General features: G+C 35.2%; 4 protein-coding genes across 5 annotated transcripts; 1 reads left to right on the top strand and 3 right to left on the bottom strand.

Moving 5' to 3' along the window:
- Positions 1–1328: 1328 nt before the first annotated feature.
- Positions 1329–2882, bottom strand: LOC107851589 (uncharacterized protein C6G9.01c). Its single transcript, XM_016696657.2, has one exon. The coding sequence runs from the start codon at positions 2677–2679 to the stop codon at positions 2305–2307; it is 375 nt and encodes a 124-aa protein (XP_016552143.1). The 5' UTR covers positions 2680–2882; the 3' UTR covers positions 1329–2304.
- A 1738-nt stretch (positions 2883–4620) lies between these two features.
- Positions 4621–29022, bottom strand: LOC107850203 (serine hydroxymethyltransferase 3, chloroplastic). Of its 2 annotated transcripts, none has more exons than XM_016694618.2 (12): positions 28790–29022; positions 25841–26093; positions 7342–7537; positions 6981–7155; positions 6781–6898; positions 6594–6706; positions 6362–6484; positions 6083–6187; positions 5874–5960; positions 5684–5791; positions 5193–5265; positions 4621–5114 (listed from the first exon to the last, which is right to left on the bottom strand). In XM_016694618.2, the coding sequence occupies exons 2-12, from the start codon at positions 26049–26051 to the stop codon at positions 4840–4842; spliced, it is 1584 nt and encodes a 527-aa protein (XP_016550104.2). In that variant the 5' UTR covers positions 26052–26093; positions 28790–29022; the 3' UTR covers positions 4621–4839. The 2 variants fall into 2 exon arrangements, with proteins under 2 accessions (XP_016550104.2, XP_016550105.2); XM_016694619.2 differs by having other exon boundaries at positions 7342–7516.
- A 13111-nt stretch (positions 29023–42133) lies between these two features.
- LOC107850205 lies at positions 42134–52485 on the top strand. Its single transcript, XM_016694621.2, has 4 exons — positions 42134–42227; positions 43409–43777; positions 48814–48972; positions 51764–52485. The coding sequence occupies exons 2-4, from the start codon at positions 43505–43507 to the stop codon at positions 52118–52120; spliced, it is 789 nt and encodes a 262-aa protein (XP_016550107.1). The 5' UTR covers positions 42134–42227; positions 43409–43504; the 3' UTR covers positions 52121–52485.
- A 616-nt stretch (positions 52486–53101) lies between these two features.
- LOC107850204 (vacuolar-processing enzyme) lies at positions 53102–59973 on the bottom strand (the record flags this gene model as incomplete). The annotated part of the gene is given in 10 exon segments (NM_001324664.1): positions 53102–53284; positions 53407–53613; positions 53842–54048; positions 54288–54336; positions 54770–54969; positions 55069–55154; positions 56182–56338; positions 56412–56576; positions 59739–59944; positions 59947–59973. Coding segments are annotated over 9 exon segments (1460 nt in total), but the record flags the coding sequence as incomplete, so codon positions are not given.
- Between the last annotated feature and the right edge of the window lie 12116 nt (positions 59974–72089).

Genomic DNA, 72089 nt, shown 5'->3' with positions numbered 1-72089 from the left:
TGCATATTCCACAACCTTAAGCAAGCTCTTTAGCCTAGTTACTCTCTTTGTTCCTTTTTCTACAAGCATGGGTTTTGTAATAGTGGGCCAAACAACTCTAAGTTTAACTCACACAATGTGCATAGTTATCTCTTTCTTATATATATGCTAAAGATATCATTTTTACAAGTTCGAGTGATATTATTGTTAGATTGGTCTTATGGTCTACGCTTTAACTTTTTCATCCTAGTAGTACTGAACTGTATACTTCCTCCACATGCATGTTAAGATCATATTGCCAAGCTTCACTTATCCGAAAGCTAGAATGTTGATGACTAGGGGAAGTGGGATGCATCACTATATGGTCTATCTACCTTATCAGCAATAAGAATATCAGAGCATGTTACAGATAGCCATCTAGATATACTTGTAAGATAAACATCGTAGCCAATCTTGCTTATGCAAAAAGGGATAATCATGACTAATTGAATAGCACTATTTTGAATGAAAAACCACCCTTTAGGGAAAGATATTACATCCTTTTGTACTCGATCAAAGCAATATCCACCTAATCTATGTTACATGAACCATTTTAGAGGTACAATTTTTTGTGTATTTTGAACATTGCACGAACACACATATTCAGAAAAAAGTTTAAAGGGTTTAAAGCATGCTTGCAGCATAACAACAACAACAATAACAACATACCCAGTGTAATCTCACAAGTGGAGTCTGGGGAGGGTAAAGTGTACACAGACCTTACTAGAGAGGCTGTTTCATAGCCCCCAACTCAAAGGTTTATACTTTTCAGCTTCAAATAACCAGACCATTGATAATGCATTAGCAGAACAAACGTTATACGTCTACAAGCAACTCATACATTCAAATAAAACTGTTACAACTTACACCAAGTTTTAAAGGGTGCTGGTAGCATAGCCCCTAACACAAAAGCTTACACTTTTCAGCTTCAAATAACCAGATTATTGATACTGTATCAGCGAAACGAACACATCAAGTCTATAAACAAAAAATCTCATACATTCGAATAAAACTGCTACAACTTAAACCAGACGGTAAAAAGAACAAACTTTATCCTCAAAACGGACATACAAGACTACAACTTCACTACAAAACCGATATAATTCCTTCAATCTCAAACACTTCTTTCAAAATTCACTAAAAACAAGACAGATGATAATGCATCAGCAGAACAATGATTTACGTCAACAACAACAACAACAATAGAACAATGATTTACGTCTAATAAAACAAAATTCTTTTCATACATTCAAATAAAACTGCTAAAACTTACACAATTCAATTAAAAAAACAGAACTTCACCCTCAAAATGAACAAATATGACCACAATTTCACTACAAAACCAACATAATTCCTTCAATATCTATTACAAAATTCACTTAAAACCCATTCTGTTCGGACTCTTCAAAAATGTCAATGGACACTTTTTGGATAATCCAACAACGGTACTGCATCAAAAGTGAAGAGTCCGCGCATTACTCCTCCCAATACCCAACTCCTCTTCCGTATATAAACTAAACCCATCCACAGTTTTCTTCCTCAGCCTATGTGGCGCCTCAGATAACACATTATCTTTCGTAATGCTACAAACTAGACTATTAATAATCCATCAGCAGAACGAACACTTTAGTTCTATAAATAAAATTCCTCATACATTCAAATAAAAATGCTAAAACTTACACAAGTCAATAAAAAGAAGAAAACTTCATCCTCAAAATGAACAAATACGACCACAACTTCACTACAAAACCGATATAACTCTTTCAAAATTCACTTACAACCTATGTTGCTCGGAGTCTTCAAAAATGTCAATGGACACTATTTTTGGATAATCCAACAAGGGTACCGCATCAAAAGTGAACTGCACCAAAAGTGAAGAGTCCGCACAACTTAGCTAAAACCAACAATCATCAAAAGGACAAAGTGGGGTACCTCCAGCATTACTCCTCCCAATACTCAACTCCTCTTCCGTATATAAACTAAACCCATCTCAGTTTTCTTCCTCGGCCCACGTAGCGCCTCAGATAACACATTATCTTTTGTAATGCTACTAACTAGACTATTGATAATGCATCAGTAGAACGAACACTTTAGTTCTATAAATAAACTTCCTCATACATTTATGTCAATAAAAAGAACAAAACTTCATCCTCAAATTGAACAAATAACACCAAAACTTCACTACAAAACCGACATAGTTCCTTCAATATAAACTAATTCTTTCAAAATTCACTTAAAACCTATGCTGCTCAGACACTTCAAAAATGTCAACGGGTGCGTACTTAGCTAAAAACAACAATCACAATCAAAAGGACAAAGTGGGGTACCTCCAGCATCACTCCTCCCAATACCCAACTCCTCTTCCGTATATAAACTAAACCCATCCGCAGTTTTCTTCCTCTGCCTCCGCGGCGGCTCCAACAAACCCCCATCTTTCGGCATTCTACTACTTTTTCCCTTCCCTTTCTTCACCTTTTTCGCCTCTGTTACAGCTTCTCCACTAGATTTTTCTTGTATTTCAACTAACTTCCTCTTTTTTCCCGCGAAAATCTCGTCAATTTCATTGCTTGGCTTTTTGGGTTTAGATGAAGAAGTGGAAATTGGGTTTTCCTTTTCTACTTCTACTGGTTTGGGTTTCTTGGAATTGCTGTTTTTGGGCATTGTTAGAAGCAAAAATATGGGATTATATTACTTGTTTTAGCAAAATTGTCGAACAAAATTGGATTTTGGGGGTGATTTGTACCTTAAATTATGAAATTATATTACTTTTCTGAGAAGTGTAAGCAAGGGATTTGGGGGAAGATTGGTACCTTAAACCCTAGCTACTAGCTACCTAATCCCAATTCACAACTGTTGGTGTAATAGCCAAAAATGACCCTCAACTATTCGAATAGAGCAAACATGCCCTTACATTTTGAGTTTTTTTTTTTATTATTATTTAGCGGTGTGTTATCTTATTTTATTATTTTTTTTATGTTTTTTATTTGTTATATTATTATTTATCATGAGTTAGGGATTTGTCAAAAATAACATCTCTACTTCATCTGCGTGTACTTTATCCCGACTTCATTTTGTGGGAATACATTAGGTATGTGCTGCCGTCGTCCTTGAATTATCAAAAATGGAGACAAAAATTTATATGTGATATTCGTTTAAACAATATAATACAATAAAATACAATACAAAACGATATATTATGAAACACTACAGAACAATTATCGAAATAAAAATGTCTCTGAATTATTAAAAAATGGAGACAAAAATTCATATATGGTATTCGTTTAAACAATATAGTACGATATAATCCAATACATAACACGATATATACAAAAATGTCTCTAGATTATTGGAAATGGAGACAAAAATCTTGTCAAGCTTGTTTGGATGACTGTTATCTATTGTATTATATTGTGTTGTTACTTTAAATAAGTAAAATTTTTTGTGCAAATAACATACACCCCAATAGTTTGGAACTTAACTACATAACATCCTGACATTTTGCATAATTATTGAAAATTTTGATTTTGGATCTGTCGAGATACATAATTAGCTCTCGATACATTTAACGAAAATATATTTTTTTTCTTTGTAAAGATAAATAATTAACTCCCGATGTATTTTTTCTGATTTTGAGTCTGTCGAGTTACATAATTAACTCCTGGATACATCCAATGAAGATACATAATTAGTTGAAATTCTTATAATTACTTTATAAGGATAGAGTTATGCAAATATGATAAGTTAAGATGTATGTTCGTGTTGTTTTTCTTAAGTAATTATTACTTGAGCTATTGCACCATCAAATTTGGTATTATAACGTCGTTATCTTATAGTACTACCTTGTACCTTACCTTTTTTATTCTTTAAAGGGAAAATTATCAATGTTTGACATTACATAACGATGGAAAAATAAATAATCTATTTATATGATTTTTTTATCTCAGTCAAATTTTTGAAGATAGAATTTTTTCAATAGGAGGGCTCGGATGCTCCAGTGCGGAGGTGTGAGACACTAGCTATGAATGGTTTTAGGCGAGATAGAGGTAGATTGAAGAAATATTGGAGGGAGAGATTAGGCATGATATGAGGCAGTTACAACTTACGGAAGACATGACCCTTGATAGAAAAGTGTGAAGGACACGAATTAGGGTAGAGGGTTAGGGGTGGGAGTGCATCGGTAACAATAAGGAAGCGTTCTTTTGTGTTTGTAGCTTTTATTCGTGGTGCTGTGTGATGTCTATGATTTCGGTTAGATAATTCTTATTTTTAACTTGTAGTATTATCTTGTTGTTAGCGAAATTAGTTTGTTTTGCACTTAGCTTTTGTGTTTGTTATACTGATATCGATTCTAAGCCAGAGGTCTATCGGAAACAGCCTCTCTACATTACCTGAGGTGGCGGTATAGTCTACGTACACTCTACCCTCCCCAGACCCCACTATGTGGGAATAAACTGGGTATGTTGTTGCTGTTGTATCCAGGAAACTACATATCTTTAGACCTGATTAATCATAGTTAATTCAACTTTTTAGATTTTATGCTCTCTAGACTAGACTTGAGCAATCAAATTCTCAACTGTTCTAGAGAGGCATATGCAACTGAGATGCCATAACTACATATTACCATTTACCAAGCAATTCATATTTTCAAAATTTTGTTTAACCTTTTTCTCATTTTAAATCCCAAAAGGAGGACAACAGAAAGTTTATTATCTGAAGACTTGATGCAATCATGCTGCACCATCAAATGGCAAAATCTGCCTCTTATACAATTCATAGAACCAGTTTGCTATCGAAAGCAATTGAATCTCCATCAGTGTTTCATCACAAGCCGGGCAACGGATATTGGGTTGTCAAAGCTTCAACTCTTCTTTGCAAATCTAACACCTTATCCTTCAAAGGGAACTCCGGCGAAGTAACAAACTTGATAAAATCTTGGAGTTTAGAACCAGAGACTAAGTTCTTGGCCTCGAGAGTAATCTGCACACCCTCGTTAATGAGGTCTGCAACGGTTACAAATTCCTTCTCTGAGAAACCTCGAGTGGTCATTGCAGGTGAGCCTATGCGTATACCACCAGGTACTAGTGCACTTTTATCACCTACAGTTTCATTGACAGTATAAGGATAAGACAATAGATGTCAATAATGAAATGCAGTGGTTAAGGTTCTACACTTACCAGCTACTGAATTCTTATTGAGCGTGATTGATGCCATGTCCAGTATTTTCTCCACTCTAGCACCATCAAGCCCCTGATTGGCAAATGCGGAAGGGTTAATTAATCTAAGTTTACAAGACGAGCGTTGGTTGTACCTTGCTTATAGCTGGTAACACACAAATACTAACAAGTAAAACTGTAGAAGGCAGAAGGATGCATTAAACAGAGTTTGCTAACTTGTTTTCGACTGTTCTATATGGATACATTAATCAACCAAATAATATTTCTTCATGCTATTCAATATTTACCAAATTCGTATGCTGCATTAATTCCCCAGTAACCACCAAATTTAGAAAAAAAAATTGCTCAAGAGAAGTCATCAACCAAAATTGTAGGTGATGGTGCTTAATAGTTTCATAGTTCATTAACTGCTATTGGGATACCAGTACATTTACATGTCCTTGTTGAATTTTTCTTTTCTGGACAAAAAATAGTGTACATGCAGAACTTACTAAGGGCCTTAGATCCACTAGAACCAAATGATTGTCAGTTCCTCCAGAGACAAGCTTGTACCCCAACTCCATCAACCGGCTTGCAAGCGCTCTACAGTTAGAGACCACCTGCAAACATAAACAACAAATGACAGTTATATTTCCTGCATGAATGGACACAATCTAGTGAAAAAGACAGGAATGAGCTTACCTTGTTCTGATAAGCTTTGAAATCAGTTGATTTAGCATACTTCAAGCAAACAGCTAATCCTCCAATTGTGTGATTATGCGGACCACCCTGTGAAGACATTGATAGTCCTCAAAAAGTGAATATCGCTAGGCATTGATAGGTTTTAACAATTAACGGAGCAAAAGGAAAAAATTATAGTAAAAATAATGTTGAAAGGAAACGGAACTGACCTGCAGGCCAGGAAAGACAGCATTGTTGATTGCAGACTCCAAATCAACACCTAGGACAGGATCTTTCTTGAAGAAGATCATTCCTCCTCTAGGACCTCTTAGAGACTGATCAGAAGCATTGTAATTAAAGTTAATCAGGAAAATGGAAATAAAACTACTGAAATTGTGTTTGCATTTCATTCTCCTTTTTCTTCTGTGATTTTCTTTTTAACTTTATTTTTCGGTGGGTAGAGGGGCCGGAATGGCTATGCACAATATTCCAAGAAATTTAAATCAAACCTTGTGAGTTGTTGTGGTAACAATGTCACAGTATTCAAATGGATTAGCAACTACAGAGGCGGCAACAAGCCCACTGATGTGAGCCATATCCATCATAAGAAAGGCTCCCACAGCATCTGCTATCTTCCGTATAGCAAAAGAAATAATTAGATGCAGAAAATAAAGCTATCGACAGGGAGAATTATCAGTATGGATCAGTAACTCCAACTAGCAAACTCCAAAAAGTTTGTACCTTTCTCATACGAGGATAATCAAAATCTCGTGGATATGCACTAGCACCAGCAATAATAAGTTTTGGCCGAAAAAGGGTTGCAGTCTTCTCAAGCATGTCATAATCAACAAGGCCTGTTAAGCCAACAAAATCAGATGACAATTCTAATTAAAGGTTAAATGCATCTACAAAGATAGGCGTGTGGTACCAGAGGATTCATCAAGGCGGTAAGGCATGGACTCAAAGTAAATAGATGTGCCTGAAACTCGTCTTTTAGGAGTCATAAATCCATGGGACAAATGACCTCCATGAGGCAAGTCCAATCCCTGAATGAATTACCATGAAAAACGATAAATATCAATGCATGTAATCTAGAAGACCAACAGAAATAGGTTACTTACAACTAACCATAATCCGGTCATGTGGATTGAGAACGGCTGTGTAAACTTCAAAATTTGCTGGAGAACCAGATAGGGGTTGAACATTGACGCCCCACTGTTTTCCATCTAAGTTAAAGGCTGCCAAAGCCCTCTCTTGACAGAGTGTTTCTAACTCATCAATGTACTCGTTTCCACCATAATATCTGATGTAAGGAATTTATTTACAAAACAAAGGATAGATGTTGTTAAATAAGCAAAGCAAAAGGAAAAAAAGAAAAAGAACAAGTTCGCTACCAGGAAGAGATTCGTTTTTCAAATCAAATGAAGTATCCAAAAAAAAAAATGAAAAATGCTTCTTTTTTATTTGTTCTCGTAGGGATAAAATTTACCTTTTGCCTGGAAGTCCTTCAGAGTATTTGTTTGTAAGGCAAGAACCCACTGCCTCCATCACTGCTCGAGATGTGAAATTCTCAGAGGCAATAAGCTCTAAACTCCGAAATTGACGTTCCTTCTCTTTGTCAATAATACCACGAACTTCAGGATCAACTTCAACCAATTCATAATCTACAAAGTTGTTCCCAGCACCTTAAAAGTGCAATGGACAGCTTAAGTAATAGAGTAAACAACGAGATAGGAACCACAATTCAAATTCATCAACTTCAACTATCGCATACCACTAGACCTAGGAAATAAAAAGTGCCAAGAAGTGGCTTGACTACCACAAGCTTTACATAGGAAAGAGAAGGAAGGGAAAACTATGCAAGTACGAGAACCCTGGAGAATTTCTTAATTAAAAGAATGCATGACAAGCATGCAATGAAATGTTTTAAAACTTCTGACAATAATGTCAGTGCCCTAGTTGATTTCAAAAAGGACCCCCCTCCCCCGCCCCGCCAAAACAAACTACACAAGTCAAAATGAGTAGAGTTTAGCATATGTGGCACTTGGCCAACTACATAAGCTTTTATCATGTGCATCTACTAATATGATTTATAATATAACTTAAATATGTAGACAGAATAACTCCCCGAAAAAAGATAACTTTCACCCCCCCTTCCCGCCCCCCCCCCCTCCCCACAATCTAGGAGAATAAAATATAGGCAACTAGACGAAAAAAGAATCAAGGACAACATTAAATCTGAACCACGAATCAGAAATATACATATATAAATATAGGATCAAACAGAAAGCATGTAGCTTACCACGTATCTGAAGCACAATGGTTGCATGTAGCTTACCATGTCCTCTTCGATGTTTCCGATCAGCTCCAAAGCATCAAGACCTCCTTGTCCCCCCTCACCCACTATCAACACCTCTTGTTGTCCATAATCAAACCGGAGACATTGATGCAATGTGGAAGGGACTGCACCAGACATGTGGATCCACGGCCGCCCGAGCAATAAATTGTATGAGGCAGGAATGTCCATCAGCTGAAAGATTATGGGAAATGTAGCTGGGCCCATTGTCATGTTTAGTGTGATCTCCCCAATAGTGTTTCGCCGAGAGCCGTCAAATGCTCTTATAGTCCTTACCTGGGCTGTATTCTAGCCATATCAACCTCTAGGCCCATCAGGGTAACTAAAGGACAGATGTTCACCCCTGAACCCGGATCAATCAACACACAAGGTATCACCCTTCCCTAATACTATATTGCAACATGCAACGCTCCGCTATGCGACCCACCTTCAATGCTCCCCAACCAACTCGAGAGAGTGTGAAACATCTCCCCATCAAGACTTTCTTTACCTTCAACAACATATATGGGATGCCCTTTCTCCCATGTATTACAACTTCTTAGTGGTCGTATTCAAATTTGAGGAGACTGCGCCAGACGCATAAAGCCATGGCCGCCTGAGCAACAAGTTGTAAGAGGCAAGAATATCCATCACCTAGAAGATTATGGGGAAGTGACTGGACCCATTACCATGTCCAACGTGATCTCCCCAATAGTGTTTCTTTGGGAACCATCGAATGCCTTTACGTTCATTTTAGCCATATCGACCTCCAATCTGGTCAAAGTGTTCAAGGGACAGATGTTTAATCCCGAGCCTGGATCAATCAACACTCGAGATATCATTCTTTCCTCATATTGCAACGTTACATGCAAAGCCCGATTTTGTGATGTTCCTTCAAGTGGCAACTCATCATCATGGAAAGATATTTTGTAGGCCTCGAATACTTGCCCCACCACATGGGCCATCTCTCCACCTGTTATAGTGGCTGGTACATAAGCTTCGCTCAAAATCCTAATCAAGACCCTTTTATGAATTCCTGCAACAATGTCAGGATGAATATCTAGGCTGGAGTTTTATTCAATTGCTCTGCGACGGAGTACTCCTTAGCCTGTATCTTTTTCCAAATGCCATCTTCCTCAACTTCAATGGCAGGCTGTTTTCCTTTATTGGAACTTCCTTGGAACAAGTTTTCAGACGTATATACTCTGCCCGATCTGGTCACACCCTGTACAACATCTGCCTCAGCTACCTTTGCTTTTCCAAGAATATTGAGTTCATAATTCCATGGAACCGCATGAGGGTTAACGGTTGGGGAAGCTCTTACAACAGTGAAAGAAGTCTTGGGCGTGGCCACCTTAACTTCAAATGGCACTCGTTTCTGCACACTAACGGGAGTACCATTTCCCTTGTCAATGAACCAAATGGAGTGCTCCAAATCTACATCTTCATCAACGTCGAGCATATTTACTTGATGATCTGGGAGAAGATTGTTTGTAACATTTGGTTTTGGGTCCTTTAGATGAATGACTTTTGTGTCAATCAACTGTTGAATCTTATTCTTCAAACAAAAACATGCCTCGATGGGATGCCTCTCATCCCAGAATGGTAGGAACAAGTCTGATTATGTTGATACCACGGAGATCTAGTATCGACTTGCACAGCAGGAATGGTTGTGATGTGGCCTGCTTTTTTTAGCCATTCATATAATTGAGCTATCGGTTCGGCTATGGGTGTATATTGCTTTCTTTCGAAGTTGCCTTTGGGAGCAGCAGGCTTGGCAGCGGGGATGTGAGCAGGTCGGGTTGTTTGGGCATTGTATATAGGATAAAAAGGGCTTGAGAATAGTGGGTGCATTTGGTAAGGAGTGGGTGTTTGGTATAGTGGAACTTGGTATGGCATTTGTAGTGAGTAGGGGATGTTGGAGCTTGTGGGTAAGGTGGAGGGGATGAGCAAAGGTTTGATAGCTCGAAACGTTCTCCGAAGGTTGGGCCGCCATCACAACCTTTTTGTTTTCCAAAGCTCCTCCAGATTGAGCATTTTTTTGGGTAGTTTGCTGAGAATCCAAGCTACTATTTTTGAGACAATCTTCGAACATTTCTCTTATCCTGATGATCTCGGAAAAACTCTTGTCCGTAACTGTCAACAACTTATCGAGGTATTGTGGCTCTTGTGCTTTAACGAAGTACTCTTTCATTTGACTCTTCGACTGGAGGCCTAGTTTTTGCATCCTCGACCCTCTATCTCATAGCATACTCTCGGAAGGACTCATTTGGTTTCTTTCTCAGTGCCTGCATGTAAGACCAGCTGGGAGCATTGTCTATGTTGTATCCGAATCTCTCGACGAAACTGGAGGCCATGTCAAGCCACCCGCCCACTTCTTGCACAATATACCACGTGAGAGCCTCTCCCGTGAGACTTCTCATGAATAGCTTCATTCTAATCTTTTCATTTTTCCCTACTCTCGCCAATTTGTTGCAATATACGTGGAGGTGCGCCTTGGGATCTCCGATCCCATTATACAGCTCGAACTTGGGAGGCTTCTACCCTACCGGCAGTTCCACGTCAGGATGAATGCACAGATCTTCATAGCTAAGATCTTTTACTGCCTTAGCCTTTCGACCACCGACTGCTTTGTGCAATCATTTTCCGGAGGTTCAAATGCAGGTGGGAGTGCTTCAACGTATATAGGGTTCATATAGTGACTGTCGGATGCGTGATGGTGATATATATTTTGGTTCGAAGGTTTTTGGGGAGATGGGTAAGTGGAGTTTTAGGGTCTTGAGTAGGTGTATATATAGGAGTCGGGATATTTTGGTTGTTTAGAACGGGGTTTGGGCGTTTGCGGATATTTGAGATAGCATAGTTGTCAGCTTGTAGTTCAGGAGTGTTCAAGTTAAGAGAAAGCTTGGCCAACTCCCCTAGTAACTCCAAGATTCTTTGCTCTATTTTCAATATCATTTCATTTTGTCCTGCGACACTGTCTCCCTCAGAACTGGTACCCTCTTTATCCACAATATTATGATGATCACCCATCACTTCTTTGTCTTTCAGACTTGTAAGTGGCGGAGAAGCCCTTTTTGATTGGGTGTGGTAGACCAGTGTGCACAAATCAACCTTTGGGAAGGGGAAAACAAAAACAACAAAGGTGAAGAAATTAGGTGTTAGTGGTGTAAGGAAGTAAATTAGCATATCGCAAGCACGTTGTTGACGTTTCCCTTTTTGGGAGCCTCTTTTGAGCCAGAGGTAGGCCTAGTGCTGTTTGAGAGATAATTATGCCATAAAATAATGCCATTTGCTCATAAATAAACCCCAAAAAGAAATTAACTTTATTGCATTCAAATTGTCTCATAAATTGCAGGAAAGAAAAATGAAAACTAAGCTAAATTCTAAACACATCATCCTCTTATTCCTCCTTCTTGTATGCTTCCAACGCTTTGTCAAAGCGAGGGCGGCTGGTCGCGAAACAAGACAATGCTAACTTTCCTCCCATGTCCAGACAGTCCCTACCTTGTTTGCCGAATTCGTCACGAAGTTCTTGCATTTTTCCTTCTCCGGTCAGAGCACGATGCTTCCAAAACTCCAACTCTTTCCCCATTCTCTTTTGCATAATTATTTGACGATGGCGTGCTTCGGATTCCAAAGCTCTCTTCTTAAACTTGCGTTAGAGAACTTGTGCTTTAGCTTCCTTGTCGTTGACATGCTTACCCCTTTTGATGCCTGGGGTTACCTTGCTTTTCAAGTCGGCATGCAACCATTCAATGTATCCTGCAAGGTACATGTCTGCCTCAATGCTCTTTTTGTCTAGGTGTCTTTTTGCCCCAAATCTTGGCAAGCTCATTGGCATCTTATTGTCTTCGTAGTCCACTCTATGTGCGTCCATATTAATGACCCTTGGGATTACCTGTTTTCTCATTGCTTGCCTCATCACCCTAGCAGGAGCATATGGTTGCAGCTCATGAAGACCAATCAAAACCAGGTAGGGTATTGCTGATGGAAGATTACAAAGTCCGTGCGACGGAACCATTCAAACATTCATTGCCCGAAGTCTTCGATCAGAGCACCCAACATATGTCCCCACTTTCTACCTCGTTCGGCCGTTTGATCTTCTGACTCCCAACGTGAGATGCTGTCGATTCCAATCAATCTATGCATGCTCTGCACACCACGGATCTTTTGAAGATGTTCAATTAACCACAGCTGCAGTAGCAAGTTGCAACCCTCAAAACGTTTGGGCCCCATTCTTGCAATGACCAAGGGACCGGTACATGTCCGCCACTATCATGGGCACGATTATGCAGGGGCCTTTTTCAATTCCATTGTACAACGCATTGGCTACAATGGTCAGGCGAGTCTGTATCTCCTCTTCCGCTCCATTTGGGAAGACCACCATTCCTAGAAAGTAGACGATAAATGCAAAGATTCGTTTGTTTTCCCAAGAGTTGGGGTCAAAACCCTCTGCTTCGTACTTTTTTTTCCCTTGCTTGTGCCCAAACCTATCAACCAAGTAGCTGCCGGGAATTCTCGACTTCATCGCAAATGCTACCATTCTACTGTCGTGAAGACCCAATTTGTTGCTGACTTCTTCTAGGGTGACGCTTTTTGGGATGATAACCTCAGCCACCTCCTTTCTGATGTCCCTCTCTTGTTTTCCACATACCCTTCGATTTCCTCAAGGAAGGCGGTCATTTCTACATCTCCAAATCTAAATACTGATCTTGTCTCGTCCCAAAATGCAGAGGCAGCTTCAATGAGCTCTCTACACGGGGTGACTGGCATAAGGGATGGCAAGCTCCCCAATGCCTTCTTTACCACGCTTTGTCCGTAATACTCTAAGTCCAACAATCAATACTCCATGTGTTGTGGCATGCACCAAACCATGCTAAACCTTGGGTAGGAAGTTGGAATTGCCATTGAATCTGCAAAACAAAGTACTAGCCTACCTTACCCCAAAGAGCAAAACAAAGTATTAACCTAAACCTTGGGTAGGAGCATGCTTTGGAAAGTAGGCTAATACTTTGTTTTGCAGATTCAATGGCAATTCCAACTTCCTACCCAAGGTTTAGCATGGTTTGGTGCATGCCACAACACATGGAGTAGTGGTGGTTGGACTTAGAGTATTACAGACAAAGCGTGGTAAAGAAGGCATTGGGGAGCTTGCCATCCCTTATGCCAGTCACCCCGTGTGGAGAGCTCATTGAAGCTGCCTCTGCATTTTGGGACGAGACAAGATCGGTATTTAGAGATGTAGAAATGACCCCACTCATTAAGGAAATCGAAGGGTATGTGGAAAACAAAAGTGTGACATCACAAAGGAGGTGGCAAAAGGCTGAGGTTATCATCCCAACAAGCGTCACCCTAGAAGTCAGCAGCAAATTGGGTCTTCACGGCAGTAGAATGGTAGCATTTGTGATGATGTCGAAAATTCCCAGCAACTACTTGGTTGATAGGTCCGGGCACAAGCAAGGGAAAGAAAAGTATGAAGCAGTGGGTTCTGACCCCAACTCCTGGGAAAGCAAACGAATCTTTGCATTTATCGTCTACTTTCTAGGAATGGTGGTCTTCCCAAATGGAGCGGAAGAGGAGTATACATACTCGCATGATCACTGTAGCTAATGCCTTGTGCAATGGAGTTGAGAAAGGCCCCTGCACAATCGTGCCCATGATAGTGGCGGACATGTACCGGTCCCTTGGTCATTGCAAGAATGGGGCCAAACGTTTTGAGAGTTGCAACTTGCTACTGCAGCTGTGGTTAATTGAACATCTTCAAAAGATCCGTGGTGTGCAGAGCATGCATAGATCGATTGGAATCGACAACATCACCGCACATGATACTTGAGTCACGTTGGGAGTCAAGAAGATCAAACAGTCGAACGAGGTAAAAAAGTGGGGACATATGTTGGGTGCTCTGACCGAAGACTCAGTGCAATGGATGTTTGAATGGTTCCGTAGCACGGACTTTGTAATCTACTTTTAGCAATACGTCTACCTGGTTTTGATTAGTCTCCATGGGCTGCAACCATATGCTCCTACTAGGGTGATGAGGCAAGCAGGGAGAAAACAGGTAATCCCGAGGGTCACCAATATGGGCGCACATAGAGTGGACTATGAAGACAATACGATCCCAAATGCCAATGAGCTTGCCAAGATTTGGGGCAAAAAGACTCACCTAGACAAAAAGAGCATTGAGGCAGACAGGTACCATGCAGGTACATTGAACGGTTGCATGCAGACTTGAAAAGCAAGGTAACCCCAGGCATCAAAAGGGGTAAGCTGTCGTGCTAAAGCACAAGTTCTCTATCGCAAGTTTAAGAAGAGAGCTTTGGAATCTGAAGCACGCCACCGTCAAATAATTATGCAAAAGAGATCGCCGAAATAGGGAACAAGTTGGAGTTTTGGAAGCATCGTGCTCTAATCGGAGAAGAAAAGATGCAAGAACTTCGTGACAAATTCGACAAATAAGGTAGGGACTGTCTGGGAAGCATGGGAGGAAAGTTAGCATTGTCTTATCTCACGACCAGCCGCCCTCGCTTTGACAAAGCATTAGAAGCATACAAGAAGGAGGAACAAGAGGATAATGTGTGTAGAATTTAGCTTAGTTTTCATTTTTCAGATTTTCATGTTTTTTCTTTCCTGCAATTTATGAGACAATTTGAATGCAACAAAGTTTAATTTCTTTTTGGGGTTTATTTATGAGCAAATGACATTATTTTATGGCATAATTATTGCTCAAACAGTGCTAGGCCTACCTCTGGCTCAAAAAAGGCTCCCAAAATAGGAAACGTCAACAACGTGCTTGCTATATGCTAATTTACTTCCTTACACCACTAATGCACTAATTTCTTTACCTTTGTTGTTTTTGTTTTGTTTTCCCCTTCCCAAAGGTTGATTTGTGCACACTGGCCTACCACATCCGATCAAAAGGGGTTTCTCCGCCAATTACAAGTCTGAAAGGCAAAGAAGTGATGGGTGATCGTCATAATATTGTGGATAATGAGGGTACCAGTTCTGAGGGAGACAGTGTCATAGGACAAAATAAAATGATGTTGAAAATGGAGCAGAGAATCTTGGAGTTACGAGGGGAGTTGGCGCAAGTGCGCAACTTGGACAAGCTTTCTCTTAACTTGAACACTCCTGAACTACAAGCTAACAACTATGCCATCCCAAACTCCTGTTCAGCCTCAAATTCCCGCAAACGCCCAAACCCCATTCTAAACAACCAAAATATCCCGACTCCTATGTATATACCTATCCTACTCAAGACCCTAAAACTCCACTTACCCATCTCCCCAAAAACCTCTGAACCAAAATGTATATCACCATCACGTATTCGGCAGTCACAATATCAACCGCATATATGTTGAAGCACTCCCACCTACCTATCCTCAACCTGCATTTGAACCTCCGGAAAATGATTGCACAATACAGTCGGTGGTCGAAAGGTTGAGGCAGTTAGAAGGCAGTAAAGGAACGAAAGATCTTAGCTATGAGGATCTGGGCATTCATCCTGACGTGGAACTGCCGGAGGGGTATAAGCCTCCCAAGTTCGAGTTGTATATTGGGACCGGGGATCCCAAGGCGCACCTCCGCGTATACTGCACCAAATTAGCGGGAGTAGGGAAAAATGAAAAGATTAGAATGAAGCTATTCATGAGAAGTCTCACGAGAGAGGCTCTCAAGTGGTATATTGAGCAAGACATGAAGAAGTGGGCAGGCTGGCTTGACATGGCCTCCAGTTTCATCGAGAGATTCGGATACAACATAGACAGTGCTCCCAGCTGGTCTTACATGCAGGCACTGAGAAAGAAACCAAATGAGCCCTTCCAAAAAAGTATGCTATGAGATAGAGGGTCGAGGCTGCAAGAGCTCAGCCTCTAGTCGAAGAGTATCAAATGAAAGAGTACTACGTTAAAGCACAAGAGCCACAATACCTCGATAAGTTGTTGACAGTTATGGATAAGAGTTTTTTCGAGATCATCAGGATAAGAGAAATGTTCGAAGATTGTCTCAAAAATAGTAGCTTGGATACTCTGCACACTACCAACAAAAATGCTCAATCTGGAGGAGCTTCGGAAAACAAAAAGAAGAAAAAGGTTGTGATGGCGGCCCAACCTTTAGAGAACGTTTCGAGCTATCAAACCTTTGCTCATCCCCTCCACCTTACCCACAAGCTCCAACACCTTACCCTACATCCCCCTACCCACTACAAATGCCATACCAAGTTCCACTATACCAAATGCCCACTCCTTACCAAATGCACCCACAATTCTCAAGCCCTTCTTATCTCATATACAATGCCCAACTAATCCAAGTCCAAGTACCCCAACCAACCCATGTCCAAACAACTCGACCTGCTCACATCCCCGCTGCCAAGCCTGCTGCTCCCAAACCCAAAGGCAACTTCGAAAGAAAGCAATATACACCCATAGCCGAACCGATAGCTCAATTATATGAACGGCTCAAAAAACCAAGCCACATCACAACCATTCCTGCCGTGCAAGTCGATACTAAATCTCCGCGGTATCAACATAATCAGACTTGTGCCTACCATTCTGGGATGAGAGGTCATCCCATCGAGGCATGTTTTGTTTGAAGAATAAGATTCAATAGCTGATTGACACAAAAGTCATTCATCAGAAGGACCCAAAACCAAATGTTACAAACAATCCTCTCCCAGATCATCAAGTAAATATGCTCGACGTTGATGAAGATGTAGATTTAAAGCACTCCATTTGGTTCATTGAAAAGGGAAATGGTACTCCCTTTAGTGTGCAAAAAGGGGTGCTATTTGAAGTTAAGATGGTCACGCCCCAGACTCCTTTCACTGTTGTAAAAGCTTCACCAACCGTTTATAACCCTCATGCGGTTCCATGGAATTATGAACTCAATATTCCTGGAAAAGCAAATGTAACTGAGGCAGATGTTGCACAGGGTGTGACCAGATCGGGCAGAGTATATACGTCTGAAAACTTGTTCCAAGGAAGTTCCAATAATGGAAAACAGTCTGCCATTGAAGTTGAGAAAGATGGCATTTGGAAGAAGATACAGGCTAAGGAGTACTCCGTCGCAAAGCAACTGAATAAAACTCCAGCCCAGATATCCATCTGGACATTGTTGCAGACTTCTGGAAATCATAAAAAGGCCCTGATGAGGATTTTGAGCGAAGCTTATGTACCAGCCACTATAACAGGTAGAGAGATGGCCCATATGGCGGGGCAAGTATTCGAGGTCTACAAAATATCTTTCCATGATGATGAGTTGCCACCCGAAGGTAGATCACATAATCGGGCTTTGCATGTCACGTTGAAATATGAGGGAAGAATGATATCTCAAACGTTGATTGATCCAGGCTCGGGATTAAACATCTATCCCTTGAACACTTTGACCAGATCAAAGGTCGATATGGCTAAAATGCAGACCTGGAAAATGAATGTAAAGGCATTCGACGGTTCCCAAAGAAATACTTTTGGGGAGATCACGTTGGACATGGTGATGGGTCCAATCACTTCCCCATAACCTTCTAGGTGATAGATATTCCTGCCTCTTACAACTTGTTGCTCAGGCAGCCATGGCTTCATGCGGCTGGCGCAGTCTCCTCTACACTTCATCAATGCCTCAAATTTGAATACGACCACCAAGAAGTTGTGATACATGGGAGAAAGGGCATCCCATATACGTTGTTGAAGGTAAAGAAAGTCTTGATGGGGAGATGTTTCACACTTTCGAGTTGGTTGGGAGCATTGAAGGTGGGTCAGGTAGCGGGGTGTTGCATGTTGCAATACAGTATGAGGGAAGGGTGATACCTCGTGTGTTGATTGATCTCGGGTTCAGGGGTGAACATCTGTCCTTTAGTTACCCTGATGAGCCTAGAGGTTGATATGGCTAGAACACAGCCCCAGGTAAGGACTATAAGAGCATTTGACGGCTCTCGACGGAACACCATTGGGGAGATCACACTAAACATGACAATGGGCCCAGCTACATTTCCCATAATCTTTCAGCTGATGGACATTCCTGCCTCATACAATTTATTACTCGGGCGGCCGTGGATCCACATGACTGGTGCAGTCCCTTCCACATTGCACCAATGTCTCCGGTTTGATTATGGACAACAAAAGGTGTTGATAGTGGGTGAGGGGGGACAAGAAGGTCTTGATGCTTTGGAGCTGATCGGAAACATCGAAGAGGACATTGGTGTAAGCTACATGCAACCACAGAAACCATTGGATGCACTGACTTGTATGCGTTGGCTGGGATATGAAGAAGATAAGGGCCTTGGCGCCAGATTACAAGGGATAACTGATTCCTTAAGAGTTTGATGAAAAAAAGGATACTTTTGGGTTGGGCTACGCAGTTGATGGTCCAACGATAAAAAAAAGAAAGATGTCTGACTCTGCACAGTCATTGTACCAAATCTTCCACTCTACAGAGTCGACACACAAAAAAAAAAACCTTATGTGATTCTTTAGGAGGCAATAACATACACCATGTCACTAATGGTGATATGTCTTCTCAAAATACACACCATGGGATTAGCTCTCTTATGGGAGGAGATTCTCCATAAAGAAAATGAAAAAATATATACATACCAATTGGAATCTTCTCCAATCTATTTTTCCAACCACATTTTTAGTCTCCCTGCACCCATCTTTGCGAAATGGCAAATTTGTCGGGATTTGGTTTCGTATCGCTAGAAAGACTCAAATTCGTTTCTTGTTAAAGCAGACAATGATAGAAATAAGAAGGTTAATTTTTGTTTTACCTCTCTTTGCCCGTATTATTTATCACATGATATTTTTTCAAAAACTAATTGGGTTAAGCATATTGTTTTATTTTCTAGAATTTAATTTGAACATGTTCATGTGTTCCATGCCTTATAAAGAATTTAGCATAAAATAATGAGTATAAATAAGTTGGCCTTATATATTTATTTTGTAAATGTTTTTATTTGTATTGTTAATTATATAGCACTGTCTTTTTAAAAGATCATGTTATTGCCTCTCCAATTTTGTTTTTTACTTGAAATATGTTTCATTTTACCTTTAGTAACATACTTTGGGTAATTTTTTCCTCTCTTCCTCTGTGACGATGTTTAAGAAAATATGTTTAATTTGTAAAGCAAGTAAAACTTAGCAAAGCATAGATCCGGTAAAGTTTAAGATAGTACTTAAAGCTACCAACATGTACAAAGAAGTGAATATTTCTTGCTAGTACTTGGTATGAATACATGCTTTCGGGTTTGGCCGACAATTTCGTCTGCCTCTCACAACAATGTCTAAACTTGTCACTTGACATCTATATCACTAATTAAATTCTTCCAAATTCAAGTAGCATGGTTCATAGTTTTATTCTAGCCATTTTGAGTACTATGTTATTTTGGCATTGAATACTAAATTGAGAAACTCATTATAAATATTTTTCAAGGTTTGATTATATTAATTAACCTGAATAATTTGTTAACATGGCGACAAGTATGAACTTGTTTCTCCAATCTTTATTACCTTATTATTTTAATTTTTTCTTTTGATTAGTTAAACCTCGAGAATAGACATACTCTCACCTTTTTAACTATTATTTCGAATGTACACTATAATGGGGTGACTCTCTTGGAGTTCAATCATGGTAAATAATGGAGTCAACACCCAATCTGGAGTTCAAATAAAGGCATCGCTCCAACGGGGATTAGGTACGTTCGGAATATGATGACAAAGACAGGTTATAGCTGACTTCTTGTATGAAGCATATACATATAGCTTTATTAAAATATAAAGCACCTCGTCACTCCCTTCCTTTCTTATCTCACATGTCACTATTTTAAACGTCTCAAAGACTGGACAACTTTTACTACTATACTATAGCAACATGCCTTGATACAATTTATATATTATATTCGCATATTTTTGCCTTACATGACTTTTAAATACTAAAATATATTTAGTACTCTTAAATAAGTTTCTTGAAGAATTTCTTTCGTTTTGTCTTAAGGCGTTTAAGGGAGTCGGCATAGAAATTAGAACAAAGGAAGTAACATCGCATTGGCCCCGTTTTAACCTTGTCATGCCCTGATCCCACTTACATTCTCTCTTATCCTTTTTACTTTATGCATGTTTTATTAAATTACTTATTTACCTTTATTAATCTCTTACATTCATTGGTCACTTGAGCTGGGGATCTATCGGAAACAGTCTCTCTACCTCTTTAGAGGTAGTAGTATGGACTGCGTACACTCTACCCTCCCCAGACCCCACTATGTGGGAATATACTAGGTATGTTGTTGTTGTTGTTACATTAATTGGTCACCAAAATTGAGGTGACATATATATTACTAACAAGTTTTGCATCATTTGTAGTTTCTCCTTACTTCGACGTAAACTTAATCTATAGTTTATTATCCTCCAATTTTGTCCTCATGCAAAAAAGCAAAGGAGCTTGCTAGAGTCCGTAATCCGAGGAAGATGAAGATTACAAGAATTATGGTATTTGTGTTTATTATTTGCGTGTCGCAAAAAGTTAGTCTCGTATCCCTTGTGGTTTTTTTGTATGATACACACTCTAGTTGTAAGTGTTTTTTATTACATCACTTAGTTGATATTAGTTAATAAAAATAAGTGGTTTTTGTTTATCACATAGAATCCCCACGTAAAATACGAATTCAGACAGGAACCACATCTGTGGACCCCAAAAGGTGCCTAACACCTTCCTTTCGAGGTAATTTGAACTTTTATCCGAATTTCTGGTGAACTAAGACTAAATAACAAAAATAGGTTCGTAGTTAGCCTAGAATGGTTCCCTAACGCACCTTAATTCGTTAGATGGCGACTCTTCACACCCCAAAACAATCTCAAAAAGAGTAGTCACGTTGAATCCCGCTTTTCGCGAGAAAAATGGAGCGCGACAGAATGACGACTCTGCTGGGGACCTTAGGTTCTAATCATTACGAGTTTGTATTTTTATGTGGGATTCTAGTACTTTCTTTGTTTTATTTCCATGATCACCTTGCTCTTTTTTCCCTTTGTTGGTTATTCATTTTCTACATGTTGACTTCGTTGAATGCAATAAAGTTTAATTTCTTTTTGGGGTTTATTTATGAGCAAATGAGATTATTCTATGGCATGATTATCTCTCAAACAACGATAGGCCTACCACTAGCTTAAAAGAGGCTCCCAAAATAAGAAACGTCAAACAACGTGATTGTTATGTGCTAATTTGATTTACTTCTTTACACCGCTAACGCACTAATTTCTTCACCTTTGTTGTTTTTGTTTTGTTTTCCCCTTCCCAAAGGTTGATTTGTGCACTCTGACCTACCACACCAGATCAAAAGGGGCTCCTACTTCTCCTCCCCCTCTACCTACAAGTTTCAGGGGTAAAGAAGTGATGGGTAATCATCATAATATTGTGGATAAAGAAGGTACAAGTTCCGAAGGAGACAATGTCGCAGGACAAAATGAAATGATGTTAAAAATGGAGCAGAGAATCTTGGAGTTATAAGGGGAGTTGGCGCTAGTGCGCAACTTGGCCAAGCTTTCTCTTAACTTGAACACTCCTAAACTGCAAGCTGACAACTATGCCATCCCAAAGTCCCAAACTCTTCAGCCTCAAATTCCCGCAAACACCCAAAGCCTCCCAAACCCCATTCTAAACAATCAAAATATCCCGACTCCTATATATATACCTACCCAACCTACCCAAGACCCTAAACTCTCCACCTACCCATCTCTCCAAAAGCCTCCGAACCAAAATGTATATCACCATCATGCATCCGACAGTCACAATATAAACCCCATATACATTGAAGCACTCCCACCTAACTATCCTCAACTTCCATTTGAACCTCCGGAAAATGATTACACAATGCAATCGGTGGTCGAAAGGTTGAGGCAGTTAGAAGGCAGTAAAGGAACAAAAGGTCTTAGCTATGAGGATCTGTGCGTTCATCCTGACGTGGAACTGCCGGAAGGGTATAAGCCTCCTAAGTTCAAGTTGTATAATGGGACCGGATCCCAAGGCGCACCTCCGCATATATTGTGATGAACTGTCGGGAGTAGGGAAGAATAAAAGATTAGAATGAAGCTATTCATGAGAAGTCTCACAGGAGAGGCTCTCACGTGGCATATAGAACAAGACGTGAAGAAGTGGGCGGCTTGGCTTGACATGGCCTCCAGTTTCATCGAGAGATTCGGATACAACATAGACAGTGCTCCCAGCTGGTCTTACATGCAGGCACTGAGAAAGAAACCAAATGAGCCCTTCCAAAAAAGTATGCTATGAGATAGAGGGTCGAGGCTGCAAGAACTCGGCCTCCAGTCGAAGAGTATCAAATGAAAGAGTACTTCGTTAAAGCACAAGAGCCACAATACCTCGATAAGCTATTGACAGTTACAGATAAGAGTTTTTCCGAGATCATCAAGATAAGAGAAATGTTCGAAAATTATCTCAAAAATAGTAACATCATCAGCTTGGACGCTCAATCTGAAGGAGCTGCAAAGAACAAAAAGAAGAAAGAGGTAGGGGTTGTGATGACGAACCAGCCTTCGGAGAGCGCTCTGAGCCATCAAACCTTTGCTCCACCCCCTCCACCTTACCCACAAGCTCCAACACGTTACCCAACATCCCCCTACCCCTACAAATGCCATACCAAGCTCCATTATACCAAACGCCTACTCCTTACCAAATGCACCCACAATTCTCAAACCTTTCTTATCTCATATACAATGCCTACCAATCCACGTCCAAACACCCCAACATGCCCACATCCCCGTTGCCAAGCCTGCTGTGCCCAAACCCAAAGGCAACTTCGAAAGAAAGCAATATACGCCCTTAGCCGAACCCTTGGCTCAATTATATGAACGGTTCAAAGAAGCAGGCCACATCACACCCATTCCTGTCGTGCTAGTCGATACTAAATCTTAGCGATATCAACATAATCAGACTTGTGCCTACCATTCTGGGATGAGAGGAGCATGTTTTGCTTTGAAGAATAAGATTCAACATCTTCACTCCGAACCAAATGTTACCAACAATCCTCTTCCAGACCATCACATGAATATGCTCGATGTTGATGAACATGTGGACTGGGAACAACGACAATTCTGACCAAGGAAAAGGATTGTCATCATCAATGAGTAAAAAGGAGCCCCTAGGGAAAGCAATGGATAGAAGACTTCTTCCTGCCTATTACACTCTCTCAAAGAAATAAAGATAAGAAACAAAGCTACTGGCTATTCTATAATACCAAGAGAAAAATATTCTCTCAAGTTCTTCGGTATTTAGGAAACATTTGGTTATTTTATTGCAATCCCTGCTTAATCTCTTCCTTATTACTTCATTACTGTTCTCTGGTAAGTATCTAAGCTATGCAATTTATTTATTTATTTATTTATTGAAGACGTTACTGTGTTGTGTTGAGGCTAGAATGCATGTTCATAGGGATTATTCTGCGTTATGTTTACAACGTCATTGTTTGGCCATTTTGTGTACGAAACCATGCCATAGTATTTTCGCTCACCTCTGCGTTTGCCATGCTATTTCTTTATGTTTAACAGGTCGAGATTCGAAGAGTCGTCGGGGATTGGGAATAGACTACATTATTTTTAGTTTAGTTATTCTCATAATGGTCTATAATTTTGTACAAACGATGCATTGTAATAATAAATTTTGGGACTGCTCGGGGGGCGGAGATTTATGTATTTATGTGATTTTGTGAATCATTTAGGCAAATTTTAAATTAGGATTAATAACAAAGTTATTTTGACACTTAGAAAGCATGTTTTAGGATTGAGTAATTAATTTTATATGTAATGAATCAGTTGCGAGTATGTTCAATCAATTTATAGCATGTTTAAGCAATTTTCAGCATGTTTAAATTAGTCCTCAGCACGCGATTTCGACATTTAGGATATTTAAATGACGTTTTCGTAACTAAATTACAAACCCCGATCTTTGAAAGATAATTTCTGGCATGTTAAAACAAGTTCCCAGTATACAAAACAATTTCCAGCAATTTAACATTGATTTCCAGCATATTGAAGTTAATTTCCAGCTTATAAAACTAACTCCCAGCATGTTACAACAATAAGAGATGAGTTTTCAGTACTGAAATAAATTTTCAAATATGAAGAATGAATTTTCAGCAATATTTTACTAATTTTCAGAAGTAATTTTCTACGTGTTAATTATTTCCAGCAAGTAAATATGTCTTCTAGCATCCTAAAATTAACTCCCAACACTTTACTGGTTTATAACATTTTTTGCATAATAAAATTAACGGGTATCACTCCCCAACATATTTATTTTATTTTGACATGCTTTTGTTTTTAACAAGTTTACAAACATTGTTTTGAGATAGTTTGACAATTACTTTTCGTCACTAGACAATTATTTAACACTTCGATATCATGCTCATAGGTTTAAACACATAAGAAAGACTGTTGTCTTAACATGTTAATCTCGTAATCAACCTCTTAATTAACCAAGAGGCTTCTTTGAGACTATTATGCGCTACTTGACGTCCTATTCATTTTACACGTTTTGAGTACAACTAAGAAACCTAGCTTTATTTTTCTAGCCCACAAATCCAAAATAGCAAAGTCCAATGCCTCTTGGACGATAGGTTGGGACGATAGGCATTCTAGAGGCGTTAGTTTTATCCTTTCTTTTTAGAACGCTTTTAGGTTTGACAACCAGCCTAGGTGGAGAGTGGGTAGTCATTCGGAAGTGATGATACCCAACATATATTACATGACGTATGACATTGTCAGTTGTCTAAGAATTCGGCTGCGGGCTAATGGGTCGAATAATGATTAGCAAGTTGGGCTCTGATCCGAATGAAACCAAAAACACTCCTTTGATTTTTCAAATTTGTTCATTCTCTTACATTTACTTTATCTGTTTATTTATTTGGGGTAGTTTAGGCTCTTTAATTTAATAGAAAGATTTTGTTATAAAATGTGTTGTTTCTCTCTTCTTGCTTATGCTCCTTACATTATTTCATGCCTTGTTTATTATTTTACCACTTAGTAATATTAAGTTGATAAATAAGTAACCTTTGCTTATCACATAGAATCCCCACATAAAAATACAAATTCGGCCGAGAACCACATTTGTGGACCTCGAAAGGTGCCTAACACCTTCCTTTCGAGGTAATTTGAACCCTTACCCGAATTTCTGGTGAACAAAGACTAAAACAACAAAATAGGTTCGTAATTAGCCTAGAATGGTGCCTTAACGCATCGTAATACGTTAGCTGGCGACTCTTCACTCTTTAAACAATCCCAAAAAGAGCAGTCACGTCGAATCCCGCTTTACGCGAGAAAAATGGGGCGCAACAGTCTTTGCATAGAAGCAGGAGTTTTTTTTTCATAAGCTGAAAAAATAGCTTTCCCTAAAAGCATTTTTGGAACCCTGGACAAGCAAAAATTGCTACCTAATATTGGCAAAAATGCTTTTCAAATTGATTAGCCAAACATGAATTGCTATTCTCTAAAAGTACATTTTTGATAATCACTTCTTATCAAAAGCATTTTCCAAAATAAGGAAGATTATGGAAGCTTGGACAGACGGACTATAAAATGGGAAAGAATTGTGAACTAGAATGTGTAGTAGAGTCTTCACGTGTATGTAAATGTTGAATAAAATGGAAGTTTGAAAAAGATACCTGACATTTCTGGGATAGGAACAGAAACAGAAGGAGGAGGCCTTCCTGTGACCAAGCTCCCTTCAAGATGAGACGCTTTGCAGGGCTTAACAGACCATAACTTGACCCCATTTAGTTTCATTTCACCCCTTAAAGGGAAAGCTGATCCCTTGACTGAAATAGGTTGCTGAAGAGAATAACCCATCACTGCAGCTCTGCCACAAGCCTCCATTTAATTTATAATACTGTATAGCCTCTTTGTAACCACCAACTCCTTCACATAGCAAGATGATACCTTTATTAGACACCGTGCAACTTAATAAAGAAAAGAAAATATACTACGACAGTACTTTAAAAATTGAATAAGAAAATATACTACGACAGTACTTTAAAAATTGAATAATAAATTGATAAACAGCACTTTTAATGGTAACATTCTTTGTCTGATTTTATCAACAAAATCAAACCAAGAAACAATGCACAAGAACACAACATTTCCTCTTTTAATCCTCTTAGTTTTTTCGATAACTAATAAACAAAAAATGATCATCAAACAACAACATACACAGTGCAATCCCTCAAGTGGGGCCCGAGGAGGGTGGAGTGTACCCTGAGCTTACCCCTACCTCATAGAGATAGAGAAGTCGTTTCCGATATACCCACGGCTTAGAAAGCAAAATGATCTCAAAGATGACGCAAAAACATTCAAAATAGATGAAGTATTCACTCCAATTTCTCATATTAACTAATATACCATAGCCTTTATGTAACCTCTAACTCCTTCATGTAGCAAAGATGAAAACTTTACTACATAAAATTTGAATAACAAATTGAAAAAACACCCAAGGGTGTGGCAAACACTAGGTGATTTCTTCTCATTTGTTGATCCTTAGTGGACAGAGTTACCTAGTACCAGGTGGCCGATATATCGTGGAATTGGTCGAGATGCGTGCAAGCTGGCCCAAACACCACAGTTATCAAAATAAAAATTAACAAATTGAAAAGTTGCACTTCAAATCCTAACATCCTTTCAGCAGAAAAAAGAAAAAACAGAACACAACATTTTCCCCTTTTAATTCTTCCAAGCTTTTCGATAGCTAATAAAGAGAAGTAATCATCTGTTGTTTTTCAATGTTTTCGGGTACAAGAATCTGTAATTTGACACAATAACTTCAATGCTAGTTCAAGTTTAAAACAAGAACACTATGAAGTACAACAACACCCTCAACACAAGATCAAAGTGATCTTTCTAAGAAGTGTGTTTTATTTTTTCAGAAATTAAGATGAAACAGAAATGTAAAGTCAAATCCCCCGACTTCACGGAGTGTCCTTAAGGAATAATTCCCCTCACTGTACCCGAAGTTTTGGAATCTTCCTTCCAGGATAAAATGGCTTTCAATCCAACTATAGTAGTACCTCAAATAATTGGATTCGTCGAACTCACTCAATGATTTGATTGATCACAAGGACTTTTGAAGACAAGAAGAGTTTGTATTTTAGAAAATTTTTCATACCAAAACCTGTAGATAAATGCAGGTTTATATAGCCATCAAGTGCCCCTTCCGAAAGGTGGCAATGGTTCATCCGAAAAGGTGTATCCTTTGGAAGAGCCATGTCTGTTAATTCGAAACATTATCTTTTTCTGAACAGACACAACTATCTGAACAGTCACTCTTTTTCCAAAACAATGTCTTTTCATAAAAGGTTGTGTCCTCCATTTTCCATTCACACCAATTGAACCCAACATCATCATCATCAAAGATGGCGAGAAAACATTCAAAACTGATACAGAATTCACTCTAATTTGTCAATTTAGAACCCAGATTCAAATTTAGCAAAGATGAAAACTTTATTACATTAAATTTGAATAACAAATTGAAATCTGTATTTCTAATGCTAACATGTTCCTCTCAGACAAAAAATACACACACACGCACACACAAGAACAAAACATTTTTCTTTCAGTTCTTCTCAGCTTGTCGATAACTAATAAACAGAAACTGATCATCATTAAAGATAACGACAAAACATTCAAAATAGATGCAGAATTTACTTTAATTTCTCAATTTAGAACCCCATCTTTTTTTAACTTTATACCCGTGGTGTCTGGGCCTGCTTGCGCGCACCTCGACTTACTCCACGGGAGACCTGCCACCCTTACTAGAAACATGTACCAGGTAACTCTATCCACAACCCCGAATTCAAATTTCACAAAATACCAATATATAGAGAGACACACAAGACACAATAAAACTTCAAAAAAATTATTGCTGCACAGATTAATTTTTGTTTACCAAACAACAACAATAACAAACCCAGTGAATTCCCACCAAGTGGGGTCTGGGGAGGGTAAAATATATGCAGTCCATACCGCTACTTTCGAAAAGTAGAGAGGTTGTTTCCGATAGACCCCGACTGAAGATAAAGAATAGTTAACAAGGTCGTAGTAATATCTGAAGTAGAATGACAGAAATAAGAAATGAGAAATAATACAAATAGAGCTAAGAGAGCCATGAAAATAAGAGCAATACGAAAGAAAAAAAAAACAGTAAATAAGAACTAAGAAAAGGCCACCCCTCGTAATAGCATACACTAACGGCTCCTGCCAGTGGGCACAGTCGTAGGCTTACTAAGCCGGCTACACCAGAGCTCCCTAACTGCTAGGGACAACCCACACAGAAACTAACAAACAGAAACTAATTATCATCATCATCAAAGATTAACAACAAAACGTTCAAAATAGATTCACAATTCACTCTAATTTCTTAATTTAGAACCCCACTTTTTTTTTTAATCTTTTCTTTTGATAACAGCGTTCGAACCAGCTTGCGTGCACTGTATTAATTCCACAGATATCTGTCACCTTTTAAGAGCAACACGTATATATATATATACACACACACACAGAAACACATCACACAATAAAACTTGAAAAAAAAAAAATTGTTGCATAGGTTAATTTTTGTTTACCTAATAGATATAAATATGCTGGTTCTGTTTTGTTGCTCTGTTTTTCTTTTTTACTGAAGAAGAAGAAGAAGAAAAACCCTAGCTAAGCTGCAGCTGTTAGCTTATATGGAAAAGCGCGCGCCGAATATTGGTAATTTGTCACTAATATTGTTCCGGTTAGCGACAGGGATTTTGAATTAAAAGCATAAATACGTTTGTGTTATAAAATATACGCCTAAAAGAAGAAAGCAGACAGAATAAAGAGTAATTTTTATATGAAAACCTTTATTTATAGGGAGTTAACTTTACCATAAATACATTAGAGGGAGAAAACTAATCTTGGTGTAAGTAACTTTACGACCTCCTTCCAAAGAAGGACCTTAAGATCAACTCAAATTTCAATGCACCCAACCAACTTTCTATTATAGTGGGTGTTTTATATATTTTATACCTATTTTTATATATTTTCTATGTAATTATACCTATTCCGCGTCGAGTTTAGTGGATGTCGGAGCACCCAAAATACAACATAGGTTCGTCCCTGCGTAAATAGACATACAATTAGGGGTGTTAATGGTTTGGTTATTAACCAAATCGAACCGCGATCCAAACCAAACCGATTAAAAAAATCGATCTTTGGTTAGGTTTGGTTTGATTTTGAATTTTAAAAAACCGATATTAATTTGATTTGGTTTGGTTTAACTCTAAAATAACCGACAAAATAATCAAACCGAACCGATATATATGTATTATTCATAAATACAATATAAATATTTATTACACTTTATATTTTAATCATGATTTAACTTTAGTCGTAACGCATTAAGTCATTTCTTCATCTAGTTGATAGAGTACCTTATGAAATTCTAAGTGAATTTCGCACTTTGAATGACAAATGATACTAATTGTGAAAATAATATCTTGTTGTATATTAAAATTTATAGCTGAGATTCATTTGACTATAGACAATCATTAATTTTAACTTTCTTTTTTAACTCTGTTGAGCAAGAAGTTTATGTGCTCACCTTTTGGGGGGTTTATCATATCATTCTGTTAAATGTAGTTTTAAAATAATTTTTTAAAAGCATTCATATGGTGTTGTTCATAGCTTTGCTGAAGTATAACACTCAATCAGAGGCGGAGCCAGTATTTCAAGTAAGGGGGTTCAATATTCAAAGAAAACTAAGTCGAAGGGGGTTCAACACCTACTATAACCACATAAAAATAATCTTAATCATGTATAAATAGTATATTTTTCGGTCAACGGGAGTCTGGACGAACCCCCTAAAGAGGGCCGGCTCCACCTCTGCACTCAGTTGACATCTTAGTTTCAAGATTGAGATACAACACTCGGTTAACTTCTCATATGTTAGATTGGATTTGTTTTTTTTTATTTTCAACTTTTATCATTAGCTAAAGTTATAAATTGAAAAAACCAAACCGAAGTAAACCGACAAGAACCAAACCGACGGTTATTTTTTGGTTTGGTTTGGTTTTAGAAGTTTAAAAATCAACTAAGTTGGTTTGGTTATAGTTTTGACCAATAACCGACCCATGAACACCCGTACATACAATATATGATAAAGTAGATATTCACTATATATCGTAAAGTAGACATTTATTATATATGGTAATATATTTATAGCACTTATAAACTGCTTCATTTAAAACCTTACAAGGAGAATCTAGTGGGATAAAACCTCGTAAGGAAAAAAGAGTACATTGCGTATTAACTCCCCCTAATGATAACATCATTGACCCTTTGCATCCCGATCTTGTGCACCATCTTCTTGAAAGTTGTAGTTGGAAGAGACTTAATGAATAAATCAGTCACATTGTCACTTGAACGAATATGTTGCACGTTAATACCACCATTCTTTTGGAGCTCATGTGTATAGAAAAGTTTTGGCGAAATGTGTTTCGTGCTATCTCCTTTTATGAATCCTCCCTTAAGTTGTGCTATGCTTGTTGCATTATGTTCATATAATGTCGTAGGTACTTTGTCACATTTTAAACCGCATTTTTCTCGAATGAGATGTATTATGGACTTCAACCACGCACATTCTCAGTTTGCTTCATGAATAGCTATAATCTCAACATGGTACGATGAGGTGTCTACGATAGACTGTTTTGTAGATCTCCAAGATATGACAGTACCCCCATATATAAACACATAGCCTGTTTGAGATCGAGTTTTATGCGGGTCAGATAAGTACCCAGCATCAGCATAACCAACAAGATCGGGACTGTAATTTTTAGAATAAAATAAGTTCATATCGATACTCCCTTTTAGATACCGTAATATGTGTTTGATCCTATTTCAATATCATCTAGTAGGAGTAGAACTATACCTTGCTAACAGATTAACTGAAAAGGTTATATCAGGCCTTATAGTATTTGCAAGATATATTAGTCCACCAATTGCACTAAGATATGATACTTTAGGACCAAAGAGTTCCTCATTTTTTTCTTGAGGTCAGAGTGGATCCTTATTCACATCAAGTGATCGAACAACCATTGGAGTACTTAATAGATGTGGTCCATCCATATAAAATCTTTTCAACACCTTTTATGTGTAGGTAGATTGATAGACAAAGATACCATTTATCAAATGATCAATTTGCAAACCAAGGCATAATTTTGTCTTTCCGAGATCTTTCATCTCAAATTTTTTCTTTAGGTAATCAATTGTCTTTTGAAGCTCTAGTGAAGTTCCAATAAGGTTTATGTCATCGACATAGACAGCAAGTATAACAAACTCCGACGTTGTTTTCTTTATAAGAACGCATGGACAAATTTCATCATTCGTATAACCTTCATTAGATAAATATCCACTAAGAAGGTTAGACCACATGCGTCCATATTGCGTCAAATCATACAATGATCTTTGCAATCTAATGGAATACATTTCTCGAGGTTCTTAACTATATGCTTCCGGCATTTTAAATTCTTCGGGAATTTTCATGTATATCTCATTATCAAGTGATACATATAGATAGGATGTTACCACATCCATCAAATGCATTTCAAATCTCTTATGGACAGTGTAACTAAAAAGATAACACAATGTTATTGCATTCATAACTGGTAAATATGTCTCGTCATAATCGACACCAGGCCGTTGTGAAAATCCTTGTGCAATAAGGTGTGTCTTGTACCTTTGTATTTCATTTTTTTCATTTCTTTCTCACACAAAGACCCATTTATAGACAACGGACTTAACACCATTAGGTGTTTGAGAAATAGGTCCCAAAACTTCACGTTTGACAAGTGAATTCAATTCAGATTGAATTGCTTCTTGTCATTTTGTACAGCTTGTCAACATTCTGTGACAGATTGAGGTTCGAGATCCTCACTATCTTGCATGATTTTTATTGCAACATTATATACAAAGACATAATCCACTACTATTTCACATCGATACAAATTAGTTCCAACATCACTTGAATTTATGGATAGTTCCTTATTTTCTTAGATCTCAGGCCCATTGATCCCTTCAAGGATATCAATATTGCTCAAATCTTGAGCTTTCATATGAGGATCTTTCATAGTTCATCTTGACCATTTGTTTTTGTTTTTCTAGGATTTCGATCCTTAGAACCTAATAGCCTACCACGCTTTAAGCGTGCTTTAGATTCATTAGCTATGACATTAGTGGATGGTCCTTTAGGGACATCAATTCGAGTTGGGACATTCTCTGCAGGAATATGTGATTTGGTGATCCTTTTCAAATTTGTAAATACGTCTGACATTTGATTTGCAATTTTATGCAGATGAATAATCTTTTGTACTTCTTGCTCATAAATAGAAGCATGTGGATCAAGATGAGATAATAATGAATTTTTCACAAAACTTTTCTTTTAATGTCACTATCTTCTCCCCCTAATTTTGGAAAAACTATCTCATCAAATCGACAATCTACAAATCGAGCAGTAAAGATATCTACCATTAATGGTTCAAGATAGCGAATAATGAAGGGTAATTCAAACCCAACATAAATTCCTAATCTTCTTTAGGGGCCCATCTTGGTGCGATTTGGTGGTGCTATAGACACATATACATCGCACCCAAAGATTCTCAGATGAGATAGATTAGGCTCCTGACCCAAAACTAATTGCAATGGAAAAAAATTATGATAATTTATCGATCTAAGACGAATAAGTGTTGGAGCATGCAAAATTGCATGACCCCAAATAGAAGTGGGCAACTTAGTTTTCATAAATAATGGTCTTCCTATCAACTGCAGACGTTTAGTTAATGACTCGGCAAGGCCATTTTAAGTGTGAACATGAGGTACATGATGTTCCACTCTTATCCTAGTCAATAAGCAATAGTCATTAAATGTTTGGGATGAAAATTTTGCGGCATTATCAAGGTGAATAGACTTAATCTGATTTCAGAAAACTGTGCGCGTAATCGTATTATTCGTGCCAACAATTTTGCAAATGTCAAGTTGCGAGACGACAATAGGCACACATGAGACCATTTAGAGGAAGCATCTATTAGGACCATAAAGTATCTAAATGACCCACTAAGTGGGTGAATGGGTCCACAAATATCCCCATGTATGCGTTTCAAGAACGTGGGGGGACTCAATCCCAACTTTTGTTGGTGATGGCCTCACAATTAGCTTGCCTTGATAACAAGCATTATATGAAAATTCACCATTCGAAAGAACCTTCAAGTTCTTTAATGGATGATAATTTAAATTTTCTATTATTCGTCTCATCATTATAGATCCAGATGTCCCAGACGACCATGCCAAAGTATGAAAGTATTGAAATTAGTAAACTTCTGGTTTACTATAGAATGTGCCTCAATTGCACATCTTTGTCCAATACAGGCCAGAAGATAAAATAGGAAACTTTTCTATAACACATGTCTGCCTAGAGACATTTTTGGTGATACCAGGATATTCAAGATTCATCTTATTAATTGTTTTGATATGATAACCATTTTCATGGATATCTTTAAAACTCATTAAGTTTCTCCGAGACTTAGGAGAAAACATAACATTATTTATGATGAGTTTAGTTCTCATAGGCAAGAATATAATGGCTTTTCCGAAACCTTCAATCAAATTAGCACTACCAGAAATTCTAGTAACATTTTTTTTGTTTGGTTAATTCTAGTAATATTAATCTTGCCCATGTTTAGATGAGAGAAATATTTATCATCTTTGAATATCATATGTGTAGTGCCAGAATCAATCAAGCAAATATCTTCATAATTGGACAGCTTACTTTGAAAATTATCCATATCTTCAAATAAAATAACATACACCAAATAAAATATATATTAATTCTTTGTACAAAGTGAAAGCTTAAACTATAAGGAATTGTTAATCACACTTCACTAAGCAATTAAAAAAATATGTCCAATTAGTATGTGATTAGCTTAGCTTAGCATTTTATTTTTCAATAGTTTTAATAGTTTACTACGAAAAAAATGCATTTTATTTTTCAATAATAAAAAAAAATCGTGTATTTGTAGTATCTTTTGGTCAGAACGTTAACATGCAACAATATAATATGATTATATTATATTTCATAAAGAATGTAACAATTTAATGATGCAGTATAGCTACTGTTTCTTTCTATAATAAGATAGAGTAATGGATTATGTGATGATTCAGTAGTATCGTTCCTTACAGCCTACCATTTGCTTCCCATTTGCTTTTCATTAATGAATTGTTGTTTTCCCTTTCTTTTACCTTTTTCTTTCCAATAAATAATGGAAAAAGCAAATTCAATTTAATAATAAACAACAATAATATAATTAAACTAATCAATACTAATTAAAAATCAATACTCATGCAAACAATTACTTTTACATGAATTTTTATTCGCTAAATCTTACCAATAAAAAAAATAAATTAAAAATTATCCATTCTTCCATGTTTACGGAATCATCACCAATCAAGTGATCAATCTTTTCTTCAGGGTGCTCGAAAAAATTTGTTTCGTCCAAGCATGTGTGTCAACATCATTTTCAAAGAAAAAGTTAGCCTCGAATTTTTTCTCTTTCTTCTTTTGTACTACTTGATAAAGGTCAATCAAGTGCTTGAGAGAACGACAATCACGTGAATAGTGTCCTTTTTCACCACATCGGAAACAAGTAATTGCTTCACGTTTCTCATCTTTTCTCTTTTTGTTCGATAAATGATTAACACCAGGAACAAGGTTTCTTTCTTGGTCATCACGACCACGACCAGGGTCGCTACCCTTTCCACGCCTAGCATAGTGAGCATGCATATCATTCACCTCAGGAAATGGTGCAGATCCAGTGGTCAATTCTCGTGATTTTTCATCAATAAATCATTATTTTCTCCAGACACGAGAAAATGAGAACTCAGTTCAGTATACTTCTTGAAACTTTTCTCTCGATATTGTTGCTGTAAGAGCACATTTGAGGCATAAAATGTGGCGAGCTTCTTTTCTATCATATCGTCATCATTGATCGTCTCTCCACATAGTTTCAATTGAGAAGAAATTCTGAACATGACAGAATTGTACTCATGAACAGACTTATAGTCTTGAAACCTCAGATGATCCATTCATATCGTGCTTTTGGGAGGATGACCATTTTTAAGTGGCAAACCTTTCTTTTAGGTTATTCTACAATACGAGTGGATCCTTAGTAGTAAGGTATTCAACTTTCAGAATTTCGTCAAGATGATGACGCAAAAAAATCATAGCCTTAGCACGATTTTGACTAAATGTTGTATTTTCTTTCTTTATGGCGTCTCCAAGACCCATAGCATCTAGGTGGATTTCGGCATCGATCACCCATGAAATATAGTTCTTGCCCGAACTTTGAAGGGCAGCGAACTCACACATCGTAAGATTGTTAGCCATATAAAAAAGAGAAGAAAAATAATATCTTAACATTCAAATTTGAGACGGTAGAGTCTCGTGCTGATAACGTGTTATAAAATATAAAAGAATAAAGAAGAAGAGTAGAAAGAATAAAAAGTAATTTTTATTTCTTTTGAGGGATGAATAACAACGAAGGAAAACCCCTTTATTTATAGGGAAAAATTAACTTTGGGGTTTGTAACTTTATCATAAATAGACATATAATATATGATAAAGTAGGTATTCACTATATATGGTAAAGTAGACATTCATTATATATGACAATACATTTATAACAATTTGTTAATTAAGTGAACAAGTTTTAAAAATTAAGTAGAAGCGGTAATTTTATTTTATTTTTGTAATATTTTTGTTTCAATAACTAAAAAAGTGTTCTCGATGATTATACTCCATCCGTTTTAAAAAGAATGACCTAGTTTGACTTGACACAGAGTTTAAGAAAATAAAAAAGACTTTTCAATCTTGTGGTGATATGTTAAATGTACCAAAATACCCCTCAATCTTGTGGTCCTAAACATGCCACGTAAAAATTTAAAATTCAAAAAGTTATTAAAAAATGAAAGGGTCATTCTTTTTGAAACGGACTAAAAAGAAAAGTAAGTAATTCATTTTTAAACGGAGGGAGTAGAAGTTATTCCAATAATTATTAAAATTGTTTGATAACTATATAAAGTTATTCGATAATTGTGCGAAGTTGTTGGAATAACTAATGCAGTTGTCAAACAACTGTCTCCCGTTGTATAAACGACTTTACCTTTTTAACTTATTAGTTTATTTAATTGAAAACTTCAGAGGTATTACTAGTTTATATGTAGCTCTGTTTATTTGTTTGTTTTAAAGATCAAACCACATTTTGATATATTTTATACTCCCTCATTTAAAAAAGAATACTTTATTTTGCTTGGGCATAAAATTTTTAAAAATAAATTTTGAAATATGTCATCTTAAATTAAAGTTATGTTAAATTTAATGAAATATCTATTAATATTGTGGATTAAACATGTTGCATAAGAAGTTAACATTAAAGTGATGTTAAAATAGGGTCATTCATTCTGAAAACATGAAAAGTTAAAATTAAAGTATTTAGAAAAAAGAAGATCATTCATTTTGAAACGGATTAAAAAAATAAATTATTTATTTTGATATGGAGGGAGTATATTTTTTTATTTTATGAATATAAAATCTTTTTTTTTTTTGCTTAAATTTTACGTCAAGTTAAAACGAGATAAATAAATTAAAACAAAGAGAGCGTTGTTAGAATATAGCAACGACACTTTACAATTTAAGGAGTAACCTGACTAAATATGAATAATTTATCTTTGGCATAATATATAAACAGATACTCAAACTTAGTCGTAGCTAGCTAGTAACCATATCAACTTTGAGAATGCATATCTAGGTATCTCAATTCTCCTCAATGTGCCGGTGAAGCACTCCAGCTTATAAAATAATCATCTAGATAACGCCACATACTATGTGTGATACCAACGTTGGATGTTTATGGGAAACGATGAAAATAAAAGTAAAGTATTTAATTGCTAGTTGAGATTGATTTGAAATAACTAAATATATACGCTCACAATTACATTACTTACTTATTAATTATGATTAAATTCAAATGTATGTTTTATAGAAAAAATAATTTATTTCAAAATAATTTATTGTGTATTTGGAAAAAAGAAAAAGAAAAAATGAGTCATATTATTTACTTGGAGAGAAAGAAAAGAAAAGAAAAAGTTGCCGCCTAATCTTTCTCTCTCTATATATATTGTTATATCCTCAAATGAGGTCAACCAATGATAAACATAGAAACAAGCAACTCTCTTTCTTTCCTTAACTTCTTTCTCCCCATCAACGTTTTCCTCTTCGTTCTCTGCATAAATTTTGGTTGGGTTTGTTTAACCAATTTTTTAATTTAACTTGTTGGTATTTGTATTATTGATTTTGTTGATTCCTCTACCCTCTGTTTAATTAGAAAAGCTTTATTTAACTTAGAATATTCTCTAATTAATCAGGAAAGTGCTTATTTAATCCTAGAAAAACATTTCACACTGTTGAAATAGTTTCTTAGGATAGTGCCTAGCACGACTCAAGTATAATTAATCTATTAACTTGTTAAAAAGTAGTTAGATTACTGTTATAGTTTTCATATTGAATATAGTATTATCATTGAGGTAGTAATAATATTATAAACTGTTATGTTATTGTATTGCTAATATTATTAATATAATATTTTGTCAACAGTTAATAATATTGTTGTTATTATTATTTTTTCATTGTTTCCCAATAATCTAAGAAACTATGACATGTAATTTTGATCCTAAGATCGTTGATAATATTGATGTTGGTGTTGCTTTGGCTGCTTCTATTCCAGTTAGTTTGTCAAAAGATTATGGTACTGCAGGTACTGCAGAATACAGATATGAAAATAAACTTGATTACATGCCTAATGTTAATAATAGAATCTTCATAGAAAATGCATCTCAATGCAAGAGAATATGTGAAAGAAATGACAATCCCGCTAAGTCAAAAATAAATTTGACTAAAACGGATGATATAATTATTGCGGTCATTTCAGAAATGAATATTGAAACCAATGTGAGAAATTGAGTGGTAGACTCTGGTGCTACTAGGCACATTTGTATAAATAAAAATAATTTTATATCATACACACAAGTTGAGAAAGAAGAAGAAATTGTTTATCTTGGGACCCCGAGAACTATTTCAGTTCTTGAAAAAGGCAAAGTTCTTCTCAAACTCACATCTGGTAAAACTTTGAAATTGAGTAATGTGCTGCATGTTCCTAATATCAGAATTTATTTGATTTCTATGACATTATTAGGAAAAGCTGGAACAAAGATTATATTTGAAAATAATTAGGTCATATTAACTAAATATGATATTCTTATTGGAAATGGACGTTGTAATCATGGACTTTATTACTTAATATTATCAATGATAGTGCATCAGCTTCTGCTTATATGATTGAGTTTATTTCTTTATGGCATACTAGATTAGGGCATGTTAATATTAAATATATAAAGAATATACAATCACTTGATTTAATTTCTAGTTTAGACTCAAGTAATTTTGATAAATGTGAAATATGTGCTGAAGTTAAAATTACCAAAAAGTCATGTTTTTCAGTTAATAAAGAAACTAAATTGTTATCTTTCATCCACTCTGATTTGGGTGATTTAAAACAAACTATGACTAGAGGTGATAAGAGATATTATGTGATCTTTATTGATGATTTCTCTAGATTTACTAAGTTGTATTTGCTTAGAAATAAAGATGATGCATTTGATGATTTTACGTCTTATAAATTTGAAGTTGAAAATCAGTTTAGTGAAAAAATTAAGAGAATTAGATCTGATAGAGGTGGAGAGTATGTATCTTTAAATACTTTTTGTAAAAAAAAAAGGTATTATTCATGAAATAACTTCGCCTTATACTCCTGAGTCTAATGGTGTAGCTGAAAGGAAAAATAGGACACTGAAAGAAATAATGAATTCTATATTAATTAACTCTAATGCACCTGATAATATTTGGGTGGAGCTATTTTATCTGCGTGTCATTTACAAAATAGAATTCCTCATAAAAGAACTGGCAAAACCTTTTATGAATCGTGGAAAGGTTATAAGCCTAATTTGAAATATTTAAAAATGTGGGGTTGCCTTGCTAAAGTTCTTCTTCCTGAACCTAAAAAGAGGAAAATAGTTTCTAAAAGTGTTGATTGCATGCTTATTGGATATGCTGAACATAGTGCTGCATACAAATTTCTTGTCTTGAAAAGTGATGTACTTGGTATTAATACTATAACTGAGATAAAGAACGCTGAATTCTTTGAACATATTTTTTCACTATATGATAAAATCTCTCATGCACCTGTTGAAAGAGAAAATGAATCGACCTCTAATATTGTGAAATTGAGAAGGAGTAAAAGGCCTAGAAAATAATATTTTTCGTATGGAAATGATTTTCAAACTTTTCTTGTTGATAATGAACCATCAAATTATTTTGAAGTTGTATCTTCTTCTGATGCTAAATTTTGAAAAGAGGCAATAAAAATTGTACTTGATTCAATTATGAAAAATAATACATGGGTTTTAACTGACTTACCTGCTGGTGTAAAATCGATTGGTTGTAAATGAATTTTCAAAAAAAAATAATTAATTTGATGGATCTTTAGATAAATATAAAGCTCAATTAGTAGCTAAAGGATTTTCTCAAAAGCAAAATATTGATTATTTTGATACATTTGCGCCAGTAACAAGAATTGCTTTTATTCGAATATTAATTGTTTTAGCATCAATTCATAAGTTGTTTATCTATCAAATGGATGTAAAAATAACTTTCTTAAATGACGATTTAGAAGAAGAAATTTATATGGTTCAACCTGAAGGATGTGTAATTTCTGGACAAAAAAATAAAGTTTGTAAATTAATTAAATCTCTTTATGGCCTTAAACAAGCTCCTAAACAGTGGCATGAGAAATTTAACCAAGTCTTAATAAAAGACAAATTTTCTTCTGTTAAGGAGGATAAATGTGTTTATACAAAAGTAGTAGACAGTGATTATGTGATAATTTGCTTATATGTTGATGACATACTTATATTTGGTACGTGTTTAAATATTGTGGAACGTACCAAATTATTTTGTCTACTAATTTTGATATGAAAGATCTGGGTAAAGTGAATATGATATTGAGATTAAAGTTATGAGGAGTGAAGATGGTATAATGTTTTCACAAAAACATTATATGGAAAGACCTCTTAAGAAGTTTGAATGTTGGGAGATAACTCTTGTAGCCACTCCTTATGATGCTAATTCTAAATTAACAAAAAATAATGGTGACTCAGTTGCTCAATCTAAATATACACAGATTATTGGGAGTCTAATGCATTTAATGAATTTTACTAGGTCTGATATAACCTATGTTGTATGTAGACTGAGTAGATATACTCATAATCCCAATATGAGCATTGGTCTGCATTAATGCGATTGATGAAATATTTGAAAGGAACCGTGAATTATAGTATCTTGTATAGTGGATTTCCTTATACTTTAGAAGGTTATTGTGATGCAAATTGGATCTCTGATTTAGACGAGACAAAATTCACTAGTGGTTATGTGTTCATGCTTGGTGGAGGTGCAATATCATAGAAATCAGCTAAGCAGACTATCATTGCTAGATCAACTATAGAATCAGAGTTTGTGGCTCTGGAGTTAGTTGGTACTGAGGCTGAATGACTAAGAAATTTCTTAGCAAATATCCCTTTTAAAAAGGATGATCTGTTGCCTCATAGCCCTTTGAAAAAGGATCATCTGTTGCCTCATAGCCCTTTGAACAAGGATAATCTGTTGTTTAATATCCCTTTGAAAAAGGATGATCTATTGTTTAATATCTCTTTGAAAAAGGATGATCTGTTATCTAATATCCCTTTGAGAAAGGATGAACCGTTGTCTAAAATTCCTTTTAAAAAAGATGATCTGATGCCTCTTGTGTATATACACTGTGATTGTCAAGCCACAATTGCTATTGCAAAGAATAAATCTTACAGTTGTAAGAACATGCATATGAAATTGAGGCATGATATTGTTAAGCAACCGCTGAAAGATGGAATAATTTTCATTGATTATGTGAAGTCAAAATTGAATTCAGCCGATTCACTGACTAAACCTGTGGGAAGAAAATTAATTCTTCAAATCTCAAAAGAGATGAGGTTAAGGCCAATATGATTGTCAATAGAGATGGTAACCCAACCTATGTGATTGGAGATACCATGAAGTAGGTTCATATGGGTAATGACAAGTCGATATTGACTCTGCGTACTTATTGAGAGTACTTGAATTGCTACTAAAATGGAAGGATGAGTTATTAACTCTTAATGAATTCATAGTCCTTATGGATGGTGTATTTAAAGCAGTGTATACTTGATGAATTCATTGTCCTTATGGATGGTGTATTTAAAGCAGTGTATACTTGATGAATTCACCTATATGAGAAGTGGAATGACGTCGTTCCCATGAGACTTTTGACTTTAGTCTCTAGAGCTCTCATGAATACCAGACGCGCGCATGACTTATTGGTGCAAAACCGCGTTGAGCAACAAAATTACGATCAAAATGTGATTGATAAAGTCTCTAACTTACAACAAGAGTTATTCGGTTCATAAAAATATTATATTTCACCGATAATTCTGTAAGTTAATTTTTTTTTTCTAAGTTTGGTTCATAGTCCAGAAGACACCAAACCTATTGCATTTTGTCCATGCAAATCCAACAAGTTAAAATGTTTTTTATATAAATTATTTTAAAATAATGCAGGGATTGTAGAAAAAATAATTTATTTCAAAATAATTTATTATGAATTTGGAAAAAGAAAAAGAAAAAAGGAGCCATATTATTTACTTGGAGAGAAAGAAAAGAAAAAAGAAAAAAAAAAAGTTACCGTCTAACCTTTCTCTCTCTCTATATTGTTATATCATTAAATGGGGTCAACCAATCAGAAACATAGAAACAAGCAACTCTTTCTCCCTTCACCAACATTTTTCTCTTCATTCTCTGCATAAATTTTGGTATGGATTTGTTTAACCAATTTTCTAATTTAACTTATTGGTATTTATATTATTGATTTTGTTGATTTTTGTATTCTCTGTTTAATTAGGAAAGCTTTATTTAACTCAGAATATACTCTAAGTAATCAGGAAAGTGTTTGTTTAATCCTGGGAAAATATTTTACACTGCTGAAATAGTTTCTTAGGACAGTGCCTAACTCGACTTAATTATAATTAATCTATTAACTTGTTAAAAAATAGTTAGATTATTATTAAAAATAGTTAGATTATTATTATAGTTTTCATATTGAATAAAGTATTATTATTGAGGTAGTAATAATATTATACATTATTATGTTATTGTATTACTAATTATTAATATAATATTTTTTCAACAGTTAAATAATATTGTTATTATTATTTTTTCGTTGTTTCCCAATATGTTTTTGTCCACATCCTTATAAACTCATTTGGTACCAGAATAAAGGATTAAATAATTCCAAAATTTATTTTAGAATAAATTTATCTTATATTTTGATGGCCAAAATAGCGAGATAATTTATTTTCAAATTTAGTTATCTCAAAATTATTATGTTATATTTATTCATATTAAAGTGAATTAACAACTCTAAAATAATTAATCCTGAATTAACATGTTTCCCAACGGAATAAGCTCCGGTACATCGTTTAATATCAGTGATTAACTTAATTCAAAATTATTTTTAGATTAAACTAAGTAACTCATTTCAAAAATTAATTATTCCAAAATATAGTACTTCCTTTATTCTATTTTATATAGCGCCATTTAATTGAACATGAAATCTAAAAAATAAATAATGACTTTACAAGGTTTACAAAATTATCCTCTTAAAGTTACATTAATATTTACTTTTTAATTATCTCTTCTTATTACGATCTTATTTACTATTATTTATCTTGAGATGAGGTCTATCGTAAATAATCTTTCAGAGACAGAGATAGCGGAGACCCACTTTGTGGGAATACATTGTGTTTATTGTTGTTTGTTTGTTTGAATTGTCTCAAACATAAAATAGGACTGATGTCATTAAATAATTATCAAATATATATATATATTTTTTGAGACGAATGAAAAAAAAAAATAACACACATAAATCAACGTAAAAAAATTACTAAAATTTTATAATTAATTGTGAAATAACTTGTTTCCGAATCCTTTAAAGGGCAAAGGGAGAAAAATTGTTATAGAGGACAGTGAAAAAGGCAAGCGAGCGGAGGTACAATTTGTGTGACTGTTGGTGTGCGGGAGAGGAGGGAGAATGGAAGCAATGGATGGACAATGTTCAGCACAACAACCACCAGCATCTACTTATACACTTGAAACAATTCGTTTAGCAAGTGAAGACATACTATTCTGTATAGACGTCGACAATGAATCGCTCGTTGAAATGAAAGTTTCCGCTGCCGGCGGTCGACCGTATACTAGATTGGATTCAATTAAGCAGGCTATACTTCTCTTTGTCAATGCTAAACTCACTATTAATCCAGATCATCGATTCGCTTTTGTTGGCCTTGGAAAATCTGCTTTCTGGGTAAATACTTTTTCTACAACAATTTCTTCCATGATCGTATTGTTTTAGTGCTGTTTGTTGTAATTTACTGTGTTGTTGTTTTGTTTTCTCTTGTAAAGCTGATTGAACCTCGATTATCGGATTGTTTTGTTGTAGTTTGTGTTCTGTTTACTATTTAATATTAGGCACAGTACATAACCATGCCCTTTTAACTTGACCTAAGATCACATCTATGACCTCCAGATCATTGTTTCGCTTTTGTTGGCCTTGCCAAATCCGCTTTCTGGGTAAATACTTTTCGACAATAATTTCTTCCATGATCGTATTGTTTTGTTACTATTTGTTGTGTTTTTTGTTTCTGTTACTGTGTTTTTATTTTGTTTTCACTTGTAAAGTTGATTGAAACTCGATTATTGGATTGTTTAGTTGTAATATTGTTTACTATTTAGTGTTATTTTGTTTTCTCTTGCAAAGCTGATTGAACCTTGATCATCAGATTGTTTTGTTGTAATTTCACGTTTCTGTTATTGATTATCGTATTGTTTTGTTGTAATTTCTGTTTTTGTTATCGATTATCGTATTGTTTTGTCATTGTTTCTGTTTCTGTTACTATGTTGTTTTTTAGTTTTCACTTGTAAACTCGATTATCGGATTGTTTTGTTGTAGTTTGTATTTTATTTACTACTACAACAACATACCCAGTGTATTCCCACATAATGGGGTCTAGGGAGGGTAGAGTGTACGCAAACCTTACCACTACCTCATATGAAGTAGAGAGGCTGTTTCCGATAGACCCACGGCTTAGGATCGATAGCAGTATAACAAATACAAAACAGAAATGTATATAAACTAGTACAATCTGCAAAATAAACTGACGCCACTAGCCATAAGATAATACTACAGCCACAAGATAGAACTAAAAACTATCTATCCGAAACCATAGACAACGCTCAGCACCACAAACAGGAAACTTCATACACAAATAAAGAACGCTCCCTTATTATAATCGATGCACTCTCACCCCTAACCCTCTACCTTAATCCGCATTCTCCACACCTTTCTATCAAGAGTCATGTCTTTCGTAAGCTGTAACTGCTCCATATCATGCCTAATCACCTCCTTCCAATATTTCTTCGGCCTACCTCTACCTCGCCTAAAACCATCCTTAGCTAGTGTCTTACACCTCCGCACCGGAGCATTAGAGCCCCTCCTCATCACATGCCCGAACCAACGTAACCTAACTTCTCGCATCTTGTCCTCCACCGAGGCCACTCCCACTTTCTCCCAAATACTCTCATTCCTTATCCTATCTTTCTTGGTATGACCACACATCCATTGCAACATCCTCATCTCCGCCATATTTAACTTTTGGATGTTAGAGTTCTTAACTGGCCAACACTCGGCTCCATACAACATAGCTGGTCAGACTGCCACTCTGGAGAACTTTCCTTTAAGCTTCGGGGGAACCTTCTTATCACATAAAACTCCCGAAGCGAGCCTCCGTTTCAACCACCCCGCCCCAATACGATGCGTGATATCCTCGTCAATCTCCCCATTGCCCTGAATCATAGACCCTATATACTTGAAACTTTCCCTCTTCTGAATGTCCTAGGAGTCCAGCTTCACAACCACGTCAGCCTCCTGCGACACCTTTCTAAACCTACACTCCAAATATTCCGTCTTGGTCCTACTTAATCGAAATACTTTAGACTCAAGGGTCTGTCTCCAAATCTCCAACTTATCGTTAACTCCTTCCCGAGTCTGTCAATCAGTACCACATCATCCGCAAATAACATACACCAAGGCACCTCCCCTCGAATATACGCGTCAAAATATCCATCACCAAAGCAAATAAAAAAGGGCTAAGAGTTGATCCCTAGTGCAATCCTATCAAAACCGAAAAGTGCTCCAAATCTCCCCCTACCGTTCTCACCCGAGTCTTCGCGTTATCGTACATGTCCTAAGTCGACCTAATGTACGCCACGGACACCCCTCTGTCATATGCCTTCTCAAGATCAATAAACACCATGTGCAAGTCCTTCTTCCTACTTCTCCACTAGTCTCTTCACGAGGTGAATGGCCTCAGTAGTCGAGCGACCTAGCATGAAACCGAACTGATTCTCAGAGATAGTCACACTTCTTCTCAGCCTCAACTTTACCACCCTTTCCCAAACCTTCATAGTATGAATCAACAACTTAATACCTCTATAGTTGTTGCAATTCTGGATGTCTCCCTTGTTCTTATACAAAGGAATCATCGTACTCCACCTCCACGCTTCAGGTATCTTTGCCGCCCTAAAAATGATGTTAAATAACCTTGTCAACCACTCCAAACCTGCCTCGTCAGTGCTTTTCCAAAAATTCACTGGAATCTCGTCTGGCCCTATCGCTCTACCCCGATGCATCCTGCGAATAGCCTCCTTGACCTCCTCCACCTTGATACGCCTACAATAACCATAGTCGCGACACTTCTCAGATTTCTCCAAGTCCCCCAACACGAAACATTTGTCCGCCTCGTCGTTCAAAAGTTTATGAAAATAGGACTGCCACCTCTTCTTAATGAGGGCATCCTCAACCAACACAGTACCATCTCCTCCCTTGATGCACTTCACTTGGTCAAGGTCACGAGCCCTCCGCTCCCTGGCCTTGGCAAGCCTATACAACTTCTTATCCCCGCCTTTCTCCTCTAAAGCCACATACAAGCTCTCAAAAGCTGCCGACTTAGTTGCCGTAACCGCTAACTTAGCCTTTCTCTTAGCACCCTATTTTATGTTATTTTATTTTCCCTTGTAAAGCTTATTGAACCTCAATTATCTTATTGTTTAGTTGTAGTTTGTGTTCTGTTTACTATTTAATATTAGGCACAATACATAAACATGCCCATTAACTTGACCTAAGATCACATCTATGACCTCCAACTTTGGTTGTGCACAAGTAGATACTTAAAACTTGTGTAAAGTTGAACCAACAGATGCACATGTCTTATGTGGCGTCCTACATGGTCAATTATTGTCCTACATGGCGTCCTACATGTATTATGCCACATAGGACGTGTGTGTCTACTTGTTCAACTTTACATAAGTTTAAGTGCCTACTTGTGCACACCCAAAGTTGAAGGTCATAGATGTGATTTGAGGCCAAGTTAAAGGGCCTGTTTGTGTATTAGGCCTTAATATTATTTTGTTTTCTCTTGCAAAGCTGATTGAACCTTGATTATTGTATTGTTTTGACCTTGATTATTGGATTGTTTTGCTGTGATTTGTATTGTGTTTACTATTTTATGTTATTTTGATTTCTCTTGCAAAGCTGATTGAACCTTGATTATCGTATTGTTTAGTTGTAGTTTCTGTTTTGTTACTATTTGCTGCTATTTTGTTTTCTCTTATAAAGCTGATTGAACCTCGATTATCAGATTGCTTTGTTGTAGTTTGTATTATGTTTACTATTTAATGTTATTTTGATTTCTCTTGCAAAGCTGATTGGACCTCGATTATCATATTGTTTGTAGTTTCCATTACTATTTGTTGCTATTTTGTTTTCTCTTGTAAAGCTGATTGGACCTTGATTTAGTATATTGTTTTGTTGTAATTTCTGTCCTGTTAATATCCGATGTTATTTTATTTTCTCTTGTAAAACTGATTGAACCTCAATTATTGTCTAATTTGGTTGTATTGCTGATTTTGTTGCTTTTTTGGAACTATTGTTCATTGAGTTGAGGGTCTATTAGAAATAACTCTCTCTACTTTTGACTTCTGAGGTAGGAGTAAGGTCTGCGTGCGCACACTCGACCCTTGTTCTTGTAAAGCTGAATGAAGTTTGACTTGGGTAATGCTTATAATATATAAACTGTTAGATATGCAACAACAACATACCTAGGTTCGGTCGAACCCTGTATTTTTGGTTCAAATGATGTATTTGTCTTAAGAAATCCATTCAATATGTACAAATTATTTAGTTAGAACCTAGTAACTTAAGGACTAGAATCCCAAACCCGTAAACTTCAAACCTTGGCTCCGTCTCAGAGTGCAATCCAACAAGTGGGGTCCAAGGAGGAGGGTAGAATGTAGGCAGACCTTACCTTGCCTTTGTGAGTTGGAGAGATTGTTTTCGATAGACAAAGAATGTCAGATATGGAATTGTAGTATAATTGATGTTGCTATCCTTTCCATAATATGATAATACTACCTCCCTTGGCTCAGCGGTAAGCTTGCTTACCGTGGTGTGCCAGGGTCGGGGGTTCGAAACGCCCCTCCAGCGAAGCTGGGGTGAGGGCGCGTAGGTCAGGCCCGGAGTGGTCCCCCCCTCCCCGACACCTACGGAGTAGGTATGAACCGGGTCGTCCCCCTACCTCCATAATGCAATTGTATGGAAGGTGTATCCCCTTCTCTGTCATACCTCCTGAGTTAGAAATGCTTCATGAGCTGTTAGCCATCCAAATCATGCAACTTTAGGTGGTGCATTAATCCTCTAAACCATTTTGGTTAGCCACACTCTAACCTTGCAATGGAGTAGTCTTTCTAGAGTTCTTAAAGAAATTTGATGCAGGTAGTGGTGGAGGATACTTCAGATTCTGTATCAACGCATTGCTTTCATTCTTTATCACTATATATTATTGTCGTACACCTTTTCAAACTTAATCATCGCAAGCATGAAACAATTTGTTGATACTGGTAGGAATACTTGCTTTTTAGGAGGTAGAATCCTGCTTCTTAGTATGAAATTGCTCTGATGGAGTTTGTGAAAGTGTATGAGTGGTTTAGAATCTCTCCTTAACTTTGATGCACTTTCTTCTTCACTTTCCCCTTCACTATTATGCTGTACATATTCCAGTTTGATGAATGATTTCGAATAGTACTATAAAATTATGCTAGCTTTTATTGATGGCTGCCAAGAGCTGCTCTGCAATATGTTTATGTTCTTATTGTCATTAAAACTTTTATAGCATGCTTAAATTATCTTATCATCTCCATATCTTCCTGTTCCAATTTACTGGTGGGAAGATAGTTGTACTTAGAATATTGAAATTGACTCATCTTCTCAAATTTTTGTTAATGAAGGTTCGGAAAGAGTTTACTAGTGACATTGACTCGGTAGTTCCTGCATGTCGGGGTATTGCAGTAGATTCACCTTGTGGCCATGCAGACCTTACTCAACTATTTCGGGTGGCGGCTCATGAAGCGAAAAAGTCACGTGCACAAAATCGGATACTCAGGGTGGTAAGGATGTGTTTAGCCATGTCTGTCTTTTCATTTTATTTATTTTTGCACATCTTATTATGAATTTTTGATATTGGGAAAGTTAACATTTTGGTTTGCCAAGAAAATGATGGATGTTATTTAGCATATGAATGACGCATGGTAAATCGGCTACTCTTTCATGGTGCAATGTAATGAGCAGATGTGTTTTATTCTCTAGAATTACTTCTTAGCTATTAAGCTGCGCACGTAAGCTCAAGAAAAATGGCTATGCTTCATCAGCTGGTGATAGTATTATAGCAATAAGTAATGGCATACGAGTTGCCTTGGTAGTTGTCAACAACTTGTTGGAGGTGATTATGGGTTTTGAGAAGGTCCTTTATATTACTAAATTCCTTTCAAATTTGATCCTTTTAATTTACAAACAAGACATTGGACAAAAGTAGGCGAGAATGCTGCTAAAGAGCTTGTTATTACCTTTTGGCAAACAGTGGTGTTATACTGTTATTGACTAAGAACTTGAAGCTTGAAGTAAAGTAACCTTTTTGAATTCTTGCACTTATTCGTTCTGTTCTCTTTTTCTCCTTTCATTGATTATCTAACCTAGATATTATGTTCACTGCTAAATTTCAAAGCTTTCTCCACCTCAAGTCCAACTGTTCCCAGTGACATGCTGCAAAGCTAAACCTTTCCCTGCGGTAACCTTCTCTATATATAATAAGGCACATGTTGCAATAAATCTGTTAAGTGAAATACATCTATGGTTTTCTGCGTCTCAAAACCAATATTGAGTCTTCGGTTGCAGAGAACAAGCACCGTCTGAGTGACTACTCTTGATGCACTGTCATCTTGGCAAATAAGATATTAAGAATACAATTAGTCCAAATATCATAGAACCACCGTGAGAATGGGGCAAATAATTCTAATTTTGGAAATGTACTTTGGGTTCTTTTCCAGAATAAAATGCAAAGATGGTTTCTAAGCATAATTTTTTATTGTTCTCAGAAAGCTAATAGATCCAACTGAAGGGGGAAAATAGATTGACTACTTGATATACTTGTATTCTAAGTTGCGCGGATTCTTCACTTTTTGTGCCGCACCCGCGTCGGATTCTCCAAAAAAACACTAGCTTTGGTGAATCTGACACACACCCATTTACATTTTTAAAGAGTCCGAGCAACATAGCTTGTATTTATGATTAATAATGTAGTTTTCTTTTGTTGAAGTTAATATGTAATTTTCTTCTTTCCTTTTATTTGTTTTATTTCATGCTTATTATTTTTGAGCTAAATTGGTGTTTCTCGAAATAGAGAGGTTATAAGGTTACGTACATGCTGTTGTTGAAAAGAAACACCTTTGCTATAGTCGATTTAGTCGGCCTAGATTACAAAATTAAGGGATCCGTCTTCTTCTTTGTTTAGTCATTCATCTTACTCATTATTAGTCCTTGATTCTGTAATGGTGAAATTAACTATCATGGTGTTAGTGGGAGTGCTTCTTATGTATATGCAAAAACAAAAGATGTGCTTTGTTTGTTTGCACATCTCATAGTCACCTCAAACGAGATTTTTATTTCGGCAAACTTGCTGACTTTAAAGTTTACAAAGATGTTGCTTTTCCATCCGTAAATTCTCGCGCTAAAACACTTTAAAGCCCAAGAGCTCGGTCTCACTGCAGGGGAAGTACCTAATTTAAGGTGCCTAAAATAGGATACTAATCTCCAGGATTAAGGTTGTCAAGGAAAGCTTTAAATTGCTTCCAGGCAGCATTAGATATTTACACTGGGTCATGGCCGCCAAAGCATAGAGAAACAACTCCTATAATGTAAAGACATGAAGATGAAAAAGAATCAGATCTAATAGTGGGTTTTAGGTAGTCGCTATCACGAGGAACAGATGCAGAAAAGCTAGAGAAGAAGGGAAGGCAAACTTCTTGAAATCACGTGAATCTGAGAAAGATCACATCAATTCAGATTCATGTTAAGTTGGATGTGAAATATATCAGATAAGGATAACATATGGTGTTTGTCAAGGCAAATGAAGGATGTGATTGGGAGTAGGTCCAGGTGTCTATACGCATAAAAGTATCTTCTTCTTCCTTCAGAAAAGGCCCTTACTTGTATCAAGGTCATATTACAAGCATAAGCACCGCTGTCACCTCCTTCAACTAATAGTTTATTGACCGAGAAGTTCTAATTTATACAAGAAACCTCCAACACAGTTGCTTGTGTGTTAAGATTACATTTGAGTTGCGTGTGCAGATTCTTCTATTCTTTCATGTCTACAGTACTGTGCCGCGTACCGATAGTAATAAGTCTGTTACAATAGCAAAATTTAGAAGTACTGCTTCGTTCAGTGCCAGATGCTCTGAAATTACCTCAATAGATTGTGACATAGAAGCTAAGTGAATCTTTTGAATGTGTGATCCTGAGAGTGACTACAAGATCTTTCTTTTCCTTATCAGTCGGGATTTTTATCTTTCTGTGTTTTTGTGGCATCTTAAATGGTTTCTTGCCTTCAGGATATCATGTTATTCTCTTTGATCTACTGGCAACTTTTATGAGATTGAACCATTCTCAGTAGATGCTTTCTGCTGAAGGATTACAGCAACTACAACTTAGTCACAAATATGAGGCCTCTCTCCTCAATGGCCATGTTTCCTCATTTAAGTTTGTCTTAGCCCTTAGGCCAACATTATGCAAAATGATAATGTGATGCATTTTCGTAAAACATCTAATGCTTGCAAACTATTCTCTCTCCGTACATTGGTTGCTAGGAAGTTTTAATTAACATGTATTCTCTTTATTATGCAGGTACTTCTATATTGTAGATCATCTACACCACCACAACATCAATGGCCTGCGACCCAAAAGCTCTTCACTTTGGACGTAGTTTACCTTCATGACAAGCCTGGACCCGACAATTGCCCTCAAAAGGTGTATGATGCCCTTGTCGAGGCCCTGGAACATGTCAGTGAATATGAGGGTTACATATTTGAGAGTGGTCAGGGGCTTACTCGTGTCCTATTCCGTCATATGTGTACGCTTCTTTCCCACCCTCAGCAACGTTGCGTGCAAGATGATCTTGACATTCCCAAGTCTCTTGCAAAGAAGTCGGCTGCTGACTCGGCACCAGCTGATGAAAATGCTGTTGTTGTCTCTAGCCAATGATATCATAAACTGTTGACAAATCAAAACAACTCATCCTTTTTGTTTTAGTGCTCTATGGAGACTAATGTGGATAGTTGATCTGGTCAGTGTATTATCCCCTACCCCGACCCCGACCCCTACCCCCAATCCTCTCCGTTTCCACCTCCTTTTTTGCCTGTATAGTAATCTGTTTGTTGGCGAGTCTTTAAGTCGGTCTAAGAATATAAATATATCAGTGTTGATGGGTTGTGTCTTCTTTTGGTCATTGCAAAATCGTCTGCTCTACTATTGTTTCCAGGTCAATGATCCTTTTGTATTTCTTGTACTAGAACTAATCTTGTTTTACTTACAAGAGTAATATCCTATCTTTCTTGTCTTAAGGGAAACACACGGGTATGCATTCTCCTTCCTAGAACTAAATCTGAAGATCATGAGATGGGAATTGTACTGTTTATGGTCTAAGTTTATAAATGTTTGAATGTCTATCCAGTTCAGAAGAACATACGTGTTTGAAGTTAAGTCTTGATGAAGTCTAAAAGTTTGAAGTTTCATATGACTGAAGTACATGCATCTATGTTAACGCACTGGTGACATTTTTACATATGATACATGGAGCATGCTTGCTATTTTTGGCAACATCTTAGCATTACCCACAAGATATGTGACTTTGATTTACGAAATTGCAAAGAAGAGCATGCCAGAGCTTACGATGAGAAAAAAATCCCATACTATTAAGGACTTACCACTTGCTTACAATGAGAAATGTGCTTACAAACAAACATGACGATATGGTTTGCTTTTTCAGCTATATTTACAGGGTAGCTCGTTATGCCAACCAGAGTACCAATTTACAATCAATACATGATTCTTGATACCAATAATGGTACACTTCACTAATATCAGGATCAAATCGCAATTTACAAATAGGACGCGAAATGACACTGAGATGGTAACTTTTATTTTTACCAGCATCAAACTGTGAGACTGCACATTCCATGGCATTTATGCACTAAAACCTCTGTGGAGAGAACTCCAAGTATTGGCGGGGATGCTAGGACAAGCTTGTGCTGATGCCTCCACCATCTGCTCTGTATGAATTCCAGCGTTACAGATATTGGCAATGGAGCGCATATGTTTCATTCCATATTGGGATAACGATCCACAGTGTGTCTCAAATGTTCTTACCTGCAGGTATGATAGATTAGTTTAATTTCCGAGGCATAATGTGCATTCAGTCAAACTAAGACGATGAACCAGATCTCAAATAAGTAAGAAACTATATGAGATTGCAGTCTTTTGGTGCTTACAAAGGATTTAAGGCAGGCCCAGTCATCAACAAGAGGCTGACCAGCAGATCGAACACGCTTCAACACCTCAGGACCTTTTTGAATTCCAAAAAGGAGCTTACCCACAAGGGCAATGCTGTTGTCTAGGTGCATTCTGTGTGACATAGCTTCAGTAAATTGTTTCTGAGCTTCAACTTTTCGAGCAGAGCCTTCAGGAGCCTTGCGGAACTGCTCAGCATTGAGGAAGAATAGGAAATCAGCAATAAAGCATTTCACATTAGAGGCGCAATGGCTACTCAGCTCATTATGATATTGTAAGCAGCCAATTAATACATGAACACATAAGACCCAAGAATTACAATCTGTTCTTATGTGTGGTACACACTCGTTTTCTTCAAAACTAATAATCTCTGAGCTCTACCAAAAAATAAAACCACAAAAACTGGTGGAGCATACCTTGTCCCAGAAATGCAAAAGATCTGCATCACGCTGGTTGACAGCCCTTGACGATGCCCACAAGGAATTGTCATCTATGTAAGTGTAGTTATCATTTGCAGGATTTGTACCCATAAAGCTGAACAGAGACTCCATACTCAGTTGTAGATCACCAAATTGCATGACATGGGAACCATAGGTATTTCCATTAGCAGTTCTCCTTTTGACCTGCAAAGAAACAGCAATAGAGATGTAACTACACAAAATAATTCAAAATGGCATCATAATGAAGTATAGAGAAAAACTACATCATCAGATAGTTACTCGTGAAACCCCTTTGTTCTTCTCTCTTTAAACAACAGTTGATATTCAGCATTCTAAATTCATTATTTTGTTAATGCTATTTTTCCTTTCTAAACGGCCACATCAGCTGGACAACCTAATTCTCAATGTCCAAAAGCACTTACCAGGTGATACTGCTGCTTCAAATTTTCAGTCCGCAAATTGTGCATTTCACTGCTCAGAAATACACACACAATGGTTTAGCAGCAAAGTATAGGGGTAGTGTGATAATTTATAAGCAGAATCATAATCTTTAAACTTAAAATCCACAACATAGTGTAAAATCCAAATTTAAAAAGGACAAGTAACAAAAACAGAAATCCACGTATAACAAGTCCCTCCTTGCATTGGCAAGTCACAACTCACATGCATGTAATTTAGTTTGCAATTGGCATATTCTTCTGCATTGAGTATAAGAATATTCCACCTCTAAGACTTGAGAAAATAAAAAATCAAGAGATCTCGAGAATTCAAGGCAAACCAGAAAAAAGGACAAGAACAAGCTTCATAGTAATTTAGCAATAAAACAAGTAAAACTCAAAAGTCAAAACCATCCAAATTAATAATATGAAATGGCTAGCAAAGTCGAGAAGCTGGCTGCAGGTACCTGTCTTCCATCCAGGAAACAGCATACAAGTCACCCAGGCATGTCTCATATTCTGGAGGAGGACTGGGATATTCTCCGGGACAATAGGTTCCCCAGCTGCTCTCCACAGCATTTGAAGCTGTTGTGGCATAAATATTTAGACCTGTAGGAAGAAGGCCCTCAAATATACTTCCGGACTCACAAGCTTCAATGTACAGTACCTGGAAATAGTAAGCAAAAGAAGAAATAATTTAAAAATTAAGGGAAAATGATAAAGTGAATTCAAAATATTAAACATCCAATTGAATTTAACAGCTCACCAAGCTTTTATATGCTCCAGCTGCATGCTTCTTTTTCAACGCATTAATCAGATCACTTGCATAGAGATAAGGATTGGTAGGCATCCCTAGTACACATAACAGTATAGTAGATATGTAAAAATGGCAGTGATATAATGTAGGTCAACCTATAATTCAATAAACCAAGTTTATGAAAATATGACTGACTGACAGCAAACGTGCAAAACTTAAAAGGAGGACATTCTATCTAAATGTCTTATACTCCCACCATCTCATTTTGTTTGCCGTGGTTCGACTTAGCACAAAGTTCGATATTGGAAAGGAGACTTTGAATCTTGTGGTCTTAAATATCGTTTGACGTTTTTAGGCCTATAACACTTTGAAACCTATGGTTTTAATCATGTTATATCCTTTGTGCAACTATAAAAGCTTCTCAATTCTCAGTAAGTAAATATTGGAATGTGTTGTTCTTTTTGGAACTAGCTAATAAGAAAATAGTGCCAAAGTGGAACAAAGGGAGTATCCGTTAAAACTCACTTCAAGAAAATACCACTTTCTAATTGATCCACACAATATAGAACTACAGACGTAGGTTCTCAATTCAAAGTTTGATGACTGAAAGCGAAAGTGGCTCATGAACAAATACTACAAAGAGACAAGACAGAGATTATGTTGAAGCCCTATACTGATGATTTATTCACCATGGCTATCTATATTATAAAAATCGGACATGTGATAATCAATAAGGATGAAGGAGGAAAGGTTAAGCTGTAATATTATATCCAGGAGAATAAAGTGCATTTTTTGTTTTTGTTTTTGTTTATCTTGGAGATTTTTCCCTGACTTTTTCCAGTTCGGGTTGGAGAGAGGTAAGATTTGGAGGGCTGGACTCAAAAACAAACAGAACTCATGATGTAAGCCTTAAAAACTCAGATGCAGCCCTGACGTTCTCGAGTTGCAGACTCAGATGCAAGCCTTAAAAACAACAACATACCAGTGTAATCCAACAAGTGGGATTTGGGGAGATGTAAGCCTTAGTATAAGGTTATAAAAGAACTCATGACAAAATTAGTATAAAAGTGCAAGATATGAAAGCAAAGCAACAATCAAAGGAGACTTAAATAAGCAACTTACCAAGCACCCCAGGGCCACCATGATCACTATAGAATATGAAAATATGATCATTTGGACCACTATTCACCACCTTTCTGCTACCTCCAGTAAGAGCAGTTTTGTTACCAAGGAGAACAGCTAAAAAGTTGTGCACATTAACATCATCTCTAGTGTAATCCTGCCTCGAGAGATAGCACATGAGACGGGAGTATAGTTTAGGTATATGCTAAACTATGACAAAAACCACCTACCTTAGGAACTCCTTCATAAACATCCTCAGCAGCAGGATTATTAATGATAACTCCTGGTCTCGGGTTCTCTTCATTGTAAGCAATGTCATCATACATGAAGACAATAATATTTTCATCTTTGAGACCACCTTTTCTCAACAGCTGATATGCATGACATACATCAGCCTGATACAAATGTCAAGGTCGATAAGGATCAGTAAATGTAGAGAAAAAAAAAAAAATTTAAAGACACTCCATAATAGTTACAGTTAGGAGCCGGTTTATTCCATTCTCTAGTCCCAAATATAACCTACCAAAGAGATGGAAAATGCTGTCTTAGTAAAACTGATTTATTTTTTACTGGCTGGTTTGTCTTAATGGGATGAGTTTCACAAGCTTTGAAAGCTAAACACTAATCTTATTTTTCGTAAAAGTGTAGTGCAAGAAAAAAGTTCTGATTGTCAACTGTACCACCAAAGGACGAGGACTTAAAATAACAAAGGATCGCATGTTCCAAACTATCTAGTATGCTAAGATCTGAACGCGAGCACTCTTAATTTCTTTAGTGGGCATAACAAATTCACATGAAAGCCGTTTTTCTTACAAGCTTCTTGAGAAGACGCGAACAAGACAAATGGAAGAAAAGAATCCAAAGAAGAATAAGAAAATCTATGTGGGAGAGTGCCCGCGAGTCTCAAATGATATTATAGGAAAATTTCTCTCTTGTGATGCTCACCAGTAATGTCCCCTCCCATGCTCAAACAAATTTTAGATTAACAATGATGAAAATTTAGCTTTTAGAAGTATTTCACTGCATCCAAACAATTGTCAGTCCATAACTTTTGATGCTAGCAAATACTACAATATTTATATAACTGAGGTGCACATTCTAATAACTGGACTATAACCTTTTACTAAACTCTCGAGCTTTGACGAATTTACATCAAATGAAAACCTATAACATGCGAAATCATCCAAGTGCAGTGTTATCTCACTAGCTCATTCAACCAAACAAAGAATAAATTATTCAAGCAGCTCAATTTACAATTCATCTCCTAAACATAACATCAAATTTCATACCTGAACTATGTATGAGTTTCCTAGTTGAATTATCACCAACTATTTATCAAAACACAACTTAACTATCCGTTTTTCTCTTTTCCTACCTGAAAAAGTAGAATAAGTGGAGTGTTCTATAAATAGTTTGTGATAGTTCAGGTGAGAAACTCACATACTTGATAAGATAGATCAGTATAAAACTCAAAAAGTCACAAAGTATCCAATCTTTCGAGTTTCATAACTCAACTACATATGAGTATCCTAGCTGAACTATCACCAACTATTTATGAAAACACAACTTAGCTATCAATCGTTACCTTTTTCTAGCTGAACGACACTGATATTGGAAGTGTTTAAAACTCGGAAAATCAATATTTAAATGTGTTATTGACTGTTAAATCTTAAAAGAAAAAACAATTTTCAAATATTATAAAAACAAAATGAAGTAGATCAGAACAAAAACAAACTTCACACTGATTTAAAAAAAAAAAAATTTCACGTAGAAAAAGGAAACAATTGCCAGTTGAGGTACATTTTGATAAATAGTTAATTATAATTAGCTAGGAAACTCGCACATCTAATAATATAGTTCATGTATGAAACTCGAAAAAACGAGATACAACTTTTAGATATCATAAAAATATTCCCATTTTTCTACCTAAACTACGAAGGATCGTGATATTTCAGGTAGAAAACGGAAACAATTAATAGTTAAGGTGTACTTTGATAAATAGTTCATTATAAAGTTCAGTTTAGAAACTCGCACATCTAATAAGATAGTTCATGTATGAAGCTCCAATAACCAAGATACTTACAATTTTCAGATATCATAATAAAATATAATCAAGTAAATCACAAGGAAAACAAACTTGACACTGATTAAAAAATAGATATTATTAGATAGTTTAGGTATGATACTCGAAAAACTGTGATATGAGACTTGAAAAACCGAGATACTTACAACTTTTAGATATCATACGGTAGTTCAAATATGAAACTTGAAAACCGAGATACTTCCAACATTTAGATATCATAGGATACTTCAGATATGAAATTCGAAAAACTGAGATACTTACAACTTTTAGATATCTTAAGGTAGCTCAGATATGAAACTCAAAAAACTGAGATACAATTTTTTTTAGATATTAGGAGTATAAAATAATTCAGATATGAAACTCAAAAAATTGAGATAATTTCAACTTTTAGATATTATTAGATAGTTCAGGTATGAAGCTCGAAAAACTGTGATATGAAACTTGAAAACTCGAGATACTTAAGGTAGTTCGGATATGAAACTCGAAAAATTGAGATACTTGCAACTTTTTAGATATCACAACATAGTTCAGGTATGAAACTCACAAAAACAAGATACTTACAACTCTTTAGATCTCATAAGATAGTTCAGATCTAAAACTAGAAAAATGGAGATAATTACAACTGTTAGATATTATAAACTAGTTCAGATATGAAACTCAAAAAATCGAGATAATTTCAACCTTAGATATTATTAGATAGTTCACCTATGAAACTTGAAAAGCTGTGATATGAAACTTGAAAATCCGAGATAATTAAGGTAGTTCGGATATGAAACTCGAAAAATTGAGATACAACTTTTTAGATATCACAATATAGTTCAGGTATGAAACTCAAAAAAACAAGATATTTACAACTTTTTAGATATCATAAAATAGTTCAGAGATGAAACTCGAAAAATCCATATACAACTTTTAGATATTATAAACTAGTTCAGATATGAAATTCAAAAAATCGAGATAATTTCAACCTTTAGATATTATTAGATAGTTCATATATGAAATTTAAAAAACTATGATAGTTCACATATGAAACTCGAAAAATTGAGATATTTGCAACTTATTGATATCATAAGGTAGTTCAAATATGAAATTCGAAAAACTGAGATATAAATTTTGGATATCATAGGATAGTTGAGGTACAAACTCAAAAAAATCGAGATACTTACAACTTTTCGGATATTATAAAATAGTTGAGGTATGAAACTCAAAAAGTTGAGATACTTGATAGTTGAGGTAATATCCCAAGATATTTTTTTTTTTTTTAGATATCATGAGATAATTCGGGTATGAAACTCAAAAAAAAATCAAGATAATTGATAAGTAAACTCAAAAAAAAAACCGATACTTACAACTTTGTAGATATTATATAAAAGTTGAGGTATTAAACTCAAAAAAAATCGAGATATTTAGATATTTGAGGTATGAAATTCGAAAAACCTAGATATAACAAAGTAGATCAGAAGAAAATAACGACCTGATGTCTATAATTCCAATAACCATTTGATCCGGCAAGAAGAACAGCCCATCTAGTTCCAACGGAATCATCGTCGGCATGATCGAAGAATCTAGAAGCTTCCGTCGGAAGTTTTAGAACATTCCGTCCGTCGACAACGGTGACGGCGACGGCGACGGTGACGGAAAGTCCGACGATGAAGAGAATCCCGGCGACTTGATCATTCATATTATTGGTCAATAAATAAAAGTATTGTAAAGTTTTTCTGCTAATGGGATATTATATACTACTCGCTTCCTTCCACGTGGCACCATTTGATTTGATACTATAATTTAAAAAAATATATTTGAAATTTGCTGTCCAAGATAGTGCTATAATCATTAAGTTAAATTGTTTTTAATTATCATAAATTACTCCTTTAATTCATCTTTTACTAGTCGCGTTTTAATTGACCAATTTTAAGATATAACTTTTTCTCATTATATTAATGCGAGAAAAATTACCATTTTATATAATTTTAAATATTTAAGATTAAAATATTAAATAATAAATTAATCTAATGACAGAGCTAATTAATAGTGAGGGGGTCATCCAAACTTCTTTCGGCGAAAAATTATACTATTAGTACAAGTTTAAAATTATTTTTTATATATATATAATAGACGTTAAACCTTTTTTGATTAATTTTTTTATTCACATTTTTTCGATTTTGAACCCCCTTAATTTTGGTTCCACACCCGATTTAATTTATTTTAATTTAGTTTTAAAATTTAATCAAATTAATTTTGTAAGGTGAAATATGATAAATAAAAAGAATTAATAATACTTTTTCACTTGAATTAAAAAATAATACACATAAATATATTTTATAAAATGTATTGCAGAAAATATCTAGATAGAATAATACACTTAATTGACGTGACGTGGACGGCTGAGATTGGAAGAAGAATTTGTGCTTTATTATGAATCATGTAGATTTTTTTATTCTTAAAGTCAGGGAGTGGTTGGAATATGAGACAAGTAATCAATAAAATTCTCTCATGCTTGGTAGTAGAAGTGTGCACGAATCATTTGATTTGGAGGTATTAAAATAAATAATTTAAAAATAAAAATAATAATTTAGATATAAAGGTGTCTTATTTAGTTATTATCAAGTTTGAAATAACTTATCTCAAAATTAGCAAATGGTATTGAGATAAGCTATTTCATCATTTTGGTGGTATAGTAATTTTAGGATAATTTATATTGGGTTTTTGTTGTTGTACACTCTAAATCTTTTGATTATCACTTTTTACATATATAAGGTGAAGGGTATTTTTGTAAATAAATAATATTTTTTTTTAAAGAATACAATGCATATTATTTTTAGTACCACAAGTCAAACAACTACTAAAAAATAATATCAAAATAACTAATTTCAAAGTAACTAATCTAGGCATAACTTATGTTCAAACCAAATAATCCCTAAAACTTTTGTTATGAGTGATTTGGGGAAAAAATCGGATCACAGGATGTATACGGCTATCTTCATGACAATTTCTTTACTGGTTAGTAGTATAAGTTTAAAATAATCTTTTAATCATATTTTAAGTTTGTTAGAATGAATCTTTTTAGTCTCCGTTAAAATATTTCGCAGATGATGTATATTTAATTTAACAAAAATTGTAGAATTCTTTTAAACCTATTTTAATCTATAATTAAAATCACACCTACTTTCTCGAATCGACCAATTATGGTGAAGGAATAAGTAATCTTTCATCTCTGATGATAAAAGGTTGTAGCAATTACGTTAAGAAGCGTATTTTAATCCAATATGAGATTTTTGATACAAATTTAAATTTAGTCGGATCGAATACAAAATACAAAATCATGCTAGTAGCATAACACGTTGGCTTGTAGAACTCAGGGGTCGTGTAGGTGGAAAGAAATTACTCCAAAATTAGTTATCTCATTGTGTATATGAGATAACTTACTTCATCGTTATGATATAAAAGTTGAGATAAATAATCTCGAAACTAACTAATACATCTAGAAAAATATAAAATAAAATAATATTATATTTATCTCATAAATTACTATACCTTATACTTACACACCCAACGAGGCTGCAGTTCACTTGGGGTAGAATTTTGTGTCATCCAACTTATGTAAAGAACTAACTTTTTGTTAATTTCAAACTACTGTGATCCTTTTTTCGTATTCAAGAAAGTTCAAAGTTTGAATTAATATATAGTACTAGTGATGTATATCAGTACGTAAATATGTAAGTCATGATGCCATGTGAATTAATGAAAAAAAAGTCTAAATTTTTTACTTAACTTTGAAAAATGATCTAAAAGAGTCATTGTTAATATGTTGGAGTCGACTATATTTTACTAATTATATATCAGTTTACAACAATATCATGACAGTAAAAGATGAATCGTAATGATTAAGGAAAAACAGTAAAGATGAAAGTGTGAAATAGACCTTACTTAGGGGTCGTTTGATAAAGTGTATTAGGAAACTAATGCATGTATTAGTTTAATGTGTATTACTGATACCTTGTTTGGTATTCTTTTGCACCCTATATATAACTAATGCTTGCATTAGTTATACACTCTATTGTATATTAAGGTGTGTATTACTAATACCTCAAATTTCCATGGTATTAGCAATACAATGGATCCAATACATGTATTAACATGGTTAAAGACACTATTATCCTTCAAAAAAAAAATCACATTCTTTCTAACCTATATACGGAGGATATGTTTTGTAAAAAAAATTTTATTTTAAAGAAATTATTTAATTTATGTTATTATTAATACATCAAACCAAACACTGCATAAGAAAAACACAAGCATTACTAACACATCATATTTTACATTATTCTTATATACTCTGTCAAACCACTCGTAATGAGATTGTTTTGTACAAATTTTGTGTGGTCTTTATGTGTGCTGTCTAGCCGGTCTAGGTGAAATGACTATTGTGATGACAATAACTTTAAAGTAATTTTGTCGTTTGGATGAAATGATCGTTGCGGTAACAATAACTTTAGAGTGATTTTTTTTAAGAGCAAAGAGAATTAATTGATATAATAATGATTCATTTAGAAGCATTATAGATGGATGAGAAAAATGAAATATAACGTTTCAAAAATTTTAAGAGCAAATTCAGAACTCATATCAAATGACACTAGTCAACTATAATATTATTACTACTTTTTTATTCGAAGAAAATAAATTGATATTACTATTTGAGGCAAAATCTATATCTATATCTATAATTTATATTATTATCTATATTCATATCTATATCTATGTCTATATCTATAATTTATATCTATAATCTATTCTATATCTATATCTATAATCTATCTATATCTATAATTTAAAATATATTAAAAGCGTGAAGACTTTAAAAAAGTGATTTGAATTTTTTACCCTTCATTAAAAACTCTCATTTAGACAAAATTGTCTTTTCACTTTTTCTTAAATTATTATTTAAGTTTTTTTTATAATATTGACTCCTAAAATATAATGGATTTGAAAGAATTTTGATCAATTAAAAACTTCTAAAATTATCAATTTAAATTTAACTATTTTTGATAAAGTATAAACAACAATAAGAGTACGTTAGTTACTTTTTGATAAAGTAGAATTTTGATCAATTTAGAACTAAAATTTACTTATTTAAATTTGACTATTTTTGGCAAATTATAAACAACAATAGGACAATCACTTGAAAAAGGAATAAAACAGAGAAAACATCAAAAGTAACAAGAAGATGGAAAATCACGTTGAAAACAAAGGAATTAAAAAACATTGAAAGAAAACTCATGTAAAAAATTGCATAAATGTATTTTATTTTGCCTAAGGTAAAGTGTTCTCGCGTATCCTTTTTAGTTTGGGTAAAAAATAAAATTACACTTAATTTCATTTATAACTTTTTAGGTTTGGTTGTTAATTTAGATAAGAAATCATAACATTTAACACTTCTAAATCAATTAGAATTTTACTTTATATATATATATATATATATCTACTACTAATATGTAAGTGACAATAAGCTGCTGAAGCAGATAGCTTGTGGACGACATGTCTACTTTAGCAGCTTCAATCGTGATTTTACTATATTACTCCTAATTAATTATTATAAGTCATTTATGTATTAAAAATTAATAAAAATTTTAAAATAGACATTTGTGACAAGACTGATTCAGCTGCGTCAACCGTGATTTTACTATATCATTTTTAATTAATTATTATAAGTTATTACGTATTAGAAAATTAATAATACATAATTAAAAAAAAAAGTAAATAGATATTTATGGCATGCTTGCTTCAGCTACTTCAACCGTGATTTTACTATATCATTCTTAATTAATTATTATAAGTCATTTACGTATTAAAAAATAATAATATTTAATTAAAAATATAATAAATATTCTTGACATGTCTGTTTCAGTTGCTTCAATCATGATTTTATTATATCACTCCTAATTAATTAGTATAGATCATCTAAGCATTACAAAATTGATAATATTTTATAAAAAAAAGTAAAATAGACACAAAATTCTAAGTTAATTCTTGATGTTCTAAATTAATTTGACAACTTATATGTAGTCCACTTTAAAAAAAAATCACAAGTATTTTTTATAGTAATTTTATTATATCTCTTCTAATTAGTTAGTCGTTGATTTCTTAGATTAACTTGACGACATATACGGGGTTCCCTTTAAAAAAAAAAATCACAAGTAACTTTTATAGTAATTTTATTACATCACTTCTAGATAGTTATTATAAGTCATTGAAATATTAGATAATTAATTATTATATGTCATTTACATATTAGAAAATTAATAAGAATTAATAAAATAAATAAGTAAAATGGACATTTATAACATGTCTGTTTCAGTTGTTTCAACTATAATTTACTACATCACCTCTAATTATAAATTATTTAAGTATTAAAAAGTTAATAAATTGGATGAAAAAGGTAAAACAGACATAAAATAATTAATTAACTCTTTATGTTTTAAATTAACTTGACATTTTATATGAGACTCACTTAAATTATTTTTACAAGTATATTTTATAGCAATTTTGCTATATCAATTCTAATTAGTTATTATAAGTCATTTAAGAATTCTTTGCTTCGCTACTTCAATTGTGATATTTGCTTAACTCTCAGAATTATATCGGTGTCACTTAAAATAGAATAAAAGAAAAAATATTATAAATTAAAATAATTAATAACTTTAATTATTTAAAATTATTTAATAATAATAATAATAATTTATCTCACTACTTTTACAATAATTTTAAAAATCAAAGCTTAACATGTTGGGCTCGTGCTCAGCACGGACCTATCACCACTAGTATACATATATATATATATATATTCATACATATAAGTAATATTTGGATTAAATTAAAATTTACAAGAAACTTATGCTTCTTTTACTTTAACTTTTTCATTCTCATATTTTGATTTTGATGATTCAGGTCATCTTATTGTACCATTCAGTATCATCATCCTTTTTGTTTTTCTTTATTTTTTTTTATAGTTAATAGCCTTATATATTATACATTAATTATATACAATTAATAATTAACAATGGATTCTTCTCTTTTGACAATTTCTTGTATTTCTCTTTCAGTTGAAAATTTTAAATCGAAACATTGGATAAAATAAGCATGTCGATGCCAATGACATAGCCAAAATATCAAAGGTTTATCTCTTCTTCTTCTTCTTTTTTAAAAAAATTTAATTGTAACTTAATTTTGATTATGTTATTTTATTTATATTTTGGCATATTATTCGTCAGTATTATAGTTGAATTATTAATTACACTAATTTTCTCTCTTTTCTTTAGCTTATGTAAAATTCGTTACTTTTATAGCTACCTTTTTTTATGAGCATTGAAGATGTCGTCTATAATAATTTCATCAATTTCAAATCTATATAATAGAAGAATGTTCGATCGAGCTTTGAGATTTTTTTTTAAAGATTATGTTTAATTTATTGTTCTAATATCTATTTTATTATAATTTCTGTTCTGTTACTATTTTTTATTTTTATTTTTCTACTTAATAAGGGTGATAGATGAATGAACGATGCTTTATGTGTTTAGTTGGATACCTTTTTCTAAATTGTTATGGATGCGTGGTGAGAGTCAAGGTAATGGAGGATCGAGTATCCTTTTAGGAGCATGGAAGTTTTGACTTTTTTTATTTTTATTTTTGAATAAAAAAAATGTTGGAAGTTCAATTTAATTAGTTAATGCTTTTTGTTCTGTTATGTGCTTTTGGATTGTCCTAATTGAAGGTGTTCTCATGGATGATATGCTTGGTGGATCCTTTTATGATTTTTCACTACTTATATAAACGAGAAGCAAGTGAATATTTAGCAGGTAATTCTTAATTTTGTGTGTTGAGATTTTTTTTTTTCTTCTTATTGCCTGAACAATAATGTGCTTTCATGTATCGATTAACAAAAAAAAAAAAAACTTGCACTTTTGATTTTAGTTAAAAAATTATATTTATTCTAATGTCAATAACTTTTTTAATTGCTCGAAATAATTCAAAATTAGGAGTTCAGTCTTAAAACTACGTCTTATTCTCATCCTTCCTTGGAAGTCCTTATTTTTTTGACAAATAACAACTGTGATAAAAAAATAAAACTAATCACGCTTTATCGACTCCAAGTTATACAAATCATCGGCCCTAAGAGATATTCTACTGTTCGTTGAATTCCTAGAAGCTATAAAATATTCACTTCTATTTAGTTAGTTAGTTATTTTTTGATTGAATTTTATTATTTATAAATAAAGTTTATTTTGATGTTTACATATACATATTTTATCGTCTATAATCTATATCTATAATCTATAATTTATAATCTATAATATATTAAAAGTGTGAAGGGCCTTAGAAATGTTGTTTGAACTTTTTACCCTTCATTAAAAGTTTTTAATTTACATATACATACTTTATCTTCTATAATCTATAATCTATAATCTTTATCTATAATCTATTCTATATCTATATCTGTAATATATTAAAAGTGCGAAGGGTCTTAGAAATGTTGTTTAAACTTTTTACCCTTCATTAAAAGTCTTTACTTTAGACAAAATGGTCTTTTCACTATTTTTTTAATATTTAATAATTGAAAACTAATTAAATATACTTATGGTAAAATCTTTCCTTATTAGATGTCATCAGAATTTCACTATTTTTTTCTAATTTAAGAGATAAAAATTAATTAAATATATTTATGTTAAAATCTTTCCTTATTAGAAGTCATCAAAATTAGTGACAATTAATACTTTTTTCATTAGTTTAAGAATTCTAAATCAACTAAATTTGATTTTAAGAAGATTTGAAAAATCTAGAAATAAATATAAAATTGTTAGAATAAGAAAAATTTAAGAAGTACCAGACTTTCAAAAGTTTTAAGTACGTAATAAGAATGTAATCAATGATTTTTTTTCTTAGCCCTAATGGCAAAAGGGCGGAAGAAGGCTGCTAACAAGATCCAAATCTCTGCTGCTCCAGTGAACGCAAATCCACGGCTCGGGAAGACAATTGTTGTGCACACAAGCCGAGGACAAAAGCTCGACAAGGAACCCTCCCTAACCCCACCCATTTTATTAGAAGCAAGGAGTGCCTCTTATACTCCTCCAATGATAGGGAATGCTATATTATCTGCTCTATCTTTAGGGGTTGGAAGCTCTGCAGCCCAGAACTCAGAAATGCAGGTGTAACACCCCGATTCGCTGAACCAGAATGCTACACGGTGCTCATGACCCCGAAGGACCACAAGCTAACCCATGACTGATAGCTGTACCTGTAAACTGCATAATATCTCATAAAATATGTGGAAACATGAACTGTAAGGCCATAAGGTTCAATACTGATACATATCTGAAAAATATGGTATAACAATACCAAAAAGAAAAATAAATACTAAAGTCTAATCTGAACATCTAATCTGACATCTAGTCTGAAAGCTTCTAACTGAACTGAATAAGGAGTTGATGGGACATGTCCCCAACTAACTCCAACTACAGAAATAAACTGAAAACTGAAATAAAAATGAAATCATCATGTCCCCGAAGGATGAGGACTCACGTCTAACTATGACTACTGATCCTCGAATCTATTGCTGATTTGGAGCTTATGCCTCTGAACCTATGGTGTAACATAAGAGAAAGCATCATAGCGCAAATACGTTAGTACATCTGAATGTACTGAGTATACGAGTGAGGTAGGCTAAATACAAAGGGTTATATGCATGGACAATACTGGCTGATATGAACGTGAGAGTACATACATACATACGTAACTGTAACTGAACTCGTGGAGATACAGACTACTGAGTCTGAATACTAACAACATGAGTGTACTGATAATGAAATTCTGAAAGACTGAGTTTACTGATATTGATATGTAAATCACTAATAAGTGATGGATATGATATTGTATTACTGATATACTAAGAGACTGATATTTCACTACTGATAAATGAATGATTGTTTCTGACAGTTTGAATTATGAAGAACTGGTCTGATTGACTGTATCTGACAGTCCTGAAGCTAAATACTGATAGCATGAGTTCTGATAACCGTTGTGATTGATAACATAAGTGACTATATCTCACAACCCATAAATCTGAAGGAAACTATCTGAGTTTCATTCTATTTCTGAGTTGACTGTATCTGACAGCCCTGATATACTAAAATCTGAAGAGCTATCTGAGTTCTTTACTGAGACTGGGTAGCTATAGCTGACAGTCCTGAAATCTATAACTGAAACTGTGGGAAGTAGTTATCTAACCGACATGCCCTAAATATGCTATAATAGCTAAGCTGGGGTCCAATCTCTGTCCTGATTGGAGAGGTGTCAATACCGCACCACTAGTAAGGACAACTATGAGAACCCTATACTGGCAGGTACTCAATGAGAACGGTGGAAACCCTAAACTGACGGGTTAAGTCACCTCATCAACCCTACGTAGTTCTGGAACATAAGGATGACTACTAAGAATCACACCCTGAACTGAAGGGTGAGTTCCCATCCTTGGGTTCACTCGGTGCTAACTTCTACTCTCATCTGAAGGACACTGAATTGAATAATTAAGCTGAACTGAATAACTGAACTAAACTGATTAGCTGAACTGATACTGATTAACTGGACTGATACTAGTGGTATTGTTTAGCAGAGCTAAACTAAGTTTACTGGATTCCAATGACTGACGGAATGTACTGAGTTCTGAGGACTGGTTGAGAGTACTGAAGTTACTGAGATTGACTGTAAATGCTGAGGATGCTGAGGTTACTGAGCACTGAGATTACTGAGATTTCTGGACTACTGAGATTTTTGAGTTTTTCTGAGTTACATGACTGACTGAATTCTATAGATCATGGCTTGACTGAGAGTATTGTGAAAACATGACATGGCTCTAGGCACACAGCTATATTTTTTCGGTACAAGTACCCCTAGGACTCGATGGAAGAAAACTGACACAACTTGAATTTCTTGAGTACACTACCATCAATAAAAATCCATAATACATGAGTGGGGGATTTCATGAAGTACATGGTCATCATACTATCGATCATGAATAGGAATGCTTATAATTAAGTCATAAATCTCATATTCTAATATCATGGGCATTCCGACAACATATACTATTCATAGCAATCGCGTGGAAACCATTCAAGCGTAAGGGAACGACAACATGTAACGTTTAGTTCATATTGTAATGATTTGGGGATATTATACTTCATGTATTTATTCAACATCTCAAACATGGTAGGGAAAGCGTGGATATATTTTGTGTACATAATTTATATCTCCATTATCATACATACTTTATACCACAACAATAACAACACATAATTTGCATGGAAATTCATATTGGAGTGTATGACTAACATAAACTTGTTATTTAGATATCATGAAATCATGTAAATATGAAGTTCTAACATACTAGGCATTTTATCTAACACCTTGCATGCATTCTTTAAGGCATAGGTGGATTTCATACTTGCATTCTATCAATCCATCTAAAGATCATGTTTTTCAACTAACAACATAACTTTCATGAGATATACAGTCACGATACCATTATATAGCAAAACAAACAAGCATCAACATGGGTATGATCATATCACCACAATCAATCAAGCTTTTGTATTTTAAAGATTGATTCTTGAACTCCACGGACAAAAGGAATCCGTGGATGAACACTACGCATACCTTGGAAGGGAGGTTCTTGACGATTGACGGAGGAATTTTCTTGAAATTGGATCTTCAAGCTTAATTATGCAACCCTATTGGTTTTTCTCTTTTAGTGCTCTTGGATGATGAGCCTTGAGATGTTAATAGGGTTGTAATGTGTTTAGAAGCTATATATTTCGTAGGGTTAAGTTTAGGGACGTGTAAGGAGTGTTAAAAGACTTAATTACCCTCAAAATAACTCAAAACAGAGTGTTTTTGGCATTGGAACTGACTTAGGCGGCGCCTAACCAATTGCCTAAGTTTGGGTTGGGCGGCGCCTAACCAATCGCCTATCCTTACTGTCTCTCATGAAAATGGGCATAACTTTTTGCTCGAGTATTAGATTAAGGCGAAATTGGTATCGTTGGAAAGCTAATTCAATTATCTACAAGTTGGTGGGTAGAAATATGCAGAAATAACATATTAACATCGAGTTATACTTATTCAAAGATGACTCTTGCAAAATCAAACACTAAAACTTGATGGATTCAAAAACCCTTAGCTTGTATTACCTTAAGTGACTCATATGAACATGCTTAATATATCATAAGCTATCTTATCACTAGGATACTCATTGTAAGTCATGCACTAAAAATGCTACTTATAGGATAGGAGATTTCATATGTAGGAATACTTATTCACTTCCTAGCTTAGAAACATGTGGGGTATTACAACAGGTCTCTAATCCTGTGATGATGAAGCCAATGCAGCAATACTCAGAAGTAACTGGTACACAAAAGAATCTTAAATTAGCACTAGATGTAGAATTGACAAAGCCATGGGTGAAGCTATTTGATGGTAATAAAATGGCAACAAGAGGTATGGAATTAAGATTTGTTTCCCCGACACTCAAAGAGGGGGTTAAAATTGCCCAATTGGATAAAGAAGAAATTGAGCGAGAGCCCACTCACTGGAAGGCTGCAATGATACTCTATGTTATTGGCGCTGACCCAATAATTTCTGCTATTGCTCGATTCATAGATGGGCAGGGGAGGTTTGTCCATAAGACAAAAATCTACTATCACAATGATGGGTACTTTGTAATGAAGTTCCATAATATTGAAGATATGGATGCGATTCTTATAACAGGGCTACACATGCTAAATATTAAGCTAATTATTGTGAAACCATGGATTGCCAATTTTAACTTCAATAATGAGGTTTTGAAGACGATCCCTTTGTGGGTGAAATTCCCTAACCTCCCACTCAACTGTTGGGGAATCAATTCTCTTAGTCGTATTGCAAGTGGGTTATGCACTCCAGTCTGCGCAGGTGATTGTACTACGAATATGGAAATAATCTCATATGCTAGAGTTTTAGTAGAAATGGATGTCACCGTTCCCCTTTCGACAGAGGTGAAGGTTTTGAATCCCGATGGAGTAATTTTTGCCCAACCAGTGCTCTAGGAGTGGAAGCCCCTGTACTATACTACATGTTCTCAAATTGGGCATGTTTGTCGAGCTAAACAACCGAAACAGGATCTACCTCCATGTAGGCCTGGCCCTAAGAATGTCAAGCATATTTGGCAGCATAAAGAGAATGACCAACAAGAAGTTCAAGGACCCAAGGAACTTGTAAATGCTCAGTCGGTACAAGGTGGGAAGAATGCAACTGTGGTGGCTGCTCAGACAAGTATAGAATCTGTGGTAACCACGAGTGCTTTTACTGATCATGAATGGACGAAAGTAAAGGAAAAGTCTGCCACTAAAGCTCCTGCTCTTCCCCCGCTACATGATAGCACTGTTAATGTCAGTAATGAGTTCAACCCTTTGGCGGAGACTACACTATAATATATGATCCAAAATGCTTTTGATGTAGCTGATAAGGGACAATGTAGTCGAGATGCAGGGGCGTATATGAGACCTCTCAAACCAACTCAATGAAGATAGCCACATGAAATGTTAGGGGCTTCAATAAATTGTATAAACATAAAGAGTTTTTTAGGATAATAAAAAAGGAAACATAGATGTTATTTCCGTGATAGGGCATAGAGTAGCGCAACAGAATGCTAAGCAAATTGTAAGAAAGATCCTGCCAGGTTGGGAGTGGAAGAATAATTATGCAGCAAATGGTGAAGGACACATCTGGTTACTTTGGAATC

Source organism: Capsicum annuum, chromosome 12 (genome assembly GCF_002878395.1).
Source record: "Capsicum annuum cultivar UCD-10X-F1 chromosome 12, UCD10Xv1.1, whole genome shotgun sequence".
NCBI lineage: Eukaryota > Viridiplantae > Streptophyta > Magnoliopsida > Solanales > Solanaceae > Capsicum > Capsicum annuum.
This window is presented reverse-complemented; position numbering and strand designations above follow the sequence as displayed.

Bases quoted from the DNA above. Each gene is read 5' to 3' on its own strand.
- LOC107851589 (XM_016696657.2), bottom strand. From the start codon at position 2,679: ATGCCCAAAAACAGCAATTCCAAGAAACCCAAACCAGTAGAAGTAGAA.
- LOC107850205 (XM_016694621.2), top strand. From the start codon at position 43,505: ATGGAAGCAATGGATGGACAATGTTCAGCACAACAACCACCAGCATCT. The intron at 43,778-48,813 runs GTAAATACTTTT...TTGTTAATGAAG, and splicing joins TTGGAAAATCTGCTTTCTGG to GTTCGGAAAGAGTTTACTAG. The intron at 48,973-51,763 runs GTAAGGATGTGT...TTTATTATGCAG, and splicing joins AAAATCGGATACTCAGGGTG to GTACTTCTATATTGTAGATC.
- LOC107850203 (XM_016694618.2), bottom strand. From the start codon at position 26,051: ATGGAGGCTTGTGGCAGAGCTGCAGTGATGGGTTATTCTCTTCAGCAA. The intron at 7,156-7,341 runs GTAAATTTTATC...TCCTTACATCAG, and splicing joins GAAGGACTTCCAGGCAAAAG to ATATTATGGTGGAAACGAGT. The intron at 5,115-5,192 runs GTAAGTGTAGAA...ATGAAACTGTAG, and splicing joins CAATAAGAATTCAGTAGCTG to GTGATAAAAGTGCACTAGTA.